This window comes from Artemia sp. Qi Xiang Cuo, chromosome 21 (assembly GCF_049724085.1).
Source record: "Artemia sp. Qi Xiang Cuo chromosome 21, ASM4972408v1, whole genome shotgun sequence".
Classification (NCBI taxonomy): Eukaryota; Metazoa; Arthropoda; class Branchiopoda; order Anostraca; family Artemiidae; genus Artemia; species Artemia sp. Qi Xiang Cuo.
In genome coordinates, this window is record NC_142814.1 from 37,916,242 (window position 1) to 37,988,330 (window position 72,089).

General features: G+C 35.9%; 2 protein-coding genes and 1 pseudogene across 4 annotated transcripts in view; 2 read left to right on the top strand and 1 right to left on the bottom strand.

Moving 5' to 3' along the window:
- Nucleotides 1–5,619: 5,619 nt before the first annotated feature.
- On the top strand, nucleotides 5,620–52,683 carry MED20 (Mediator complex subunit 20). Its single transcript, XM_089106596.1, has 5 exons — nucleotides 5,620–5,661; nucleotides 18,726–18,877; nucleotides 35,556–35,812; nucleotides 47,722–47,832; nucleotides 52,163–52,683. The coding sequence occupies exons 1-5, from the start codon at nucleotides 5,648–5,650 to the stop codon at nucleotides 52,253–52,255; spliced, it is 627 nt and encodes a 208-aa protein (XP_088962722.1). The 5' UTR covers nucleotides 5,620–5,647; the 3' UTR covers nucleotides 52,256–52,683.
- LOC148939509 (uncharacterized) lies at nucleotides 20,021–31,443 on the bottom strand (annotated as a pseudogene).
- An 8,737-nt stretch (nucleotides 52,684–61,420) lies between the features above and the next one.
- The window catches only part of LOC148939510 (uncharacterized), a 120,288-nt gene continuing 109,619 nt past the window's right edge, over nucleotides 61,421–72,089 (top strand). Inside the window, exon 1 of one of the 3 annotated variants that reach the window (XM_089106677.1) lies at nucleotides 61,421–61,546. The gene's annotated coding sequence lies outside the window, so the exon portion shown is untranslated. Of the gene's footprint in view, nucleotides 61,547–67,336; nucleotides 67,500–72,089 lie in introns of those variants that run through there. The other 2 variants (XM_089106678.1, XM_089106679.1) reach the window with 2 other exon arrangements.

Below are 72,089 nucleotides of genomic sequence, written 5' to 3' on the forward strand. Positions count from 1 at the left end.
AATCTTCCCAGCACCACAGGGAACTTCCGAAGCAATTTTTGTATTAATTGATAGGGGGTCTTGGATGTGTCAACCATTCGGAAAGCTAACGAGAGGCTAGTATTTATGTTGTACCTACAACATAAATAATATGCATCCTCTGTCGGCAAACATTTCAATCAAGGTGTTTAGAACAACAGGGAACTCCCAAAGATGTCAATTTGTTCAATGACACTTCTTTTAAGCTGATTTTTAATGTTTTTCAAGCAAGTATGCTAGAATATTTTTAGAACTGCCTTTTTCTGAACTTCAAAAAGAAAATGCTGCTCCGTTCAATCGAGAAAACACAATTCACGCTTTCTGATGATTTAAGTTTCATTAAGTCTGAGAATCTCTATCTCCGCTACAGGAAGGGAGGAGTTAAATGGTTTTCCTAAGATTTCCGTGAAAGTAGATGTCTGCTTTTAGTTTCTGATGTTTGCTCGGATCTCTTATCGAAGCTATACAAGTTATAACAAGACCGCCCAATCAATTGTGAATAGTTTGGCCACAAATATTAAAAAAGTTTATAATGGACGAATTAGGGCGATCCTTTTAGGCATCAAATCAAAAATATAAGCCGTTCGGAATGGAGGCCTTTGTCAGCAAAACCAAAGTCATAATAACTACCGGACATGGACTAGACACACCCACCCGTTATCACCATAGGCATGAGACAGGTTGAAACGGTTGGCCACTTCTCGTACCTTGGTAGCCGACTCTCCTGCGATAACTGCCATAGCTGTGATGTGAAACGTCAACTTGCATTTACTAGTTCTAGCTTCCGAAGACTAGTCAACCACCGGAAAAGTGGGATCGAACCAAAAAAATCAAAATTCACCTATTCAACAGTTTAGTATTTTATATAGTGGTGTATCGATGCAAAAAATAACACAGTAAATTGAAGAATCGTTTTTGGAATGGAAAATCGCAATGGTTTCGAAGAATTGGTGGAATCATGGAAAATCACAATGGCTTGAGACGGTTGCTAAGCAGTTTCCGATGATTTCAGAAATATTTTTGCGCATCCGATTTCTCTGACCTTGAATGAAGTCAATGCCTTTCTTGGCACTATTCCAACTCAACTCAACCCCCATGTAAGTCAACGCCATCTAAATTAACCCCCCCCCCGTGTAACTGAATCCCCGTGCATCTGAACCACCGTACAACTGACCCCCCTCGCAACTGAACTCCTTTTAGCTGAACCACCGTGCAACTGAACCACCGTGCAACTGAACCCTTGTGTAACTGAACCCTTGTGCATCTGAACCACCGTACTCAGTTTTTAAGGATTCTACAAGCACAATGCAATATCATGGGTAAAACACAAGTTAGAATGTTTACAGGTTCAACCTTGTTGGAATTGATTGTTTTCTAAAGTCAAGATATAAATGCCTTTCAAGATTATTCATAAAAAAAATTTCTTTCGCTGTCACAAAACGGACGTCATAAACCATTAAAACAGATTTATTTCTCCTTTTTTATGTCTGTTAATGGGGTTTCCTTCGCTCTTGCACTGTCTACAAATATAGGTGTCCCCACCCCCCGAAGAAGAGCCCCCCTCTCGGAAAATACTCTCCCACTTTAAATAGCCTCCCGTAAAATATATCTCCCTGGAAAATACCCCCTCCCCAGCAGGTGGTTGGTTTCCCATCACTTTTAACTCAAAAGAAAAGACTAGAACTCGTTCTGATCGAACGAGCATCCTCCGAAGCTTCTAAGACCACGAGGTGGAGGTGGGGATAAGGAAGGGACAGTCAACATCCCAAACAGAATAAATTCTGATCAATTTGAGGTTTAATTTTGCTCTTTACTTTCATAATAACAGCGTAGACCAAAAAATATTCCCAGAGATCAAGAGGGATTAAATATCAATTTTACATTTTTGGTGGGTTTTTTAAGTTTTTTTTCACCCTCCCCCCGAAAAAATAAATCCCCAAACAAAAGTTCTGAATGTTGCCCTGGGGATTACACGTCAATTTCTGCCTCCACCCTCTTCTTGTCTCTTTCTTAGAACTGAGTCTGTATATCCGAGGGCTCATTAAGAGATGGGATGTTTTCATGTTAAAACTCACCCTTTGAGGCATCCCCCTCCTTCCCAAACTAGCCAAAATAAGTGTAAGGTATATACAAATTTTACTGTCTTAGGTATTGCCTGTTGTATTACAATTCCAAACATTTGCATACAAGGGCTTTAAACTTCTACAATGGGATTCTATGATTGTTTTGTAGTTCGGAAGGGAGGGAGAGGTCTTAAATGGTGCATTTTAATACCGAAATTTCCCTACTCTCAATGAGCCTTCGGATAAATACAAACTTGGTTCTAAGGGAGAGACGAGGGAAGGATGGATTTAGGAATTGATATAAAGTCCCCAAGACTGTTTCCAGAACTTTTGTTTGGAGGTTATTTTTTGGTTGGTTAACGGTGGGGGGCAAAAATATGAAAAATATGAAACCTATATTTAATCCCTCTTTATTTCTGGGAATATTCCTGGTCTACGCTGCTACTATGAGAGTAAAGAGTAACATTAAACCCCATAATGAGTGGAATTCACTTCGCATAGGATGGGGACTGCCCCTTCCTCATCCATACCTTTGCCTCATGGTCGTAAAAACTTCGGAGGATACTCATTCGATCAGAAATTGAAAGTTCTAGTTTTTTCTTTTAAGTCAACACTGATTGGAAACCAACCAGGTTCTGGTGAGGGGGTATTTTCCAGGGAGGTATTTTTCACACGAGGGGACTTTCAGCGGTGGTAGTAGTGAGTCACCCTGTTAAATTAAGCCAAGGTTATTTCTAATAACAAATAGACTATGCTATGTCAAAAGTGCATAGTATCGCAGCCTATCCCTTAGCAGGCAGCCAGGCTAAACAAGCTAGGCTTTCTCATTACAAAATTGGGTATATACAACAAACTAGACCTTAATCCCTTTAGTGCTTTAGAAACATCTATGAAACAAGAACCAGACTGAAATTTTGGTACCTTTTTACATACAGTAGCTGTTATATTTTCTCTTTTCTGAAGTTCATTTTTTAAAACAAAGTAATGTAATCTATTTTTGTTTGGCAACTTTACAGTTATATAGTATAGCAGGCTGGGGGCTATCAACCAGTGTCAACTGGCTTTCAATTACCTTAAATTAATCATCTTGTAAATGAAAATATTCCTTATTGACAAGAAGGTCATGATCCTATGGAAAGAAAAAAAGTTTGAAAAGATCAGTACAATGTGACAGATCTCCTGGTATCCCAAGTTTTGTATAATTTGGAGGCAAGGAGGTTGTGGAAACAGGAGATGGCAAAGAAGTTTTAATGAAAATCACATCGATCATCCTAATCACAGACAAAAAGTATATAATACAGAATACAAATGTGTTGATGTCCTATCTTCCAATGTTAAACAGAAGGGAGTACCAAATTGATCGTTATCAAAAAACTTGTTTCAATTTGACGTCTGTACTACATGCTTTTTTTTCTGTGTTCCAACAAAAGGCCCGTTCTCTTGCACTATGATCTTACATCTAAGATCTCACATCTTTCTTCAAAGATTTCCCTTCTTTTAATTCATCTTTGTTCTAAGATCTTACAGCTCACTGATGTTAGCAAAAAGACGCCATCTTTCTACCATATAGAACAATGATGAGAGAACTTTGATGATATACTCATCATTGTTCTTAGACCGCTGATCAGAGCAGAATGATGAAAGATGTTTGCAAAAGAATGCTATAAGATGTAAGATCTTAGTGCTAAGATTTCACTTTTAAGCGTTCTTTGTCAAAAGATGTAAGATCTTAGCACAAAGATGAGTAAAAGAACGGCCCTTAAACTTTACCCAACAAACAAGTTCAAACTATTGGCAACATTTTAGCCACGTTTTCAGACTCAGCGAGCTCAAACACGGGTTGTTCTCGTCTAGTTTTAAGTTTCTAGTTTTTTGTCTAGTTTCAGCGGGTTCGAAGTTTCAACCCTGTGTGTTCCTCGAGAACCTGCTTTGTGAAAGCGCTTGATGCACCAGACGAAAACAACCCGTGTTCGAACCCGCTGAGCCGTGAACAACCTGTCTTCAAACACAGGTTTATCTCGTCTAGTGCATAAAGCGTTTCCACAAAGCGGGTTTTTAAGCGGGTGTGTACCGAATATATGATAAAACTGAGCAACGAAATAAGGAAAAGGTTTTTAAGTTAAAAATTTTCGTCGGCTATAAACTTAAACAGACTAGACCCAAAGATAGCTTATGCGTCCTGACCACTCAAACTTAAGCATTGTCCCAATTCTTGCCCAGTTTCCAAATTTGGCAAAGGAGACTGATGTGAAAAACATTGCCAAAGAATGGAAAAGGCAGCCATTTTGTGCTGATCTCAAGAAATGAGCAGATTCTGACCCGGTTTATTTTTGATTTAAAGTACTAGAACGATGTGATGGTCCGAAAGTCAGAAGTTTCTCATTCTCGGGTGAATTCATGATGAAAATGCTTATCATGCACCATTCCTCTGCTTGTACGAGATTCTTCTGTTTGTGTGTTTGGCTTGGTCCCTTTCAGCTGTCAATTAAAAAAAAAGGAGAAATAAACTCGGCTTTACTACTCTCAATCCTTTTCTGGGTGCTAAGCGGGCCATTACCAAGGAATGGAAACCCCCCATGAACATGTTGACACACCCCAACTGTTGGAATACTGGAAAAGGGTACAGAAAATCTGCCACTGCAAGTTGTGCAATGGCTTCTGACTCAGATAGTGATGCTTAGCGTCATAGTTTTGGTCATTTTTTTGTTGTATAGTTTTTGTAGTATAGAACCTCAGACAACTGAAAGTTTCTGAAGCCAGTCTATTGTACCACTATTGTCTGTTGTACCACTTGTGGGGATATATCCAACTCGACCTTACAAGGTGAGTGAAGGATCTTTTAAAGGCATTTTGGAGAAAAATATTGTTCCAACAAAAAAATTATTACATATTAGACCATAGCCCCCAAAGTCACTTCTTTGATCAGTCTCAATTTAAAAAAAACAAGTTTTTTCCTGTATTGTTCGTAGGCAGAAGAGTATATTAGGGGAGGGCTACAGGAGCGATCCTGCCCTCCATCAAGATCTTCATAAAAGGGGAAAGGGGAATGTGTTCACAAACTATTAAACGGAAAGCCAAGTCCTAGTAACTACTTCTGGGCAATATTCTGTAAGAATACAAGTTTCAAATTCGAGTCTTTCCCTTGATTTACATTACAATCATTATTTGGGACCAATTTCAGGGCGGGGCTGTAAATGGTCGTAAATGGCCAAAAACAATAACTTTTCTTGGCCTGTAGTAAAATTTTACTACAGTAATACTTTTTGCTCAGAACAATTTCTTTGAGTACTGTCAGGAGCACATGTACTGTATTGGAAGAAAAAGAAAATGAAGGAATGAAGAAAAAAAGTGAATGAAATGTCTTAAACAAAATTTTCATAGATAGATAGTACTGTATGTCACCGACGATCTACGTGTTACGCGAAAAACTGTTTTTCACATAACACGTGAAAAAAATTGGGATATGCTACATTTTTTTGTCTTTGGTACATTTTTCGAGCAATTTATGGTATGTTTTGCTTTCAAGCTTGGCCAACACTGCATGGCAGTCGCAGTTACATTTAAAAATGGGTGTTACTGTGTAAGACCTTTATTATAAGTTGTTCTTGCCCAAGGGTTTATATTAGAAAACCTTCTAAAGGGTTGTAACTTTATTTCATTCTCCTAGCTCAACAACCTTCCAAGATGCCAGAAAACGCAGAAACTGAAGAATAAATTTTGGTTTTGTCAATTAATTTATTAGGTAGGCAATTAAAGTAGGCTACCACTGGACAAGAGCAGCAAAAGGAAAACTATAAAACAAAAAGAGTTGTACCATTTGATTCCTTATTTTACGCTAAGTCTATTTTACAGTATAGCCTATTGGTTATATTTGTGACAGTGCACCCTACCTGTCCAATGGTCCCAGATATAGTCCTATGATAGGCCCTATACAAAAAAAACTAGAAGAAGAGGTAAATTTCTATGTGGCCATATATTTTATCTTGGATGAAAGTGAAAACATGCCTTTTTTATGTTCTTTCATAATTCAATAATTGCTTCTTTTGCTAATTGCATCTTCAGCCCTTAAAGGGGCCCCAAAGGTTTTTATATGAATTATGAAAGAGCATAAAAAAGCATTGATAAAATTCTACTTTAGCTACTTTGGACTATCTTAGAAAGGGGTTAGGTTAGGAAAATGAAACTTTCAGGGATGGTTCTACAGGCTAAAGTAGCCTATATCCTGGAAAGGTATTTTGTAGTACCTACCTCCACTCCTTCTCCCTCTAGAGGGTCCTGACCTTTGATGACCTTTAAAAATGTGTGATTTATAGAAGTAAAACCTTGCAAAATAGATCTTCTGCTTAAATGAAGTACAACAGAATTGTTTTCAGCTTCACAACTTTGCTCAATCCCAACTTATATGGTTTTAAAGACATGAAAATACAATTCAGTAAGTATTTGAACTTAATATTTTTTTATAGGCTACCTGTATTTAAGGGTACATTTTCTGTCCAATAAACTTTTCTATAACACTACAAAAGCAAACTCTGAAATTGAGCAGAAATTGGTTATTGCCTTCCTTCTACAAAAATGATGCAAAAGAAGTTAGGTTAAACAATGCCTCAGTTGAAAAAATTAAAAACTAAAAAAATACAAACAAAATCATTAAAACTTAAAAAATAAATAAAAAAACCAAATCAAACAAGGGAAACTTTTCAATGCAGCTACAAAATAGACATGATTAATTTAAAGAATTGTGATTAACCACATGGATATAATGAATTAGATAAATCACACTGATTTAACTACCTAAAAATGAGAATAAAATTTGTAATCTAAAATGCCTCTCTTTTTGTTCTTCTAGAGAGCTGCTATTCTGCAAATTTGCCATTTTTTGCTTATGCTTGTGTTTGAAATATTGGTCAAACTGTAGTGGTTAATCACATCTAAATGAAATGTGCTAATGAAAGAAAAGTTGTACCATTGGATCCCTTATTTTATGGTCTTTCCAAAATATCACTGTCACTTTAGTGACAATGCATACTGCCCACTCCCCTGATAGCCATAGGATAAGCTAATACCCACTGTACTCAAAAAGTAAGCTAATACTCACTGTACCTAATCTTGGATAAATATTTTGAATAAAAAAACTTTTATAAACATAGACAGAAGGATCTTAATCTTAGAAATGATGTGGATAGTTGGAACTGAACTAGAGTAAAGGCACTATTGATTTGACTGTTTTTGTAAAAGACCACTTGTCTACTCTGGCAGGCTTAATTTAAAGACTTTTGGTTTGAAAAGGTTTTCAGTATTTAGGAAAAACATCTAAGAATATAACTGTTTGATAAGAAGTTTGAAGTTTTTTTCAGAAAAGGGTGTAAAACTCTGATTTTTGGAAATTGGAGCATTTTGACCTACAAATTTGACAGAACAAAAAAATTACCTGCATTTGATGCGTCAGAACTCAATTCAACATGTGCTCAAATACTTGGGGATTGTTTGTGGGCAGATCTTGGTGCATTCAAAATGCCTATTCTGTTTACTTTGTTTCTTTAGGGCTGTTCTTTTACTCTTCTTTGTGCTAAGATGTTACATCTTTTGATAAAGAATGCTTAAAAGTGAAATCTTAGCACCAAGATCTTGTAGCATTCTTTTGCAAATGTCTTTCATCATTCAGCTCTGATCAGTGGTCTAAGAACAATTATGAGTATATCATCAAAGTTCTCTCATCATTGTTCTATATGGCAGAAAGATGGCATCTTTCATACTTTTGCTAACATCAGTGAGCTGTAAGATCTTAGAACGAAGATGAGTTAAAAGAGAACAAAGATTAGTTAAAAGAACAGAAATCTTTGCAGAAAGATGTAAGATCTCAGTGCAAAAGAACAGACCTTTTGTTTCTCTTCAACTTTGTTTAATGTATAAGCATATAAAACACTATTCAGATAGTGGAAGCCAAAAAGTGAAAGAATTGTCTCAAGTAATGGAACAAAATTGGAAAATCATATGGAGTGTAATTGTGTGACCTAGGTCATATGATTATTTTCTACTTTTTACAATGTTGCACATATGCCACAAGAATAACAACTCCAAATGCTATCTGGAATGGCCCACTTCCTCTTAGCTTTAACAGCCCAGCAAAGATTTCTTTGTTGTTCACAGTGAAAATGTTGTCAACACTTGGCTGTCTCAAAGTTAATCTGCCATTTTAATCCACTTTAAAAATTTTAGCTTTGCCTAGATTTTGTCTGAAAAGTCCAGAATCCTGGGAATATGCATGTCCTACTTAAGATTACTAGAAATTTGTGACACCAAGGAATTTAAAATGTTTCACCAGCATTTTGGGTGGGATAGGGTCTAAGAAAATAGGAGTGGGTTTCAAGAATTTTAAAAAGTTCTTTGTCATTATATTTGACTTAGTGGAATTTACTTTCATATGAAAATTCTTTGCTTCATCCAAAACATGGGTGGGATTTTGAGGAAGGCGCTTTTGGTGTTTCTATAACATACTTCAAGGAACAGAAGGTCATGTACATATTAACACCTTTGAGGGAATCTCTTACTAATTTCATTGATCAGTACTAGACATGAGAGTGGTCCTAACAAGGTTCCTTGAGGAATTCCATGCTAGGTAGGGAGTGGTTCAGAGATAATGTTTTTGTATTTTACTGCTTGGGATCTATATGAAAGATAACATATTAAATTTATTAAGAGAGGGTCAACTTGAAAGTTATTCAGTGATAAATGAATTAGGTTGTTTGGATTAACTAAGTCAAATGTTTTACAATATGAACATGGTATGAGGCCAAGCAGCAACTCGTCAGATGATGGAAGGATCTAGCATTAAATCAGTAAAACTAAAATTAAATTTTTTTTATATGTTTTTTCATGTGAAATATTATTAGAAATAATAATCATCAAAATCTCTTGTTGTTGAGAAAGTACCCATAAATTTGACAACTGTTTTTGTTAGAGGATGCTTGAGTTTTGATGCCAATTGTTTCTCATCTTCTTTACATGTTCAGTGAAGTTTTGACAGAATCACATATATTTTGACAGGGCCTGTTGCTGTCTGTCAACAATTTTGAGAAGGTTACTGTAAGGTATTCTTTAAAAAAATGAATCTCTTGATAGAAGTCCATATCTACATCTGAATTTGGCTGAAGGAACATTTTTAGTCAGCCTGGTATTCCACTACATCAGATAAGAATTTTCAACACTTGGAACATAGTTTCATCAATATAATATTTGCTGCCATTTTAATTTAATTTTATCAAAAAAAGCCACTGTGGCTACATTTTAGAGAAGATCAGATGTATCTTGATGCATTGATGCTGATCCCGATTTGTTTTTTGCCAAAAAGCAACCAATTAGTGACAGTTTGAACATTTCATTGCTAAAAAATTGTGGGGAGCTCATTTGTGTTGTTAACTTTGTTGCCTTCTAATGTTTTGCATTATCAAAAGTTCTTTTTCCAGCAAATATCCCACTTTGCTGTCTTTCTGGCCATCATATATATTCCATTAATTTAATCAAAACAGATTTGTTCCTTGGCTTATTAATTACACAAAGGAACATGAAACAGTCCCTTTTCATAAACATGACCACAAACCAATACACTACCCTTGTGATCAAATGTATAAGCAACCTGTGTGAAAACATGCTTTGTAGAGACATTTAAACCCTTTGATAATGAAATGTACAGAAATATTTTTCTTGTTCACTTTTCTTACAATTTTGGAGTATGTTTGATAATTAGAAAAAATTACCAAAAATATAACAATTGGAGTTATGAACACATCATACTTTTTTTTGTACATCCTCAAATGCTATTTCTGTTTTTTTTTTCCTTTTGTGGTTTTGGAAGTAATTTGAGAATTGTGTTCAAAAACTAGATTCAACTTATAACATTGTGCTTTTCCATTTTATTGTCAACAACCTCTTGTTTTTACAGACCTTTTAGCCTTAAAATGTTTTTTCGAACAGATTGTGGTAACAACCTCTTAATAAGGAACAACTCCACCCAATAGTAACCAAAACCTTGTCAGGAGAAAGCTTTTTGATGCATGTTTATTTCCTCTTTTTTTTTTTTTTTTTTTTTTTTTTTTTTTTTTGCAGGGGTGATCATATCAAATTAATGTTCCTAGAAGATCAGGAGAGGGTACATTCAAACGGAAATTAAAGCTCTAGTGCCCGTTTTAAGTGACCAAAAAGATTGTAAGGTAACTAGCCCCCCTCCCATGCCTCTTTTTTCCCAAATTCGTCCCATCAAAATTTTGAGGTAAACTTTTGGTTCAGCATAGTTGAAAGGTCCAATAACTATGCCTTTAAGGTTAGCATGACCCCTCACAACCCATGGGAAAAAGGACTGTAAGTTACAAAATTTGCCCTTTGCTTGCATAATTTATTTGTTATTTGGAAGTATACAGACATTTTTTGGGGGGTTGATTGGTGCTCTGGGTAGGTTTCCATTGGGATAATTTTCCTTGGGGAGGGAAATTTCGAGGGTAAATTTTGCACTGGGGGGATTTGACAGAATTCTTATACAAAATTCTTTTTATTTGTCTTACTTTCTCTTGTTAACTCAGTTTTGCAGTAGGGTTTGGATTTTCAGCGGGTTTGGATTTCTGGGAAAAAGTTTCCTTGAAAAAGGGAATTTTCGTAGTGATTGAAAAAACGATTGAAACTAGTCTTTATCAAACTAAACTGTGCTTAGTAGAATTTTTCAGGATAGATTGTTCCAAAGAAATTTAAAGAAGGGGGGGGGGATTTTCAGCAAGGATGAAATTGTCCAGGGAAAATTTTACAAGGGGGGTATATTTTACATGGGAGAAACTTTCCATGGACGAGTTTCGTGCGAGGGGAGGGAATTTTACGTTGAGGTTGAGGCAGATTTACCCACATTGTTTGAAAAATGATAAGGAATTAAATTAAAAAAGATAAGTTTTTTTTCAACTGAAAGTAGGGAGCAACATTAAAACTCAAAATGAACAGAAAATATTCCATTTATAATGGGATTGTCCCCCTACTCAATACATTGCTCTTTGGACTAAAGTTTGACTGTTTTTCCCAATTTTTTAAGAATGACTCCTGAAAAACAAGGGTGGCTTAGTTAGAATAGGAAGTGTTTTTAAAAGTGCTTAAAGTTTTGCAGGAAGATCAAGATATTGAAGAGGGGGACGCTTTCACATATGAAATAATTTTCTGTTCGTTTTGAGTTTTAATGTTGTTCCTTACTTACAGTTGAGAAAACTTGTTTTTTATTTAATATCTTCAGAAAGCTTCTCTTTGTACAGCAAATATTCTTGGCTGTGTTTTTGTCATCACTTATGTTTCATTTAGTTTAATAAGACCAGATTTATTTATTGGAATTGTAATCAAACAGTTCATGGTAACAAACTGTAAGTAAGGAGCGACATGGCTCAATAGTAACCGAAAGCCTAAAAAACGGAATTTTAATATCAATTTATATATATATATATATATATATATATATATATATATATATATATATATATATATATATATATATATATATATATATATATATATATATATATATATATATATATATATATATATATATATATATATATATATATGTAATGGCGTCCCAGTTTTTTCAGATAAATGTCCCTCCCAGATTCATTTCGTTTGGCCCCTTAATTATTTTCCTTCTTTAAGTAATAAATATTAATTTTCCTATTATTTTTTGACGCCATTTTGGGTCCTCTTAACTGCATATGTGCTTAATAGACCACGAGGGAAAGAATTGCGCAGTTAGGGAGGTCGGCCAGTAAATTAGCAAGTTTAAGGATTGGCTGGAAAGATTCATTACCACCCTAGTAACCCCCGCCGCGTGCTGCGGCTAGCAGCCTGGGAGGAAAAGTCCATTTTTTAGTTAGTTATTTTTATACCGCATGATTGTTAATGCAGTAAGATTTTTCTATGTACTCTCTTAACTTTTCAGCTGAGGTCGAATCTAAAATAGTTAGTTAGAAATCTTATTGGTAAACTTTGGTTTTAACTGTGGCTATAGACCATCCGATGACGTTAGTATACGGAACCGTTGGAGTAACCGCGGAAATCTCACTAATTTGGGGCCGAAGAGGGATCTTCCCCCTCCAGTAAGTGGCATAGCAACTCCTTGCGCCATTTTTGCCTTTAAAAGTGGTGACCCCGCACGATAAACCTCCAATAAGTGGTGCCAGCGGTACTTACACTCCAATAAGTGGTGGAAGCGAGTTAAGGTCCTATAAGCAAATCTGATAATAAAGAATTCCGCGCTTTCGAAGAGACAGGTTAATTTGGCCTAGACAGTAGCCTATTGTGGTAACATATAAAAAGACAAATATATGCAATCAATTAATGCAATTATGAAGATCTATTATGGGCTAGGCCTTGTGAGATCATAATTGGAAAATTTATGAATCAATATACCGCGCAACTAATTAGTATTCAAAAATATAAGGCTAAAATTGCTGTGTGCCTTGTTAGACAAAAATAAAAATGAATAACGTGAAATTAATGAGTTGAGTTTGCAGTGGGGGAATCTCCGTATTTAAAAGTATTACAGGGTTTAAGGACAGATAAGAAAACGTTGAAAGTTGGGTTATTATTTGAGTGAAGTGAGGGACTTAGATATAATCTTCAGTGACGAAGGTTATAAGAGCATTGAGGACAGCAAATTAGAAGAATTTGTCAGTTTGTGAGCATATTGGACAAGGAAGGTGGGAAGCACCTGTCCTATTGATTAATCTGCCCAGGAGGAGATTATATTTGGAATGCGAGTATCCAGGGAGGATACGTGATTTGTTTTGCGTGGTAGTTCCCACTAGTGGAATATTCGCGCGGTTTTTCTGATTTTTTTCTGGTCCAACCCCTGTTAATTCGTTTTTCGGAGATATATTTCACTCGCGTAAAACTGTTGTTTTGAAAGAAGTCGTTATTCCCTAATGAAGTCTAGACATTCCGGTTATTTGAAAAATTGTTGAATCTCATTACACGGAGCTGATAATTCACAATAGTAATTGCGTACCATAATTTTTGCGTGACAGTTTTTGAAATTACCAAGATTGCCTAATTGAATAAGACATAATATAATCAGAGAGATGTATACGCGATAAAATGAGGGGGCACGAAAAAAACTTAGGAAGGATGTGTGAAAAAACAAAACGAACTAACCCCTCAGAGGCTGTGCCAAATGAAGGGGAGTTAGGAGTAGCCTATAAAGAAAGAGACAATACAGATAGACAACGAGTAGACTCAGAAAACGAGTTAAGAGAATATAATAACAGTGAGATTCAGAATAGGTCAAGTATCAGGAGTAGTAGAAGCTCAATTTCGAGTAGGAGCCCGCAAAATAGTACTCAAATAGATATGACACGACAACTATTTAATTTCATGGAAAAAGAATGAGAGAAAGATTGACAAAAAATAGAACGAAAGGAAGAGGCTGATAGGAGAGCTAGAGAAAAAAAGGAAGAGGCTGATAGGATAGCCAGAGGAAAAAAGTAAGAGGCAGACAGAGAGGAAAAAAATACATAATGGAAACGATTGTAGGGAGAAAGTCCCAAGAGCCTCAGAAATCGTCTACAATAGAGATAAAGCAGGCAGTAAATGTTCAATCAATGAAAGAAACTGAAGATGTACATTTATACATATACAATTTTTAAAATACGGCAGAATTAAGCGGATTACCGAGAGAAAATTGGGTGACAAGAATACAGCCCCTCCTTAACTACAAAGCACAACTTGCATATAAAGCATTACCAATGGAATACTCAAGGGATTTTGAAAGACTAAAACAAGCCATTTTTGAAAAATTTCAACTCTCCCCCGAGCACTTTCAAAGAAGGTTTAGAAGCGAAAGAAAACAAGACAATGAAACATATAAAGAATTCGGGTACAAATTGAAAGATATGTGTTTAAAATGGCTAGAGTTAGAAAATTATAGAATGTATGAAGACCCGGAAGAGATAAAAGAAATATGACGGAAGTGGTAAATAAAACAGTAATGGAACAATTTTTAGAAAATACCCACAGAGAATTTAAAATATATTTGAAAGAAAAGAACCCAAAAACAAGCAAAGAAATGGCGGAAATGGCAAATAGATTGACCGAAATAAGAGAGGAAGTTGAGGAGACAGACATATTTCAATATAAAGAGTATAACAAAAATAGGCACTATAACACAGCGCAAGGAGAACTAACTTGCTATAACTGTGGTTCCACGGGGCATTTTGCAAGAAACTGCCCCAATACATATGACCATACACCACATAAAACGACAGCCTGGGCCATGACCCGTAATAAGGAAAAAAATTACGCTTTTGCAGAGTCGCATAAAATATACGGAAAGTTGAACGGGGAATTAGTCGAAATGGCAATTGATTCCTGCAGTGAGCAAACCTATGTGTGAACTGGCCTAATTAATAGAACGGAGATATACCATAAAAATAAGATTACAACATTATTTTATTATGGAGATAAGCACCCATGCCCGTCTGCTTAGGTGAGAATAGAAATTGCAAAGAAGGACGGTACTGTCCAGAGAAAAAATAACAAAAGTAGGCTTAGTACCTACTCTAGCAGTGTATGGTGTAGTAGGAGGAGACTTTGGGGGTATCGAAAATCTCCTATCGTTAGAAGCGACTTCTTTAACAGAGGAAAAATTACAAAATTACACTACGACGGAAAAATATGCTACTTCGTTGACAAGGCGAGAAGGTGAACCGGCCCTTAAAACAAATGAGAAGGCTGTGCCACCCTATTGGAAAAACGAAATGCATTATACGCGTGTTCAAAATGCTGATAATCTCCAATAATGGAATGCAGAGGTAATAAGACCAAATAATATTGAAAATAAGACACGCGAAATTGATTTTTCAGGAAAATTTGCAAATAATAGAAAACTTGAGAACACTTTTAATGAATATGAGACGCTAACAAGCACAGGCCAAAATGAAACGCTGAGTGTACCAGAGAAAAATGAGACGAAATTTATTGTACGCGCTTTTCCTCGGAAAGTTCGAGAGATTTTAGTAGAATATGAAAAACCAAATGTCAGAGTTAAATTCCCATTTGATGATGAAATATTTGTTTCTGCGGTAAGAATAAAAAAGACTAAAAGAGAGAAGAAAGATATTAAGCGGAACTACAATAAAGAAAGACAGTCGAAGATGGACACTAGAGTCCAATTCAGATTTCATGACGATTTATTTAATGCTACTACAAAACAAAAGAAAACTAAGAGAGAGAAAAGAGATATTAAACAGAGCTACAATGAAATTATTCAGTCAAAGATAGTGGACACTGGAGTCCAAATTAGATATAACGGTGATTTATTATTTTGCGTGAATGGCAGAATTGAGAAAAGTAGAGACGAAAAGAGGAATGCAAAAAAGAGAAAAAATTTGGAGATTCAGCCTGCAGTGGCGAAAAACAAAAAATGTTGGATGGGCTGTGCCTGGAAAACATGGATAATAAGGGGGAAAAAGAGGTCAAAGACCCATGGGGAATAAAACAAGATGGCTACAAAATAGAGATGAATGACCTACAACGGGTTGGGGGAAAGTTGGGAGATATTGAATGTCGAGTCGGATTGGAAAAATTTGGAAACGAATCTGAAATTAGTATTATCAATTCAAAAGATATGTCGATCCTCTATGAGGGGGAGGAATCCCTTGGGGAAGATCCCCTGCGGGAAGTCGCGAAAGATAGCCATTTTCCTCAATGCACAACTGGCGGACAAGTTGTGATCCCTTTACCGAGATTTTGCCTTTCTGATCTGGAGTCCTTGGGGGATGCTTTCTCCCAGTCACTTCATACTTCACCAAAACCGTTGTCCAGCAACCCTATTCATAGCTGTTATTCTTCATGGGAGTCGACAAGTATTTCCGGCAAATTGTATTCAGTGGGAGATGTATCCAAATTTCATTTTCAATTAGCATCAACGTATATTCTTCAGTTAAATATCCCAGGGGAGGGAAACCAGAAAAAAAGCGAGTCATGGTTCGCTCAGATTTTTACTTCATTTTCCTGAACCCTTATCGTTTTCACAGGCCTGTGTATTTTCGGCCTTAGACTATTTGAAATTATGCCAAGGCCCAATTTACTTTTTTATCGAGATTTGGAGTTGTTTCCACAGATGGAAATTAAGAGGCTAGTGCAGCCAATTTTTCACGATGGCTGGCATCATCACATGTGCCAGAAATTGATTCTCTGCTCCTCTCACTTTAACATCAGGTTGTTTTAAACATGGTGAACAGATTCCTATGCATTTTATTGATTTAAAATATTTTGCTAATGTTAAAGTGAGAGCTGTTGAGTATTTCAGAAAATTTTCTTCTTGTGTCTATGTGAACATAGATGAAATGAATGTAAATACTTATCTCATTGTCAGATGCAAATAAACAGAGAATGTTCTTGTTATAAGTCAGATGATAATCCTTGTTAATAAACTCTCGGTGCGAAGAAATAAGATTTAAATAACTCTTTCTTTTGCTTTTTTCTTTACTTTAATTAAAAAAAAACTTTCCGAAAAAAAATTTTTTCAAAGAAAAGTAAAGGCCATTGTAAACTTAAGATCAGCAGATACAAATACCTGTTAAAATTCTAACCCAAAACGAAAATAAATTGAATAAACAATCATTGCAAAAATACATACAACAAGTTATAATATAAATCAATAAATAAATATTAAAGCGAGTCATCCCTCTACTGAATACGCCAATCAAGCTTAAAACGAAAAAAACAATATTTTGCTATTGAAGTACAAATGAAACCCAAAACGAACAGAAATTAAATAAACAATCAATGCGTACAAACTTACAATAGATACCAATATAGGCCTAAATTAATAATTAAATCTTAAAACGAGTGAAAATTAAATTGAATACGGTATGCAAATCAAGCTTGAGACGAATAAAAATCACTACGAACAAGAGTTTCAGGGTGCTTCAATAAGTTTGAAAATTAATGTTAAGAAAACTAAGTCACTAAGGCTAGGAATAAGTGAAGATGAAAAGGTGACGTTGGGTAATGAAAAGATTGATCAAGTGGGCAGCTTCGCTTGCCTTGATGGTATTACTAGTAAAGATCTTGGGAGCAGTGAGGATGTTAAAAGTAGATTAGCCAAGGCTCAGGGTGTTTTTTCACAATTAAAGAAAAGTTTGGGAGAATAGGAAGATAAGTCTGAAAATCAAGATTAGAATATTAGAAGCTATAGTGATGACAGTAGTCAAATATGGCTCTGCAGCATGGGCGCTTCGAAAAGCGGATGAAGATTTGCTAGATGTTTTCCAGAGAAATTGCTTAATGATTGTTCTGGGTACCCGGCTGACTGACCGTATTTCAAACAATAGGCTGTACAAAAAATGTGGTTCAATACTGCTCTCTAGGGCTATAATGAAAGAAAGATTGAGATGGCTAGGGCACGTTGTGCGGATGAAGGATGACAGATTGCCGAAGATTGTTCTTCTCAGCCAACCGTCCAGGGCTAAACGGAAAACAGGTCGTCCTCGTCTGGGGTGGGTGGACGTCATAAAGAAAGATTTAAAGGTAATGGGAACTTTGTGGGAGGATGTAAAAAGGGAGGCTTTGAATAGATTGGGTTGGAGGAGGAGCGTTCGTTGCTGTGTTGGCCTCGGGCGGCTTGGTCCTGCAGTGAGTTGTTAGTAGTAGTAGTAGTAGTAGTAATTAGCCATGTCTCTTGATGCCTAATGCAAAATACTTGATTTTCAATTCCGTTGATTTTTAATTAAAAATCAAGTATTTTGCAGTAGGCATCAAGATATGGCTAATTGTAGAAAGAAAAAAGCCAAATCAGATAGTCCATGTAATTGAGAGGCAAATGTTTAAATGGCTGCACGGGTAAATGGCGGGAGTAATTATGACTCTCATATTGGATCTCATTTAATCAATTAACATTAATTGATTGAAAAGGTGGGTTAGGGGACTTATTTCACTAACTGTTTCCAGTTAGTTCGAGTATTTGTTCAAGTTCAATTTCTGATATATCAATCCCCAATCCCTCCTAAATGCATCTAGCTCAGTATGTATGTATACCCAAAATTTTCAAAATGTATCAGATCCCACATCCTAAACAAACTTCAATAAGCACAGGTCTAATGGGAATGTAGCTATCCCTATCCCTAGCTATACATCCAAAGATAAATGTACCCAGGGAATACAAATGTGTATCTTTTTCCTCCAAAGCTGAGAACATTGTATAATAGCCTACTACTTAACATTAGAATAATCCCTTCAAAAGGTTGATAAACATATTTGTTGCAGTTTTTACTCTCACTCAGGATAACGCTTGTTCTTTAGATCCCCCAAAATACATTCTTGGCTGTTCTGTACTCCTTTTTTTGCGGATGTTTTAAAAAATGTTTTAACGACTAATCTATCTAAAACATTAAAATATTGCATTAAAACATTAAAATATTGCTGGATACTGAAATTCCCTCTATTTCAGCTCACCAGATGTTACAATTAATTAGTGGTGTACAAGCTCACGACCTTCAGGTCTGGATCAAAATTTTTAAAACCAGGGTCTCCTAATTGCCCCAACAAGTTCTATATTTTTTCTTAAGGAGAATCTCTTTGGGACCTTGCATGTATCCAGTTAGTGATGTTTGTTCACTTCTTTTTTAGGCTTCAGACATTCCCTATTGTGGAAGGGAAAACTGGGCCTTATACGATTGACTTACTTTCTACAAGAATCACAGCTTTGGGTGCTGTTAAGAAAGACATATTTATTGTAGACTGTGAAACTTTTACGCAGCCGACTGCGATTCCAAATGTTGGTAAGAATTTCCTTCATTCCTATCTATATATTTGCCAAAAATCTTAGCCCATAGACGTAGTTGTCTCTACTGTTTAGAGGACAGGGGGCTAGAAGATTTTTCAATGGAGGGGAGTGGAGTGTGAGTATTAAGAGCGGAGGATAGGAGTGTGATCCAATCAACACTAGTACTAATGTTCTAATAGTTCCTTTGGATATTTATGAGGTACTTCTCTTATCTGTCACTGCCTCATAGATGTGCCGGGATATTTAGGCCACGTTGAGTCCTTAAAAGCAATCCTGATAAAGCACTCTGTTTCAGGAGTGGCTAATGAGGCAAAGTTTTTCATTAAGATGCTGCAAACATAAAGGATGTTGGTGTTGCAAGAATAAATCTAGAATGGGCTCTCATATAAATCAGTCTCTCCCTCCACCATCTCGCACGCGTAAAAATTTAAATGGGATATTTTACTTTTATGTCGGTGTTGACCTTGTTCCATGATAGTCTGTGATCCAGAGGCCTGGTCAGGGGGAGGTTCACCTCTGTTGCAGTGTGTTTGACGGTCGGTTTGGGGTAATCGATGGTGCTTATTCTGAATATTGGGGCGCGCCAACTCGTAGCCATGTAAAACAGGTCGATTTTGCCTATGAACCCAAAATTGACCTGTAAGGACATCGTTGCGCAGTTTATTTTCAGAAGCTACGAATCGAAAGCAAATTGTAATAAACTACATTATTCTAAATCCGAACGATGATTCATTTTTGGTAATTTTTTCTTTTTACGCTAAGACAAACATACAAAAGCTCTAACCCCAAATAATGTTACCTTTTTCAATATTTTTTCCTTCTCTTTCGAATTTCCTCCCATATGAGGAGTGGCACCCCTCGAGGGAACTATAGCCTAGTAAAGGACACAGCATTCGCAATTCGCATGGAATTCTGACTAATGGATAATTCTTCTGGGCTTAGTCTGTTTTCGCGGCGTTTTTGGGATGAAAAACCTCTTCCTAGCTAATTTATCTACTGTGTGTTGCCCCCTGTATTAGCATAATATTTGTAGGCATGAGTATATAACGGGTCAGAGGTAATAGGCTTGAGATTGTCTGTGTAGGATTTAGACCCTTGTCGAAGATAAGGTAAGATATTTATTTCAAAAAGATAACTATCACAAGCCCACAAAGGGCCAAAGTCTGAATTCGGAGTCAAATTTATAAATTGTTGCACTAAAACTGGAAAAAATTCCCAAAACAACAACTAAATAAAAAAATCATTTAACAGTCAGTAATTAAAACTCTCAAAAGACAAATAAAAGTTAAAAAGATAAAAACTGGTCAAACTAAACTTACACAAATACGAATCGGAAAAAGAATTAGAACGGACATAAAAAAAAGGAAGGGGGGAATAAGCGAATATACACAAAAAAAGAGCGAGACATAAATGCATATAAATTAAAAGGGACACTAAGAAAGTGTCAATAATCCAACTACAGTAAGTCAATAAAAGAGTTAAAAAATAAAAACTGGTCAAGAAGGGGGAGGGACAAAAAAGAGGGGAAAAAAGAAACTATTGAGACATTTTATTCATTTTTTCTGTAATAAAGGGGACAAAAGTTCTTTCGTATCTCGAAGTAACGCAGCGAATGGGGGCCAAAACAGGGATGGGCTCAGAAACAGCTCGAGGTGGCCGTAATCTGGATGGGGAGTGACGTTTGGGGAAAATACTTGGTGTCCGAGGGTTTGTTATGTCATTTTTTGCAAAACGGGGGCACAAATTATTATTGTTGATAGAAGAGCATCGCCAAGTGCTGAAAACCATGTTGTGATCAAGATGGACCCAGGACTGCACAAAGCCTCCATTCATACTGGATGTCCCAAGGACTTCACGCTGTCTGGCTCTAAGCTGGCTTAAGGGCTTTGGTGTAGACTTGAGAAGATATGCTAATCCCTGTTCTACACTGGTTTCCAGGACCATTGCTTTTCCTGAAGCCAAAATAATTTCAATGATTTAAAGAATATGAAAATTGCAACTTGGAATGTTACAACTTTAAAAAATAACTATTGTACAGACATTTTGACTGACGACTTCAGACGCTTTGGACTGGACTTATTAGGATTTTCAGAAACTCATATCCCAGATAGGAAACATGAAATTAGGTGATGTAGAATTTATTACCTCAAGAAGGAAGGATGGGTACTTAGACAGGGCTCATGATGAATAAGGAAACTGCTAAGTCTTGTCTAGGCTGGGAAGATATTAATGATAGAATACTAATCGCTCATTTTATTACTAAAAAGTTCAGGGTATCAGTCATAGTAGTATATGCCCCTGTACATCCGACTAATGGAGATAGTAGTGACTCAAATGAATTTTTCTTACAGTTTCAGGAACAATTAGATAGGGTGCCAGGTAGAAATATAGAGTTTTTATTAAGCGATTTTAACGCCCAAGTTGGTTGAAATAGGGATAGACGGTATCCTAGCCTAGGTAATTTTGGTTTATGAAAAGAAAACACTAATGGCTATAGATTGCTGTAATTTGTAGGTATAACTATATATGTATAACCAAATACAGTGTTTGGTTAAATATGGCCCCTAAGTAGTGTCTAGTGTTAATTTAAAGCCGGAATACTGGAAGGGTAACTACCTTCTGAGAAGCTGTGACGTTGGTAGACTTCAAGATGAGAATTTGATAAGAAATTTCCAGGAACAGTTGGATACTAAACTTCAGAGTTTAGAATATGACAATGTAGAAGATGGAGGGAATAATTTTAGGAAAATAAATTGCGAAGTTGCTGGTGGTGCTGTTGGTAATGAGGAAGTTCGGAATATTAGTTAAAAGGTTTTATGTTTTTTTTTTAAGGAGAAGGGGCTTGTACAAGAATTATCTGATATAAAAATCATATGAAAATAAGAGGGGTGTAAAGAAAGTAAAGAAAGCATTAAAATATGAATTAAAATGTTTAAAGTAGAGACCATGGATATAATTGCCGACGATCTAGAAGATGCAGCTAGATGGCATAATAATAAAATATTGTACTGACAAGTTAATCAAGGAGGCACACTTGTGCCTCTATAAAGAGGCGACCCACCACAATGTTAAGCGATTTCCGGTCCTAGCGGTTGCAGAGAGACAGTGGTAATCGCATTTTGTAGCCCAAGCTCAAACTCAGAAACGAGCAAAATTTCACCCCCCTCCGACTTTATCTTCATGGGTAAAAGTGGGCCAGAATTTTCGACCTTCCGACCACAGCCCCCTTTATCGTCGTCTGATTGGGCTGAAATTTAGAGGTTAAGCTTTCTAAGGGCCCGGAAGCTTATCCTCGAAATTTCAGCTCAATCTGATCACTCCTTCCCTGTTTTCCAAAAACCAAATATAGCCACTTAAAGTTCAAAATTTTATTTCTTGTTAGCCACGCCTACAGGCCACAGTTGGCAACTGATCCGAGTGAATGAGGACTCATTCGAAGCAGAAATAGACCTGTTAGGGCCTTTTGATATTTTCAGACCGAAAAAATTATCCCCTGAATTTACATTTACGAAAAACCTCGTTTTCCTATAAGAGCCCATGTTAATTATTCCCACCACAGCCCCCCTTTAACGTTGTCTGATCGGGATGAAATTTTGAGAATAAGCTTTCCTGGGGCCTGGGAGCTTATCCTCGAAATTTCAGCTCAATCTGATCACTCCTTCCCTGTTTTCCAAAAACCAAATATCAAGTTTTGTGGGGATTTGCTTGCGTCAAAAATAGATTCCACTTACTAAAAAACAATTACAATTGTGTCTCTTTAGTACAGCGGTCGATACTCCTGACTGTCAGGCGAAAGACCCGGGTTCGATTCCCCGTCAGAGGAAATTTTTTATATACTGAATTTAAAGTTTAAAAAAGAAACTCAGTTTATTTTTTAAATTATTTGAAAAAATTTCGTTTTCTAAAGAGTTAAAGAGGCTGAGTTACAAGGTCGACCCTTAAAACGTACAGGGATTAGGAGGCACAGTTGGGGGGCTGTTAAAGAGGCTGAGTCACAAGTTCGAACCTTAAAACGTACAGGGATTAGGAGGCACCCTGTACGACGTGATTTGAGTATTCAGGAATTAAAAGCCTTAACACAAGAATGTTCATGAGCGGGGGGTTTGGGGGCGGCGGCCCCCCAACATTAACTCCTGACACGATCAGCTAACAGTTAGTCAAGCAATAATAAGTAATAAACTGTACAAAAACGTGCAGAAATTATTTGAAAATAACTACGTTTTCTAAAGAGTTAAAGAGGATGAGTTACAAGGTCGAACCTTAAAACGTACAGGGATTAGGAGGCACAGCTGGGGGGTTGCCGCCCCCCAAACCCCCCGCTTTCGTAGCCTTTCAATAAAAAAAAATTTTAAACTGAAAGTAAGGAGCGACATTAAAACTTAAAACGAACAGAAATTATTACGTATATGAAAGGGGCTGTGCCCTCCTCAGCGCCTCGCTCTTTACGCTAAAGTTTGACTTTCTCACAACTCTTTTTTTGAAACAATAAAAACTTTAGCGTAAAGAGCGAAATGAGTTTAGAGAGGTAAATGAGTTTCTTAAAAATGGTGGCTATGATGTTACAAATAAGTTATTGAAGATTATGAATATGATTTTTGAAAAGGGGGAACTACCTAGCGATTTTAGGAAAGCCCTAATTAAACCCGGTATAAGAAAGATGATAAGTGAGTGAGTGTAGTAGCTATAGAGGCAAAAGGCTAGTCTCTGTAGATTGTAAATTACTTAGTATGATGATACTCTTTAGATTGGGAGATGCTGTAGACAAAGTTTTAAGAGAAGTACAGTGCTGTTTTAGAAAGGGTAAAGGATGACTGTGTCGACCAAATATTTGCTCTTAGTTTAATAATTGAAAAGTGCCCGAGTCGCGAATTTATATCCTTCTATGTATTAACATCAAACACCTTTAATCCTTAGTTTTATATATTATGAGCAACCGTTTGATTCTGATGATAGAAGAGCTTTAGCAAGGGTCTTATCCTTGTATGTTTTATACCAGGCAAATAGATTAAAGTGATTGGTGGGAAATGCAGTTTGGTAGGAAATGAGGTTAGTATCTGGTTTCGTTTTAAATCAGAAGATAATCAGGGTTGTGTTTAATCCCCACATATATGGGTCATTTTGATGGATTTTATTTTAGGGAACACAGGAAAGGCAATGGGAGAACAAGAAATCAAATAGGGAAACCATACTTTCCTTGGCTTAGATTATGCTGATGATTTAAGCATCCTAGATGAAAGTCTGAGCAAAATGAACGAACGCTTAGAGGTTTTGCGAGGTCAGGGTGTTAGAATAGGTCGGAAAATTAATGTTAAGAAGACTAAGTCGCTAAAGCTAGGAATAAGTGAAGATGAAAAGGTGACGGTGGGTAACGAAGAGATCGATTAAGAGAACAGCTTCATTTACCTTGGTAGTATCATAGGCAGCGCAATCGTGCTGCCTAAGTAAAGAACGATGTTGGTACAATGTATTATTTATTTTTTGGGGTTAAACCAGGGCACTTCGAATCAAAGGAGTTGTCGTAGAAACTTCGAAAAGAGATCATTCGATTGGAAATTGGAATGGCTAGTGCCTCTTTTAATAGTCGAATGTGATTGGAAGGCAACTAACACCCCTCCCACGCCCACCATTTCCCCAAACACATCCAATCAAAATTTTGAGATAACCATTTTGTTCAGCGTAGTAGATTTCCAGATAGAAATTATATTTTTGAGGAGGACACTCCCCCACAGGAAAATTCTGAAAATTAGGTTTTTGAGGATGATAACCCCTTCAGAGCCCTCAGGACAAGGGCTATAAGTTATACCCTGGGGGCATATAAGGCTCTTATCGAAAACTTTGTCATAAAAACTTGAAAAAGGGGCATTCGAATGAAAATTCAAAGGGTTGGTGCCTTTTTAATAGTCAGAAGTGATTGAAGGGCAACTAATCCCCCTCTCACGCCCACCTTTTCCCCAAACACAGACAATCAAAATTTTTAGATAGCCATTTTGTTCAACGTAGTTGAACGTTTTGCAAATTAGGTCTTGAAGGATGTCAACAAACCCCCCCCCCCCACAACCCTCAGGGCAAGGGTTGTAAGCTATGTTCTACGGGCATATAAGATTTTTGTTGAAAAAGTTGTCGCAGAAACTTCAAAAGGGACTAATTCCATTGGAAGTTGAAATGGCTAGCGGCCTTTTTTAATAGTCAAAGTAATTGGAGGGCAACTAACCATCCTCTCACGCCCACCATTTTCCCAAACACATACAATCAAAATTTTGAGATGTAATTTTTTTTAACGTAGTTGAAAGTTCTGGAAATTCTGTCTTTGAGGATGACAACCCCTCACAGCCCTCAGGGCAAGTGTTGTAAGTTATGCCCTGGGGCAATATGAGGTTTTTATAGAAAGCATTGTCGTAAAACTTCAAAAAGGGCTCATTTCATTGAAAATTGAACGGGCTAGTGCCCTTTTTAATAGTTAAAAGTAATTGAAGGGCAAATAACCCCCCTCTCACCCTCACCATTTCCCCAAACATATGCAATCAAAGTTTTGAGATATTAATTTTGTTCAACGTAGTTAAAAGTTCTGGAAACTAGGTCTTTTCGGATGACAATCCCTTCAGAGCCGTCAGGGCAAGGGTTTTAAGTTATACCCTGGGGGTATATAAGACTTTTTATAGAAAGACTGTCGAAGATGCTTCAAAAAGGGCTCATTTGATTGGAAATTGAAAGGGCTAGTGCCCTTTTTAATAGTCGGAAGTGATTGGAGGGCAACTAACCCCCCGAAAAGGGCTCATTTGATTGGAAATTGAAAGGGCTAGTGCCCTTTTTAATAGTCGGAAGTGATTGGAGGGCAACTAACCTCCGATGAAAATTTTGAGATTTGAGCAATTTTCTTCAACGTAGTTGAAAGTTTTGGACATTAGGTCTTTGAGGGTGACACCCCCCCCCCAAACCCCCCAGGACAAGGGGTGTAAAATATGCCCTGGGGGCATAAAAGGTTTTTTATAGAAAACATTTTTATAGAGACTTCAAAAAGGGCTCATTCGATTGGAAACTGAAAGGGCTAGTACCCTTTTTAATAGTCGAAAGTGATTGGAGGGCAATTAACCTCCCTCTCACGCCCACCATTTTCCCAAACACATCCAATAAAAATTTTGAGATGTCTATTTTATTCAACGTAGTTGAAAATTCTGGAAATTAGGTCTTTGAGGATGATCACCCCCCCCCCACCTGGCCCTAAAGGGCAAGGGTTGTAAGTTATGCCCTGGGGGCATATAAGGTTTTTATAGAAAGCGTTGTCGTAGAATCTTCAAAAAAGACTCATTCGATTGAAAATTCAAAGGGCTAGTGCCTTTTTTAATAGTCGAAAGTGATTGGAGGGCAACTAACACCCCTCACACCCCCACCTTTTTCCCAAGCACATCCAATAAAAACTTTGAGATAGCCATTTTGTTCAACGTAGTTGAAAGTTCTCGAAATTGGGACTTTGAGGATGACAACCCCCACAACCCTGAGGGCAAGGGTTGCAAGTTATGCCCTGGGGGCATATAAGGTTTTTATACAGAGCTTTGTCGTAAAACTTCAAAAAGGGCTCATTCCATTGAAAATTGAAAGGGCTGGTGCCCTTTTTAATAGTTGAAAGTAATTGGAGGGCAACTAACCCCCCTCTCACGCCCACCATTTGTCCACACACATCCAATCAAATTTTGAGATATTCATTTTGTTCAACGTAGTTAAAAGTTCGGGAAATTAGGTCTTTTCGGATGACAATCCCCTTAGAGCCGTCAGGGCAAGGGTTTTAGTTAAACCCTGGGGGCATATAAGACTTTTTATAGAAAGTGTTGTCGTAGAAACTTCAAAAAGGGCAAAGTCGATTGGAAATTCAAAGGATTAACGCCCTATTCAATATTTGGAAGTAATTTGAGAGTAAATAGCCCTTCTCTCATGCACACATTTTTTTCAAACACATGCAATCAAAATTTTGATATAGCAATTTCCTTGAATGTAGCTTAAGAATCTTTAAATTAGGTATTTAAAGGTGATAACCCCCCCCCCCAAACCCCTCAGAAAAAAGGGTTGTAAATTATGCCCTGGGGGCATAAAAGGTTTTTTATAGAAAGCATTTTCGTAGAAACTTCAAAAAGAGCTCATTCGATTGGAAACTGAAAGGGCTAGTGCTCTTTTTAATAGTCGAAAATGATTGGAGGGCAACTAACCCCCCTTTCACGCCCACTATTTCCCCAAACACATCCAATCAAAATTTTGAGATGTCTTTTTTGTTCAACGTAGTTGAAAATTCTGGAAATTAGGTCTTTGAGGATGATAACCCCCCCCCTCCCCCTGGCCCTCAGGGCAAGGGTTGTAAGTTATGCCCTGGGAGCATATAAGGTTTTTATAGAAAGTGTTGTCGCAGAATCTTCAAAAAAAGACTCATTCGATTGAAAATTGAAAGGGCTAATGCCCTTTTTAATAGTCGAAGGTGATTGGAGGGCAACTAACACCCCTCTCACCCCCACCCTTTCCCCAAACACATCCAACCAAAATTTGAGATAGCCATTTTGTTCAGCATAGTTGAAAGTTCTGGAAATTGGGACTTCGAGGATGACAACCCCCCCACAACCCTCAGGGCAAGGGTTGTAAGTTATGCCCTGGGGACATATAAGGTTTTATATAGAAAGGGTTGTCGTAGAAGCTTCAAAAGGGCTCATTTGATTGGAAATTGAAATGGCTAGTGCCCTTTTTAATAGTCGAAAGTGATTGGAAGGCAACTAACACCCCTTCCACGCCCACGATTAATCTAAACACATGCTATCAAAATTTTGAGATAGCCATTTTGTTCAAAGTATTTTGAAAGTTCCGGAAATTATATCTTTGAGGATGACACTCCCCCCACAGCCCTCAGGGCAAGGGTTGTAATTTATTTCCTGGGGGCATATAAGGTTTTTATTGAAAGCTTTGTCGTAGAAAGTTCAAAAAGGGTTCATTTGCTTGGAAATTTGAAGGACTTGTGCCCTTTTTAATAGTCGAAAGTGATTGGAGGATAACTAACACCCCTCTCACACCCACCATTTCCCCAAATACATCCAATCAAAGTTTGGGATATCCATTTTGTTCCACGTAGTTAAATTGTCCGGAAATTATTTTTTTGAGGATGACACTCCTCCCACAGCCCTCAGGGCAATGGTTGTAAGTTTTACCCTGGGGGCATAAGTTTTTTTTTTATAAAAAGCGTTGTCGTAGAAGATTCAGAAAGGAATCATTCGATCGGAAATTGAAACGACTAGGGCCCTTTTTAATAGTCGAAAGTGATTGGAGGGCCAGTAACCCCCCACCTCACGCCCACCATTTATCCAAACACATCCAACCAATTTTTGAGATAATCATTTTGTTCAACGTATTTGAAAGGTCCGGAAATTATGTCTGTTGGATGACAAACCCCTCACATCCCTTAGGGCAAGGGTTGTAAGTTATGCCCTGGGGCATATAAGGTTTTTATAGAAATTGTTGTCGTAGAAAGTTCAAAAAGGTCTCATTCGATTGGAAATTGAAAAGGCTACTGCACTTTATAATAGTAGAAAGTGATTGGAAGGCAACCAACCCCCCTCTCGCGCCCACCATTTCCCCAAATACATCCAATCAAAATTTGGCGATAGCAATTTTGTTCAACGTAGTTGAAAGCTTTGGAAATTAGGTTTTTGAGGACGACAACCCCCTTCCCCCCGCCATACCTCAGGGTAAGGGTTTTAAGTTATTCCGTGGGGGCATATAAGGTTTTTATTGAAAGCGTTGTCGTAAAAACTTCAAAAGGGCTCATTCGATTGGAAATTGAATGGACTAGTGCCTTTTTTAATAGTTGAAAGTGATTGGAGAGCAACTAACGCCCCTCTCACCCCCACCATTTCTCCAAACCCACAATAAAATTTTGAGATAGCCGTTTTGCTTAATGTAGATGAAAGTTTTGGAAATTAGGTCTTTGAGGATGACAACCCCCTCACAGCCCTCAGGGCAAGGGTTGTAACTTATGCCCTGGGGGCTTATAAGGTGTTTATAGAAAGAGTCGTAGAAACTCAAAAAGGGCTGATGCGATTGGAAATTTAAGTCGAAAGTAATTGGAAGGCTCGACATTTTTATAGTAAAGATCAATGTGGGTACAGTGTATTATCATTTTTTTTTTTTTTTCTTAGATCAGGGCACTTCCTTTCGAAGGAGTTGTCGTAGGAACTTTGAAAAGGGTTCAGTCGATTAAAAATGGAAAGGGCTAATGCCCATTTTAATAGTCGAAAGAGACTTGAGGGCAACTAGTCCGCCTTCCACGCCCATCCTTCCATTTGCCCATTATGTTTAAAAACTAAATGTTGCCTTAAGATTAAATCAAAATGCACTGTGTTAATGCTAACTCCCAATAAGACATCTCAGTAGTTTCCCAAGAACGACTGAGGGTATTATGTTCAAACTTTTTGGACTACTTCTGCTCTTAAAATTTAACCAAATCAAAATAGCGTAAATGTATCCAAGCTATCAAAGAAAGTAAATAGATTTTTTTTGCGAATGGTATCAAGTTTTCCATTTCAGGTCAACTATAATAATTATAGTAAAGATTGATGTGGGTATAATGTATTCTTTTTTGTTGTTGTTGTTGTTTAGACCAGGGCAATTCGTATCAAAGGAGTTGTCGTGGGAACTTCGAAAAGGGCTGATTCGATTTAAAATAGAAAGGGCTGATGCCCTTTTTAATAGTCGAAAGTGATTTAAGGGCAACTAACCCCCCTTCCACTCCCACCCTCCTTCGCCAACCCTCCCATTTCTGCTCTTAAAATTTAACCAAATCAAAATAGCGTAAGTGTATGCAAATATTGACGAAGACCACACTGCCTTTCCATATCAAACAAACACAACTTAAAAACAATACGGAAATTTTTTCCCAAGACAGTGCAATTTAAATCGGTGAATATTTCGGCCCTATGTCCAAGGGCCGTCTTCAGCACAACATTAAAGAAAAAATATATATATATATAAACAACTTACATTAAAATACGAAGTTTAAAACTAAAAATGCTTTTAAAAAACCTTTAAAACAGCCCCAGTATCCTTACTTCAACGAAGTTCAACCAGGACTGATAAATAAAATGATGAGAGAGGATGAATTCATTCAAAAAACAGCTAAAAACAGAATGGTAAAATCACACCACAATTATACAACAAATTTTACCCCCTTGGTAGTTTCTGTCCAAAATTTTACAACACAACTTAAAAACAATAGGGAAATTTTTTCCCAAGACAGTGCAATTTAAATCGGTGAATATCTCGGCCCTATGTCCAAGGGCCGTCTTCAGCACAACATTAAAGAAAAATATATATATAAACAACTTACATTAAAATACGAAGTTTAAAACTAAAAATGCTTTTAAAAAACTTTTAAAACAGCCCCAGTATCCTTACTTCAACGAAGTTCAACCAGGACTGATAAATAAAATGACGAGAGAGGATGAATTCATTCAAACAAAATAAAATGAAATTATTATAACTGCAAGTTTTCAAAGCTAATCTTGCTTTTTTAGTATCTAGTCTTAAAGGCCTCTTTGTAACAGGTTCAATACTTTTGTCCATTGATTTAATAAATTATTTTGTTAGATCATTTTGAATTAAATTTGAGTATAAAGAATTCAGTGAATATTCTCCTAAGTCCCTATTTAAGGAAATATTTTTATTTATTTTGAGCCTAATTTCGATTGATTCCCGGACCACCTGTTTTATTGACAAATCACTACTAATGAGAGAAGATTTTTCGAAAAGTATTGTGTGGCTGGGATTATCAAATATATGGCTAGCTAAAGCAGAATCAAAGGAGTTATTAGACCTATTAGCAATTAACGCTTTGTCTATGTCTTCTTTATGCTGGTATATCCGTTTTTCTATATTCTGATGAGTTCTGCCAATGTTGTAATTGCCACAATCGCATGGTATTTGGTAAACCCCTCTTTGGCGAGTAACTGGGGTTTTATCTTTACCGGAGCTTAAGAAATTTGTGATTTTAAAATAATTGTTGAAAACTAAATACAGATTGTTTTTTGTGCTAATATTTTTTATTTTTGTGGTGATTCTTGGGATGTACAGAAGATAGATTATATTAGCGGGTTTTTCTGGAGCCTCACATTGTGAAATATCGTTGATTTTACGAAAATGTCTTCTTAGTCTATGGTTAATCGTATTATTGACAAAAGGAATGGGGTATCCGTTGCCAAAAAGAATATCTCTGATAAAATTTATTTCTGCTTTTATGTATGAATCGGAGCAAATGTTCAGGGCACGGTCAATGAGAGAAGTTACAACTGCTCTTTTAACTTGTGGGGGGTGATTTGAATTAAAATGAAGATATCTATTGTTTTGTGTTGGTTCTCTATAGATATTGAAGTCAAAGTTATTAGTATTACGAATAATTAGCACATATGAAAATGGTAGTTTATTTTCAATTTCAGTTTCTAGGGTAAACTGCAAATTTCTATCATAAGTATTAAGATAATCTAGGAAACCCCGAAGTTCAATTTCCCCATAATTCCAAAGTGAAATTACGTCATCCATGTAACGACCCCAGTAGACATGTTTTAAAAAATAAGAATTTAATGCCCAATTTTCAAGGTTATCGACATAAATATTAGCCAGTAGGCCGGATAGAGCTGCTCCCATTGGTAACCCATTTATTTGCTGATAAAAGGAATCAATACACTGAAAATATAGTGAAAACTTATTACAAATTTTAACAAAATTAAATAAAACTTCACAATCAGTCACTGTCGCTGATTCTTCGATTGTGATAATTTTCTTCTATTTTGTTTTTTAATAATTGCTCAGAAGTAGCCACAAATATATTCATGTACATGGAAACAATATCAAAACTACTAACTATTGTGTTTTCTGAAATACTTGTGTTATTAAGTTTTTTAACTAAATCTGCCGAATTACTAATGTAGGAATTTTGTGAATACAGTTAAGGTTTGAAAGCTGTGCAAAGCCATCTTCCAATATTGGAAGCGGGGGCTTTAGTACATGCTACGATAGGTCTTAGGGGAATACCTTGTTTATGCAGTTATGGTAAGTCGTAAAATTTTGGACAGAAACTAACACGGGGGTAAAATTTGTTGTATAATTGTGGTGTGATTTTACCATTCTGTTTTTAGCTGTTTTTTGAATGAATTCATCCTCTCTCGTCATTTTATTTATCAGTCCTGGTTGAACTTGGTTGAAGTAAGGATACTGGGGCTGTTTTAAAGTTTTTTTAAAAGCATTTTCAGTTTTAAACTTTGTATTTTAATGCAAGTTTGTTTTTATACATATTTTTTCTTTAATGTTGTGCTGAAAACGGCCCTTGGACATAGGGCCGAAATATTCACCGATTTAAATTGCACTGTCTTGAAAAAAAAAATTCCCTATTGTTTTTAAGTTGTGTTTGTTTGGCGTAAGTGTATAAAAGCTATCAAAGAAAGTAAATAGATTTTTTTGCGAATGGTATCAAGTTTTCTATTTGAGGTCAACTAATGGAGGTATGAACCTGAATTAAACACTAATATTTGTGTCCAGATTTTTAAAAGGGTGTATGTTGTTAAAAATTGGTGAAAATTTTTCTTCAGCATACATATAACAGGCCAAACTATAAAGTATTATTTTCTTCTTCCCTGAAAAGACTATGTCTTTTCTTGTGGAAAAACTTTTTCCTCAAAGTAAGTTTTTCTAAGAAAAGTAAAGAACTCCATTAAACCAAAAATGAGCAAAAATAAAATACAAATGAATGTGCATTGTCAGTTTAACATACATATACTGATATTTAGTAATCAAAATTTTAATATTATTTGATTTGTTAAAGTTATAAAAGTAAAAACATTTGTATTTTTTGAGTAAAGTGCAAATTATGTTCGGGCCTTGGGAAGGCATAAGGGTTTTGGTCCCTACTCATGTTAATTTCTGCTTGTTTTGAGTTTGAATCGGTTATTTATTGTAATTTCTGTCCGTTTTGGGATTCATTTATTTATCGATGCTGATTTGTGGTAGTTTCACGCTTGGTAGATTATTTTATTTTATTTTTGCTCATTTTTGGTTTAATGGATTTCTTTACTTTTCCTTTAAAAAATTATTTTGCGGATTTTTTTTTTTTAACTAATTATTGATAAAGACGATGGGAACAGTTAAGATATTAAAAGTAGAATAGCCAAGGCTCAGGGTATTTTTTTTTTCACAGTTGAAAAAAGTTTGGAAGGATAGAAAGATAAGTCTGCGAACCAAGATTAGAATATTGGAAGCTACAGTGATGACAGTCGTCAAATATGATTATGAAGCATGGGTGCTCCGAAAACCGGAGGCAGAATTGCTAGATGTTTTCCAGAGAAATGGCCTACGGATTGTTTTGGGTACCCGGCTGACTGCCCGTATTCCAAACAGTAGGCTGTACGAAAAGTGTGATTCAATCCTGATTTCTGATTAGGGTTATAATGAGAGAAAGGTTGAGATGGCTAGGGTACGTTCTGTGGATGAAGGATGACGAATTGCTAAAGATTGTCTTTTTCGGCCAACCGTCTAGGGCTAAACGGAAAGCAGGTCGTCCACGGTTGTTGCGGGAGGATGTAAAGAATTTTTTTAAGGAAATTGGAACTTCTTGGGAGGGTGTAAATAGGTAGGCTTTGAATAGATTAGGATGGAGGAGGAGCATCGGTAGCTGTGTTGGACTCAGGTGGCTTGGTACTACTTGTGAGTTGTTAGGAGTAGTAGCATCATATTTGTTATATAATCATAGGAATATTGTGTTGGTGCGCGTTGGTTGTTTTTCACCTCAAAGTCGCACAACGACGAGTATGAAGTGAAGCAAGTAATATGACATCTAAGACATTTTGCTTCGTCCTACTCATCCTATTTATTCCTACTTATCTTTGAATTTACGAGGCATTTATGAGCCAAATGAACCTGCTCAGACAATGCCAACCAGATGAGACACTAGAAAGCATTTCAGTCAATCCATTTTCCAAAATATAATCGTTTTCCTGCCTTTCTTTAAGCCGTTTTATGCCGCCAGGTGGCGTATCATGACGAAGTAAAATGTCTTGAATGTCTCATTACTGGCTCCAATTCATATTTGAATCCCATACTCATCGTTTTGCGTCGTTTCCGTGAAAAACAGCCGACATGAGCCAACATGATGTTCCTATTACCCTGTCACAGGTAGAGTTAGAAAGAGTATGAAATTTTGAAATTTTCACCACCAAAAATGAAATTTTCACGATCAAGAATACACCAAGATGTTCAGAATAATTAGGAGGATATCTAGATAAAGTAAAAAAGTAGAGTTGTCAGGAAGGAAATTTGAAAGAAAAGACATTCAGTTGAAATACTCGAAAAATGTAATTTTATTTGTAGCTAATGACCTCTGACTTCTGCTACATTTGTTTTAGCATAAAACAGAAAATACCACCAAAGATTATTTATCCTTGAGATTCAGGATATGGACAGTTTGTGATAAATCGCTTTCAATTTTGGAGCTTCAGAAAATTTTTGGAGCTAAGGGCTAGGGCAAAATTCCCTAGAAAACCATGGATTACTCAGACTATTCTAAATTCTATAAACCGAAAAAATTTACTTTATAAAGCATATTTACCTGAATCATCTACTATTAATTTTCAGCAATTTAAGACCTATAGTAGTGTATTAAATAGATTGAAACGAAAAGCTGAAAAACGTATTTGCAAAATGAATTTATGAAGCATAAATGTGACATGAAAAAAACCCTGGAAACAGTAAATTCGCTCCTGGGTCAAAAAGGTAAAATAGAGGTTATCACTAAGATACAAACTGAAAGGGGAAATCTGACCTCTCCGAATGATGTAGCAAATTATTTATGTAATATTTGTGTAGTGAGGGTGCAAAACTATGTGAAGATGCTCGGAAAAAAAATGAACAGGTTCCCAAGATGGGTCAATCTGAAGTTCTAGTAAATGCTCAAATGACTTATAATCCTTGCGATGTAAATGAAATGTGAATAATTATCAATGGAGTGCATTGGCATTCAAGTGGTATAGATGGGGTTTTCAAAATCAAAGATTGCAAAATCGGTTCAGTCAGATTATTTTCTGTTTTTTTTTTTTTTTTTTTTTTTTTTTTTTTTTTTTTTTTTTGTGAGTGAAATAAAATTATCTTATCATTATCCTTATGAGATCCAGCAATAGAGGACCAAAATAGGAGCCACCTATTATCTGAATTTTCATATGCTTGGGTTTTCTTTGCTTAAAGCATGCTTTGTTTTAATACCAGCGGTTTCTTCTGCAGCATTGCTTCCAGTATCCCTGAATTTTTCAGGATAGTCTACATTTCCCCAAAAGCAAAGTTGTTTCTCCGAGATGCCCAAAATTAATATTAACAAAATCTTTTTTTTTACCGTTCGTGTATTTGGGGACAGCTCGGAGTAAATTTTGGAATACCATATTTATCTTTGTATTGGTTCGAGGGAACCCCAAAAATTTGGAGTTGGTTGAAGTACTGTTCAGTAATGCATAATTTTAGAGCTTTTGTGCAAATGATTGCGTGTTTAAAAAAAAAAAATACTAAGAAATTCCTTTAGCTTGAGGATAGACCCTTACACTGCAATCTATACTTGCCTATTGGATAGTGTTAGATATATGTATAATTTAAGTCTTTGTCAATTTTATTTTTAGCTCCCAGGTCGGTGAATGTCTTACATGACTCTGAAACGCCAGTAAGTGTCTTCTCCCTACTTGACACTGGCACTAAGATAGTACCCTTAGTTGCTGATAGTCTCTTTGATTTGCTGATGCTGAAAATGGCACCATGGTATGTACCTAAGAAGAACCTGAAAATTGAATCCAAAGGACCAAGATTTGAAGCTGGAGATTTTATTGTCAAGCTTGGATCTGTCAGTATGGGTGGGCATTTCAAAGGCATCTTAGTAGAGGTGAGATATAAAAAACAATGCAATGTGAAATCAAAAGACAATAGAGAGGTTTCTGGACTTAGATAAGTAGTTTCAGCAGCAAGCTGGTGATGTTGAAAAGCAAAATACAAGAACAAAAATACAAATAGTCCACAATACAAAACCAAAAGACAATAGAGAGGTTTCTTTGCTTAGATATATAGTTTCAGCAGCAAGCTGGTGATGTGTAAAAGCAGAATACAAGAAAAAATACAGACAGTCCACAATACAAAATAGAAAGTCAATAAAGAGGTTTCTGGACTTTTATATATTTTGTATTCCTGTTAGCGTCAGCAGCAAGCCTCTAGCATGTAAAAGCAATCCCCGCTTACAAAAATAAAAGCAGTCCACAATACAAAATCAAAAGACAATAGAGAGGTTTATGGATAAAAAATATATAGTTTCAGCAGCAAGCTTGTGATGAGTAAAAGAAAAAGAAAAGAACAAAAATACAAACAGTCCATAATACAACATCAAAAGACAATGGAGAGGTTTCTGGACTTAGATATATAGTTTCAGCAGCAAGTTGGTGATGTGTAAAAGAAAAATATAAGAACAAAAATACAAACAGTCCACAATACAAAATCAAGAGACAATAGAAAGGTTTCTGGATTGAACATATATAGTTTCATCAGCAAGCCGGTGATATGTAAAAGCAAAATACAAGAACAAAAATACAAAAAGTACACAATACAAAATCAAAAGACAATAAAGAGGTTTCTGGACTTAGATATATAGTTTCAGCAGCAAGCTGGTGATGTGTAAAAGCAAAATAAAAGAACAAAAATACAAACAGTCCATAATACAACATCAAAAGACAATGGAGAGGTTTCTGGACTTAGATATATAGTTTCAACAGCAAGCTGGTGATGTGTAAAAGAAAAATATAAGAACAAAATTACAAACAGTCCACAATACAAAATCAAGGGACAATAGAAAGGTTTCTGCATTGAACATATATAGTTTCATCAGCAAGCCGGTGATATGTAAAAGCAAAATACAAGAACAAAAATAAAAGCAGTCCACAATACAAAATCAAAAGACAATAGAGAGGTTTATGGATAAAAGATATATAGTTTCAGCAGCAAGCTGGTGATGTGTAAAAGCAAAATATAAGAACAAAAATACAAACAGTCCACAATACAAAATCAAAAGAAAATAGAGAGGTTTCTGGATAAAAGATATATAGTTTCAGCAGCAAGCTGGTGATATGTAAAAGCAAAATACAAGAACAAAAATACTAACAGTTCACAATAAAAATCAAAAGACAATAAAGAGGTTTTTCGACTTTTATATATTTTGTATTTGTATTAGCGTCAGCAGCAAGCCCCTAGCATGCAAAAGTAATCCCCGCTTACAAAAATAAAAGCAGTCCACAATACAAAATCAAAAGACAATAGAGAGGTTTCTGGACTTACACATATAGTTTCAGCAGCACGCTGGTGATGTGTAAAAGCAAAATACAAGAACAAAAATACAAACAGTCCACAATAGTCTTCGATTAAGTGATAATTTTCTTCTATTTTGGTTTTTAATAATTGCTCAGAAGTAGCCACAAATATATTCATGTACATGGAAACAATATCAAAACTACTAACTATTGTGTTTTCTGAAATACTTGTGTTATTATGTTTTTTAACTAAATCTGCCGAATTACTCAAGTTCAAGTTCAAGTTCCATTTATTTCCATAAATAACAATAACAAAACAATATCCCAAAGGGCTCAATGGCCCGTTATTTGGGAAACGACACAGAATAAATGACTAATATTAAAACTTGGCATAAACAATACTAAACAGTGTTTAACTTATAAATCGATAAGGAAAAGAAGTCAACTCACCGACAGTCCACACGAAACCGCGACCCTCCTATCACCCGACAATAAATAAATAAATCAAAAATTAAAAATTCTCTACATCATCGAGGATCCAACGCCAACAAAAAAACAATACAACAACTATAAACTATTTAATATTTAGCTTTAATAAGAAACTTTTCATCTGTCTTTTAAAGGAGCCAAGTGTTTGTGACTGACGAATCTCAGCAGGAACCAAGTTCCAAGCACGTCCCACAGTCACGACCAGACCAAAGTCTGAACGAACCGAGGGAGTAGCTGGAATCATAACATCCTCCCTGTTCCGAACTGAGTAAAAATTTACTTTCCCTACTGGCTTAAGTAGTCCAGAAAAACAAAATGGGAGATCTCCGTGAAGGAATTGATATGCCAACGAAGCTAGAGATATAACATAAATATCTCTAATCTTAAGGAGATTAACAGGAGAGTGAGTAGTCGACTGGAGAACTGTTACCGCTTTCTCATGAAGAGTATGAACAGGAGCAAGTACAGAAGAAAATGTAGACATCCACACGGACGAACAGTAACATATATAAGGGAAAATGAGAGAGAAAGAGAAAAGACGGAGTATAGGAAAAGGAAATAAACGCTTTAATTTACGGATGATTACAAGTCCACGGGAAATTTTCACTCTTATTACTTGAACGTGTAATTCAAACGTTAAATTGTCATCAAAAAGAACTCCCAGGAATCGCACATATCGATCTGGGGGTCAACTTATGGAGCCTCTTGTTGTAGGAAGCTCAGTAATTGTGGGGCAGCTCCCACCTGTACGGGAAAAAATAAGAAGGTACGATTTTTTAACATTTAAAGCTAGTTGATTTATGTCAAACCAATTGAGTATCTTTTCAGTCATTGCTTGAAGCTTTAGAATAAGGGATGACTCATCCGGAGCTGCAGCACCTAGAGTAGTGTCATCTGCAAATGATACCAGTTCTTCTCGACTATCAGATGTGGACGCCGACATAGTCTGAGAGTAACATTTGTGACACAATCCACAGCAAACATTGGGAATTGGGGTGTTTAGAAGTCGGTAGAGGTCGTTCACATATATCAGGAATAGGGTTGGCCCAAGAATAGAACCTTGGGATACTCCGTATTCAATTGGAATTTCCTTGTCTGTATCTTCCATGGCAATAGATCTGTCAGTAAGGTATGAAGAGAGCCAAGACAATGCTTCCCCACGCACACCATGATGAGAAAGTTTACCAATGAGAATCTTGTGTGTAAGGCTGTCAAAAGCTTTCTTTACATCGAGAAAAATGGCTGCAGGAATAAGCTTAGAGTCTAAAGATTGTCGTATAAACTGAAGAAGTTTATTACAAGCATGTTCTGTAGAGTACTTTGCGCGAAACCCAAACTGATGCTTATGGAAAAAAGATTTAGCTTCAAGAAACCTTACCAGACGTTTGAGCATTGGCCTTTCAAATATCTTGGAGAACACTGACAAAAGAGAGATCGGCCTATAAGTCCCAGGATCCTCACGGTCACCTCCTTTAAAGAGAGCTATCACACGCGACAATTTAAGACGTTGAGGAAATACTCCTAGTTGAAATGACCTATTAATCAAATGGCAAAGTGGGGTGATAATCGACGGAAGGATATGTTTAATTACTTTAGCAGAAATTTTGTCAAAACCTGTTGAAGAATTCTTTAAGGACAAAACAATATTTGTAATTTCCTGCACTGTAACGTCCTCAAGAGCCATTGAATTCAAGCACGGGGGCCTAGGAACTGCTTCCAAGTCTGAGACACCGAGCAGTGAGAAACACTATTAGCAGTTGATTTCCCTATCTCCGCGAAGAATTTGTTCATATGATGTCGTACTTGGCCTTTTTCTGTGATAAGTTGATCGTCTACCATAAGAGACTTAGGGAGACCTTCTAATTTTTTCGATGGCCGACTAAATTCCTTAATTACGTCCCACGTCTTCTTTATATTTCTACCGCAATCATCAAATCTCTTAGTATAATACACTGTTTTTGTTCTCCGAATAATTGATTTCAGCATATTACGGTACAACTTAAATGCTTCTAATTTAGCATCACTTGGTCTGTTTTTGTACTCTTTCCAAAGGTTCTGCTTTCTATTTATTGACTTGAGGACTCCCGGTGTTAGCCAGGGAGCTATGGGTGTTGATCTTCTTGATCGAGGATTCTTTAAAGGAGCTTTTAGACAATAAGCCGCGAATTTTTCCTTAACAGTGTCATAAAACTGGCCAAATATATCGTTATAATTGCCCAAATTAATATTTTCTGGTAATGAAAAGTCCCATGAAGATGAACTCAGATCTTCTTTCAGTTTATCCAGCTCCACTGGTGAGCAACATAATCTCGGTGTATCTTGGGGGACTAATCTTTGTGGATTTTGGAGGATTGGAAACAAGGCTGCAACTGGCAAATGGTCGGAAGTATCAGAAAGCAGTACTTCATTCTTAATGGAGTGTAGTGATGAAAAAATATTGTCAATTAATGTTGCTGTCTGGTTAGAAATCCTTGTCGGTATGTTTATACAAGGAGCTAATCCATACGAAATTAGTAAAGAAAAAAGATCAGAAGCCTGTCTAGATGACGGATCCGCAAGGTCGAGGTTAAAGTCGCCCATTAATACAACTTCGGATTTTTCAGAAAAAACTTTTCCAAGAACATCTTCTAATGTTTCCATAAATTGGGTTAATGTAGGAATTTTGTGAATACAGTTAAGGTTTGAAAGCTGTGCAAAGCCATCTTCCAATATTGGAAGCGGGGGCTTTAGTACATGCTACGATAGGTCTTAGGGGAATACCTTGTTTATGCAGTTATGGTAAGTCGTAAAATTTTGGACAGAAACTAACACGGGGGTAAAATTTGTTGTATAATTATGGTGTGATTTTACCATTCTGTTTTTAGCTGTTTTTTGAATGAATTCATCCTCTCTCATCATTTTATTTATCAGTCCTGGTTGAACTTCGTTGAAGTAAGGATACTGGGGCTGTTTTAAAGGTTTTTTAAAAGCATTTTTAGTTTTAAACTTTGTATTTTAATGTAAGTTTTTTATATATATATTTTTTAATTAACGTTGTGAGGAAGACGGCCCTTGGACATAGGGCCGAAATATTCACCGATTTAAATTGCACTGTCTTGAAAAAAAAATTCCCTATTGTTTTTAAGTTGTGTTTGTTTGGCGTAAGTGTATCCAAGCTATCAAAGAAAGTAAATAGATTTTTTTGCGAATGGTATCAAGTTTTCTATTTGAGGTCAACTAATGGAGGTATGAACCTGAATTAAACACTAATATTTGTGTCCAGATTTTTAAAAGGGTGTATGTTGTTAAAAATTGGTGAAAATTTTTCTTCAGCATCCATATAACAGGCCAAACTATAAAGTATTATTTTCTTCTTCCCTGAAAAGACTATGTCTTTTCTTGTGGAAAAACTTTTTCCTCAAAGTAAGTTTTTCTAAGAAAAGTAAAGAACTCCATTAAACCAAAAATGAGCAAAAATAAAATACAAATGAATGTGCATTGTCAGTTTAACATACATATACTGATATTTAGTAATCAAAATTTTAATATTATTTGATTTGTTAAAGTTATAAAAGTAAAAACATTTGTATTTTTTGAGTAAAGTGCAAATTATGTTCGGGCCTTGGGAAGGCATAAGGGTTTTGGTCCCTACTCATGTTAATTTCTGATTGTTTTGAGTTTGAATCGGTTATTTATTGTAATTTCTGTCCGTTTTGGGTTTCATTTATTTGTCGATGCTGATTTGTGGTAGTTTCACGCTTGGTAGATTATTTTATTTTATTTTTGCTCATTTTTGGTTTAATGGAGTTCTTTACTTTTCCTTTAAAAACTTATTTTGCGGATTTTTTTTTTTAAACTAATTATTGATAAAGACGATGGGAACAGTTAAGATATTAAAAGTAGAATAGCCAAGGCTCAGGGTATTTTTTTTTTCACAGTTGAAAAAAGTTTGGAAGGATAGAAAGATAAGTCTGCGAACCAAGATTAGAATATTGGAAGCTACAGTGATGACAGTCGTCAAATATGATTATGAAGCATGGGTGCTCCGAAAACCGGAGGCAGAATTGCTAGATGTTTTCCAGAGAAATGGCCTACGGATTGTTTTGGGTACCCGGCTGACTGCCCGTATTCCAAACAGTAGGCTGTACGAAAAGTGTGATTCAATCCTGATTTCTGATTAGGGTTATAATGAGAGAAAGGTTGAGATGGCTAGGGTACGTTCTGTGGATGAAGGATGACGAATTGCTAAAGATTGTCTTTTTCGGCCAACCGTCTAGGGCTAAACGGAAAGCAGGTCGTCCACGGTTGGTGCGGGAGGATGTAAAGAATTTTTTTAAGGAAATTGGAACTTCTTGGGAGGGTGTAAATAGGTAGGCTTTGAATAGATTAGGATGGAGGAGGAGCATCGGTAGCTGTGTTGGACTCAGGTGGCTTGGTACTACTTGTGAGTTGTTAGGAGTAGTAGCATCATATTTGTTACATAATCATAGGAATATTGTGTTGGTGCGCGTCGGTTGTTTTTCACCTCAAAGTCGCACAACGACGAGTATGAAGTGAAGCAAGTAATATGACATCTAAGACATTTTGCTTCGTCCTACTCATCCTATTTATTCCTACTTATCTTTGAATTTACGAGGCATTTATGAGCCAAATGAACCTGCTCAGACAATGCCAACCAGATGAGACACTAGAAAGCATTTCAGTCAATCCATTTTCCAAAATATAATCGTTACACAATACAAAATCAAAAGACAATAAAGAGGTTTCTGGACTTAGATATATAGTTTCAGCAGCAAGCTGGTGATGTGTAAAAGCAAAATAAAAGAACAAAAATACAAACAGTCCATAATAACACATCAAAAGACAATGGAGAGGTTTCTGGACTTAGATATATAGTTTCAGCAGCAAGCTGGTGATGTGTAAAAGAAAAATATAAGAACAAAATTACAAACAGTCCACAATACAAAATCAAGGGACAATAGAAAGGTTTCTGCATTGAACATATATAGTTTCATCAGCAAGCCGGTGATATGTAAAAGCAAAATACAAGAACAAAAATAAAAGCAGTCCACAATACAAAATCAAAAGACAATAGAGAGGTTTATGGATAAAAGATATATAGTTTCAGCAGCAAGCTGGTGATGTGTAAAAGCAAAATATAAGAACAAAAATACAAACAGTCCACAATACAAAATCAAAAGAAAATAGAGAGGTTTCTGGATAAAAGATATATAGTTTCAGCAGCAAGCTGGTGATATGTAAAAGCAAAATACAAGAACAAAAATACTAACAGTTCACAATAAAAATCAAAAGACAATAAAGAGGTTTTTCGACTTTTATATATTTTGTATTTGTATTAGCGTCAGCAGCAAGCCCCTAGCATGCAAAAGTAATCCCCGCTTACAAAAATAAAAGCAGTCCACAATACAAAATCAAAAGACAATAGAGAGGTTTCTGGACTTACACATATAGTTTCAGCAGCACGCTGGTGATGTGTAAAAGCAAAATACAAGAACAAAAATACAAACAGTCCACAATACAAAATCAAAAGACAATAAAGAGGTTTCTGGACTTAGATATATTGTTTCAGCAGCAAGCTGGTGACGTGTAAAAGCAAAATATAAGAACAAAAATACAAAGAGTCCACAATATAAAATCAAAAGACAATAGTGAGGTTTCTGGACTTAGATATATAGTTTCAGCAGCACGCTGGTGATGTGTAAAAGCAAAATACAAGAACAAAAACACAAAAATCCACAATACAAAATCAAAAGACAATAGAAAGGTTTCTGGACTTAGATATATAGTTTCAGCTGCAAGCTGGTGATGTGTAAAAGCAAAATACAAGAACAAAAATACAAACAGTCCACAATACAAAATCAAAAGACAATAAAGAGGTTTCTGGACTTAGATATATTGTTTCAGCAGCAAGCTGGTGATATGTAAAAGCAAAATATAAGAACAAAAATACAAAGAGTCCACAATATAAAATCAAAAGACAATAGTGAGGTTTCTGGACTTAGATATATAGTTTCAGCAGCACGCTGGTGATGTGTAAAAGCAAAATACAAGAACAAAAACACAAAAGTCCACAATACAAAATCAAAAGACAATAGAGAGGTTTCTGGATTAAAGATATATAGTTTCAGCAGCAAGCTGGTGATGTTTAAAGGCAAAATACAAGAACAAAAAACAAGCAGTCCACAATACAAAATCAAAAGGCAGTAAAGAGGTTTCTGGACTTAGATATATAGTTTCAGCAGCAAGCTGGTGATGAGTAAAAGCAAAATACAAGGAAAAAAATACAGACAGTCCACAATACAAAATCAAAAGACAATAAAGAGTTTTTTGGACTTTTATATATTTTGTATTTGTATTAGCGCCAGCAGCAAGCCCCTTGCCTGTAAAAGCAATCCCCGCGCCTGTAAAAGCAATCCCCGCTTACAAAAATAAAAACTAATCACCAGGTTTTGAACTTCTGTATATTTAGCCTCAACACCAAGCTCGTGGCGTTTTAAAACAATCGACATTTACAAAAATAAAAGCTGTCCACAATACAAAATTCAAAAGATAATAGAGAGGTTATATAAGAAATCCACACGTACAAAAATAAAAGCAGTCAACAGTGTAAAATTAAAAGATAATGGAAAGGGACTTCGGTATATTTAGCTTCAGCAGCAAGCTCATGTGGTGTAAAAGCAGCAAATGTTTTCTGAAATGCTCAGTGGCTCTCACTTTAGAGTTAGTAAACATTTTCAGCATATAAAATCTGTAATTATTGATCTTTTCATCGAGTTTCCTTGTTTTAAATCCATTTTTTTTACCTAATTGGGAGTTCTTGTGCGAAATTTGTTTTTTGGGCTAAGGATTTTTTTTTTAAGTTAACTATGGATATATGCAGAGACGGAAATATAGGGAGGATTATAGAGCCCCTACCTCGAAAACCAATCTTAGAGGGCAATTTAGTAATTATTACTGAAAACCTGGCATCAAAAAACACATCTGCTTCTTTAGCATTACGTTTAAAGTCCAAGTAAAGGGTTGGCTCAATATCCGTGACTCTTAGCTCTGAAAGAGATCATGTTACAGTAAATGGCGGGTACCTAAAGCCATGTTACACAAAATGGCCGTATATTCTCATCATACAGTCAGTAGGTTTCCAATCCTTAGAAAACAGTATACGCTACGGTTAATTTTTCCTTTTTATGCCTCTTGTCCAACAATTTCTGCTAGAGCAAAAGAGGTTCTGCTAGAAATTAAAAAGAGGTGCTGGCAGAAAAGAAAAAGAGGCTCTGCTAGAAAAAAAGGTGCTGGTAGAAAAGGAAACAAAAATGCTAGAAAAGAAAAGGAGTTGCTGGTAGAAACGAAAGGAATAAATAATAACGGTAAAAACAGTAAAAAGTGGTCAACGGTAAAGAATGATAACGGATAAACGGTAGAAAATAAAGAAATAGAAAAAAAATAAACTGGAATCGAAAAAATAAAAATAATTAACCCCCCTTCCCTTCTCCTAGAAAAAGAATATAGGTTTAGTAACTTCATAAAAAAATTTTGGGAGTGTCCATTACTGTGATAGATAAAATATACGAAAAAAAAACCATTCGATCTTCGGTTTAAAAAATGTTAACAGGGCTTAACCTGTTCCTGGTAGTTCTAGACTTACTTGAAAGACTTACTTAGACTAACTAGATCTAGAAAGATCTACTTGATTGGCTATTTTAACAACCTATGAACACTCTGAAAACGATTACTCATTGATGAGCCACTAGAACTTTTGGCTTAAAGAAAATGCATCTTGGTATCATGGTTAGCTGCAACCTCGTAAAGAGCAAAGTGCAACCCTTCGAAAATTCAAATACGCGTTTTGAAATAAAATTGTTTGAAAAAAATTTGTCACTCAAAGGGTGATTTGGAAATGATAACTATTATATTAGGTTTATGTCAGTAGTAAAATTTATTGTTGTATTTAGTAAAATTTATTTACTGGGAAATTTGAAAAAGGGCTTGAAACCCTGCAAAAATTGTGGCGGGTCAAAATGAAAAGAGAATCATTGGAACCTCTTATATATTTCTATGCCCTAAACGGTATTCTTTACCGGTTAAATCTCAGGAAGATTTTGTGGTAAGGTGATTCTTATGGTATTTAAGTGGTGTAGTGTTAGATGCCTTTATTATCCCTTTACAGGGGGAGATGAACTCTGGCCCTAAGGTATTTAAACTTTGGTAGCGTGCCTTAGGCTATGACCGGACTAATGAGGCGTACCAGCTGGGTATATTCGAGAGACTAAATGTAGATTGTAGAGAGGTTGGCTATAACACAATACTTTTATTCAGTTAACATATACTAATACAAGATATATATATTCTACTGAGACTGGTTGTCCCAAGCAGACCACAAGTCTTAGAAAACTATAATAATATACAATAAGATACTTAGACACTTACAATAATCCGACAATATTCCAAGGTATTTCTAATAAGATAACAAACGGGCAGAGGTTCGCCTTGCAAATCAAAGAGTCCCAACTCAGTCTCAAAAATCTGAGTATATATATGAAAAACCAACCACGTCCATCCGGCTCATTGACGTATTTAGCCAGAAAATTGGTTATTGAGCAAGTTCCCTCCAAGCTTACACATTCCAGGATGTGTATCTTTATCTTAATAAAAAGGGGTATTTCGAAACTTTGTATTTGCGTCTTAATATTTTTACTAAATTCCAAATTGGCTTAATTAGAAAGCTTTACCACATTTTTGCAAAAAAAATAGCGCAGATATCCACGTCAAGTTCTGGACTAGGGCTAAATTGGAATTTTGTTAATTTTCAGAGCTGTTTTGGTCAGGGATTATATTTTTCCCCATGGTCTGTTTGAATTAATATGATAGTCATACTAGAAGCAGAGGCGGTTTGGAGGGGGGAGAGCAGAGAAGGCACTTGCTCTGAGTGCAGAAATTTCATGGGCTCAAAATTTTAAATGAATAATCTAATGATTATATTCATTTTGTAATTTTGGAATTTTGTTTTTATCAAAATAAAGTAGAGAATGCTATTGGCATTTCAGAAATTTTCATTTTCCCCATATTTTCGTCACGTCAAAAATAAAAGTAAGTAGATTGAATTTATTAATCTTAATATTTTTGAGATAGTTTGTATTACATTTTTTTAAATAAGCGAAAATTCTGTTAAAATTTAGCCTGAAAATTTTTGGAAGACAGGAAGGGGGTGGTAATCAATATTTTGCCGCGGGCGCAAGAGAGGCTAGAACTACCGCTGATTAGAGGTGCAAGAGGGCGGGCAAGATCACTTAAAATATTGTTGTTGCTTTCTGGTGGAGAGCCGGAAGATTAGTAGTTAAAATAGTACAGATATTTACCACAAGATCCCCACAAAGATTGCATTGGAATATGGTTAATTTTGAAGGTGGACTCTACCTTGGATCGAAAAAAAGGGCATCGAATGGCAGGCTATGTTCACCAAATTTGTAGCTCAATAATGGAGATATCTGAGAATTTAAGAAGTACTTTAGGATTTTCAAATTTTTTTCAGATCTTTAAACCATATTGTTTCCTTCTTAACAGCCCCAACTCTTTACTGATATTTAAAATTCTACTGAAAGAACGGGATTTATTTTTTTGTAAAATTCTAGTTGTTGCTTGAAAATTGGTTGGGTTAGGGGAGTGAAGCTTTCAGGAATGAATCCAGGGCCAAAAATATACCCTGCAAATGGATTATGGAGTTACTATGTCTGCCCTTTTCTTAATTCTAGGGCTTAAAAGATTGCATACATGAAAAATTCATCCCTGTCTGAATTCTGACAAGAATGTTTTACCTTAATGTTGAGTCTTGGATCTCCTTTTAATTGGCTTTTGAAAATGTCATAAAATACTAGTTTAGGATTTTTTTTTCCCCCTTTGGAAGTGGGTTGAGCTAGGTGAATAAAACTCCAAGGAATGTATCTAGAGCGATGTATCATAGTAACATAGGGCAATGCCTTTGATATGTATTTTTCATACGGTACGTTTGATATTATAGGTTGAATATACTGCTTGCTGTGTCCCTCAAGCCTGCTGGGATCTAATGAAAGAATTTATCCAAGGATTTCTGGGAAGTCATGGACTTACTGCGCCACCACAGGCTATGCAGGTATATTATACGATACATTACTAGCACCATAGCACCACAATATTAGCACCACGTGGCTCACATGGTAAAAAAAAACGCACAAAAAACAGCAATCCCCTCCCCATAGTGCATGTACATATCTCTGTCAAAATAATCTTCGTCTATATTGCCGATTCACCATTTTCTAAGACAGTTCTCCTTGTGATTTATTGCCTGACGGACGTACTTCCCGACGTTATTATTATCCAGTTGACAATTACTCTTCAAAATTTCAACCATCCATTTCTTCTGGGGAGGTAAGGACGTACCTCCCCAGTGTCCTCCATCTGCTTACCATTGCACATAAAGTGCTCTAATTCCTCATTATCATCGCGCGTTGGATACAAATATGGGCCGCTCTGTAACCAAGGCCTCCCCGAATATTTCTTCCTTTCTCTTACCCACGCACATTAAAGTCTCCCCATGAAGCCCCTCCTCAAGGCAATATTTCTCTTCCCAGGGTTTGGCCTCAACGCAAGTTCTGAGAGACGCCGACGTATCCAGGGTCACGAGGGACAGATTCTCTTGTGCCAGATTCTCTACGTTTCCTTCTGACCTGTGCATTTGTACATGCACCAGGCTTTTTATTTGTGGTCTAAAAAATATTCTCTGAATTCTGTTTTTCTTTATTTGTAATTATTAAATCCGATTATATCATTCTAACAGGTATTTGTATCTAATGATCTTAAGTTTAAAATGGCCGGTACTAGTGCGTTATATGGTCGCTTTTATATACCAATGAGAGACGAAACCCGCCAGACTGGTTGTTTTCAAGAGACCGCTATTCAGAAACGGAATGCAAAGAGTAGATTTTATTGCGTTTACAATATTTAAACTGTTGTTTTGGGGGGTTTAGGGGGAGAGGCACATAGGTTAGGTTAGGCTACGTATTTAATATATGCTATGCTTTACCTTAGTTATCATTCTTAGTTATGAAATCCGATGAAGCATTCGCAATTTGTAAATACTATAGCATTCGTAATTATTAAATCTGATGATGTCATTCGTATTTATTAATTAGGTGAGAAAAAGATATTCATGAAGAAGAAAAAACGAGGATGTCTCCTGACAGGGAAAATGAAAACAGTGTAAATATTTTGCCTGAGACCATATCGCCGTTACCCCCCCCCCCTGGAAAATCATGACATTTCCAGTTTTGTAAATACAAGTGTAAAATGAGACCCCTCTTAATTTGCTTTTGTTGTATGATAGTTCTACAAATTTAAATAAGAACAAAATATGATTCGAAAATAAATCATCAGTGACGTCAAATTAAAACATTGAAACAACGGCTTATATAATGGCTAAAGCTTCAAACATAAATAAATTGCCCTTGAAGGAAGTGGGCCACCACTTTCTCAACTCGTCGCTTGTAGTACGAAATCTGTTGCAAGTGCCAATTTATGTGGTCATCGGACCGCAGCTAAGTTTGCAAATAAAAAAAAATCCCCTCAATTTATAATGCACAAGTTTCTTTGATGCATATAATTCAAATGTTTTTAACCTTGCAAATTTAATCAGGGTCGGTGATCTGGAGTTTTATTAATTTTCTTTCAAATAAATATAGGTTTCATTTTTAATAGATCTCATTTGCCAACCTGACTTTAAAGAGGAGAAATATCTCTTGTACTGGCATTTGTTTGTCTTGTCGGTGATTTTGATACTACATTGATACTACATTGATACTACTTGATACTACAAATTATAGTATTTTTAGTTCTGAGAGTGTTTAAAATGTGAGTTGTATTTATTTATTTTTTGTTGTTGTTCTTTTATTTGTGTATGAGTGTTTTGGTTGTCGTTTTTTTTAGATGAGTTTGTTTTTGAAAAAAATTATTATTACTTCAAGTTTTTTCCGTTAAAAAATACTCGGATCTTGAGTTGAAATATTTGGATTCTTTTATTATTTAAAGTTTTGTTGTTGTTTTTTTATCTTTTGTTTTGTTCAATTGATTTATTCAAATTAGACTTTTTTTTCTCTCTTAATTTTTGTACTTTATTGAAAACAATTTTTACTTTCAAGACTTTTTTTAAGCTATTAAAGTAATCTGTAAATAATTCAGTTTTTTTTTAAATCGGTTGACTAATAAACATTTCAACTGTTTTATTTAACTCGCTTAAACTACAAAAGCATTAACCCCCAACGAAAAACAGAGCTCGTAAAATTGGGTGTAAATACTGGAATGTATCATAAGTAAAACAATGTATCTTCTAAAATATAGAAATATAATGAACTTTAAAAATATATAGAACTTTTAAAAAACCTTAATATTGTGATTAAAGGGCCCTTGTGTTTCAGGGATTATTCTTGTATAATTGGAACTAAAAGTCAAATCTTACCGTAAAAAGTGGGGTATTGAGGACGGGGCGACCCCCCTCATATACGTAATAATTTCTGTCCGTTTTAAGTTTTAATGTTGCTCCTTACTTTCAGTTGAAAAATACTTCTTTTTTTATTCAATTTTTTATTTATTTAATTCATTTAAAATAAAACAATATATCTTGTCATAATCATAATAATAACGAAAATTAGCTTGGTTTACAAAAAAAAATACAAAAAAAAAACATAAAAAGACAAAGAAATGCTGGGCAGGAGGGGCTTGAGAGGCTATCCCCATGGGTATAGAAAAATAAACACAAAAATATAATATATTTTATAATTCATTATCTTTGGTCAATAAACAGTCGTTAATATTTCCTTCTTGGATTTTAGGTGAGAGTTCTAGGATTAATGAATTAGAATTTTATCATTCAACTTGTATTTGTTTGAAGTTAATTTCAATAATCAATTACCAGTATTTATTGCAGCTTGTAACTTTTCGTCATCACCAACAGTTGTTAATAACATATTACTTTGGTTAGCAATTTTTTTTTGTTCAAAACCCTTAGCTTTTTGGGTTTTCGGGTTATAACAAAAAAACTTAGGTTTTTTGTTAATTTTCGAAAAAGCACCTTAGGTAAATTTGAATTCTTGCTGTCAACTTCGTTAAGATATGTAATTCATACCATATTTTTCAATCATGTCGTAGCTTTTAAAGTATTTCAATTTTCTAATTGACCGAAAAAGCCAAAAAACGCAGGGGGTGGGGATCCAATATAAAAAAACATACTTGGGCCATGATTGAACAAAAAGGCCAGATTTTCAAGTTTGATCCGTCATTTTATGCGGTGGGGGAAGAGAGACTGGGCGCAATCACCCCCTCTCCCTTGTTATAGGCACAGTTTTATCAAAAATGTTAAATCATAATTTTTTATAATCCCGTATGGTCTAGTGGCTAGGATAGTTGGCTTTCACCCAGCAGGCCCGGGTTTGATTCCCGGTATAGGAAAATGTTAACTCTGTAATCTTCGTACATTAGAATGTCTGAACCTTTTTAATTTATAATGAACCATATCGATCCTTTATTTATATAATTATTGCTCAGACACCATTTTGCAGCTTACATAATAACTCTAGTGGTCCATGAAATAAAATTATTTTATTTAAAATTTTCAGGAATTACTCTAGTTTCAATTAACCAATAAGATATTTTCTTAAAACTCTAAAGGATTTTATCTAACTATATTTACATGCTTTTGGTTATGTTAAACACACTATTTTGATCTTCCTGTGCAAGATGACTGCTATTACAGTGTTGTACAAAATGTAGTTTTTCGTACAAAATCGATTCTATTTACTATGTGCAGGGGTTTGTTCTTTACTAGGTTTCAGCTATATCCGATGATACTAGCATATGCCCCATTTATTATGAACTGTATCGATCTTTTGTGTACTAGCTACCGCTGCAACCCGATTATCCTGATGTTATAATAACATAACCTACTACAGTGTTATAGAAAAATGCAGTTTTTCGTAAAAAAATTTATTTTTGTTTCAAAATTTATTTTTTTTTTAATTAGAAAAGGTTTTTAACCACATCAATTTATTTTAAAATGAGCCATTAAACAACTCTTTACGAGGTTCCAGTGCGAAGCTATCTGAGGAAAAGAAGAAAAAAAGAAAAAAATATGCCAATTATGCAGAATATCGTGGTTGCTGCCACTTTTCTTGATTTTCAAGCCAATAGATTTCCCTTTTTGTTCAAGCCAAGGAACGATAATTTTTTATATAAGGATTTCGGACAAGGCGGTTCTAATAGTGTGCTTTGTTTTTTGATTTTACTCTATTTTTAGGAGTTATGGGTTATTGTAGTTTTTACTATGGGACGTGATCGTCTCTTACGAGGCTGCTAGCTACCGCTCCAATCCGGATTTGACTGGTGTTTTTGGATAAAATGTAGCTATAGTTAAAAATATACATTTTCTATTCCAGGCACGAATGAATGACATATTTCAACCGATTGATAAGATAAGTCAGTATCTGGAACATTTTAATTTGTTCAGGAAAACAACTTCAGTCAGATAGAAGAAAATAATCTCTTATTTTAATCAGTGTTTTTCATTAATCATTTTTTATATTTGTCATCATAAATTTTTTTCTAGTGAATTTTTAATATAATCCTTGTATCGTCTTTGGTCCCTCCTATCTTTTTTTAATAAGAGTAATTTTTAATCAAAATTTGAAGTGGCTAAATTATGTGAATCTGAGTTACGTTCGTTTTGAGTCGTGTGGTTACCCACTTTAACAGTGATACAATTTTTTCGATAGTTCCTTTGCCTGGGACAAGTTTCTATTCAATAAAATTTAACGTTCGTGTCAAATGATATGATCAAAGGAATTTCATTTATTCACGTGAGTTTCGTGAATGTAATTAACAATGTCTTATTCACGGTATGATTTAACGCGTCGTTTTGAAGAAAATTTTTGACATTTTTATATTTTGCATTACATTTTTGTCATGAATCTTTAATATAATCATTTTCTTCTGGAAGCGCCTTTTGTAGTGGTTGAATTGTGTGAATTGCTTTCTAATTACGTTTGTTTTGAGTTTCGAAATACGTTTGTTTTGAGTTTCGAATTACGTTTGTTTACGTTTCTTTTGAGTCGTGGATACTCGCTTTAACGCTGATACAATTTCTTTGGTATTCCTTTTACTTGGGACAATTTAGTGTTCGGTAGATTGAGATTGTCGAATGAAAAATGCCTTACTAACGATATGTTTTAACATGTCGTCTTGAAGTAACATTTTTCACATTTAATTTTTTCTTCATAATTTTTTTTTTTTTAATAGAAATCTAGTATAGTCCTTCTTTCTGAAAGCCTCTTTTGATCAACAACTACCTTCATTTAGAAAAGGAATATGAGTAACTCCAAATCGATTTTTGTTGTGGCTGAATTGTGTCAATTTATTCGTTGTTTTTGGGTCATGTTGATACCCACTTTAATAGTGATACAATCTGCTTGTTGGTAGTTCTGCTAGCTGGGACTAGCTAGTGTTTAGTAAAATTTAAAGTGCATGTCGAATTAGAATATCAAATTAAAAAAAGCCTTACTGACGGTATATGACAATGAATGAACAGGCTTGTGAAAGATGTCAAATTAAGAACCTCAAATAGTTTTGATTGATTATTTTTAACACTCAATTGTTGGTTAATTTTGCAAAAAACAACATGAGAAAGAGGTTGAGTGCTGGGGAAAAGTACTAATTTGCAAGTAGTCGTCGGACGCACGCGGTAAACATCTTTGAAAAGGGAATATTTTTTTTGTTTTAGTCGGTACTTTTCCCTGTAAGGATGGGCATCTAGCCATCCGGCCGCCCTTGCATGCCCCTGCACCAATTGTTGAGGCATATTTCGATGGGTATTACAGTTAAATTGGTTTCACATTACCGAAGTAGACTAATCATACAGTTTTAAATTACTTCTAAAAGAATGAAAACTTGTTGGCAAACTAGGCCGATCACACAAATTTAAATTACCTCCATTAGAATTTAACTTATGCTCCGTCATATGTCTCTTTATTAGTCCCTATCCCCGACAGGGAAATCCTACCTACGTAGCCTCATAATAGCATTAGGGTGGACCTTTCACTAATTTTTCAACCAAAACTGTGACGGCTAACAACGCTGCAGGGTGACCTTGAGGAATGGTGCCCCTCGAGGAAATTATAGCCTAGTAAACGACACAGTATTTTGACTGGTTTCTGACTAACGGATAAATCTTCTGGGTTTGGTCTATTGTGGTGGAGTTTTTTGGACTGAAAAACTTCTTCTAGCTAAGTTCTCTATTATGGGTTGCCTCCCTGTAGTAGCCTGATATTTGTAGGCATGAATATATAATGAATCGGAGGTAATTGGCTTGAGATGGCCTGTGTAGGATCGACTCTTGTCGATAGAAGAACATCACCGAGTGTGGAAAACCATGTTGTGCCCAAGACTGACCCAGGATTTCACAAAGCCTCTATTAAACTGGAGGTCCCAGGGACTTCATGCAGTCCGGTTCTAAGCCGGCTGAAGTAATTCGTGTAGACTTGAGAAGATGTGCTAGTCCCCATCCTACACAGGCTCTGGGACCATTGCTTTAATAATATCCGTGATTTAAATAAAATGAAAATTGTGACTTGGAATGTAACAACGCTATGAAACAACTATTTTATCTACATGTTGACTGACGAATTCAGACGCTTCGAACTGGACTTATTAGGAGTTTCAGAAAATCATATACTAGGGGTAGAAGACATGAAATTAGGTAATATGGAATTTATTTACTCGGGGAGGAAGAAAAGCGCAGGGTATTCGTCGTTGTAGCATATGCCCCTGTAGAACCGATTAATGGAGATAGTAGTAACTCAGATGAATTTTACTTACAGCTAGAGGAACACAAGCAAATATTTTTATATGAAGATTTTAATGCCCAGGTCGGTAGAAATAGGGTTAGATGGTATCCTAGCCTAGCTAACTTTGCTGTAGGAAAAGAAAACAGTAATGGCTACAGACTGTTGCAGCTTTGTAGGTTTAACAATCTAGTTAATAAAGTATTTTGGTCACAAAAAAGGCCCATTAGTTAATATGGTATTCACATGATGGTAAGACAGCTAACCTTATTGATGGTGTTATTTAAACTGAAGACTGACAGGATCGATACAAGATAGTAGGGTGTATAGGAGTTCTGCTATAGATGTTAAAAGTAAAGATCACCGTCTACTAGTGTCTAGGGGTATCTAAAGCTAAAATTTGGGAAGGATAGCTACCTTTTGGGAAGCGATGATGTTGGTAGACTCCAGGATGAGAAAATATGAGAAACTTTCCAAGAACAGTTTAATATTAGGCTGGAGAGCTTAAAATTTGACAACGCAGAAGATATATGGAATAATTTTAGGAAAATAGTTTGTGAAGTCATTGATGGTGTCTTGAGGAAGAAATTAGATAAAGTAGAGGGTAGTAGGGAGAGTAGAAAGTAGAGATGGTGTCTTAGGGAAAAATAGAGAAGAGGAGGGGCTTGTACAGGAATTACTTGAGTGACAGATCTTATGAAATTAAAAGGAATGTAAGAAAAGTGAAGAAACAATTAAAATATGCATTAAGGAGGTGTGAAGTGTAGGTCATGCATAAAATTGCTGAAAATCTGGAAGATGCAGTCGGACAGCATAATAGTAAAATATTGTACTGGCATGTTAATAAATTGAGAAGGAGTAGTCAGTCTGGACTGGTCCCAGTTAAAGAACGGGACAACAATTAGTGATAAGGAAAGTGTTAAAGAGAGATAGGCAGAATATTTTGAGAATGTGCTAAACCGGGATAGAGTCACAGGAAAAGATATAGAAAAGAATGGAGAAGTTTGTGACACTTTGGAGGTGAAGAAAGATTTATTTTGGGAGGAAGAGTACTAAAAGGACTAAAAAATAATAAGGCTCCAGGTGCTGATAGGGTGGTAAACAAGTTTTTAAATATGGTTAATATGAAGTTAGAGATAAGTTACTGAAGATTATGAATATGATTTTGGAACAAAAGGAAGTACCTAATTACAAAAAATGTTCACTCTTAGATGAATAATTGAAAAGTACATGATTCATCAAATGTCTTTGTCCTCAGTTTTATAGATTATAAGTAAGGGTTTGATTCAGCTGATGGAAGAGCTTTAGCGAAGGCCCCATCATTATATGGTGTAATAAATATATAAGTGTTAACAAAATGAATGAATTTTTAGAGGTTTTGAGAGTTTATGGTGCAAGAATAGGTTTGAAAGTTAATGCTAGAAGATTAAGTCGCTAAGACAAGGAATGAGTAAAGGTGAGGAGGCGATGCCGGGTAGCAAGACGATCGATCAAGTGGACAGCTTCACTTACCTAGTTAGTATTATTAGTAGAGACAGTGGGTGAAGTGAAGATGTTAAAAATAGAATAGCCAAGGTCCTGGGTGTTTTTTTACAGTTGAAAAAGGTTTGGAGGAATGGGACAATAAGTCTGCGCACTAAGATCAGAACATTGAAAGCTACCATGATGATTGTGGTCAAGTGTGATTCCAAAGCTTGGGTGCACCGAAAAACGGAGGAGGATTTACTAGATGTTTTCCAGGTAAATTGCCTATAGATAGTTTTGGGTACGCGACTGACCGTATCTCAAACAGTAAGCTGTGTGAAAAGGTAAAGAATACGGCATTGGACTTTACAGTCGCTACCTGCTACGTTCCTTTGCCCTTCAGTCACGAGATGTAATTGGGGGGGGGGGGGGGCTGGGGGCCAACCCACTTGTGCTTTCGCACACCCTTCCTGTTTACCTTCCCCAGATTTTTCCAGGTACCCATTTAGAGCTGGGTCGACTCTGGCTGAGCTTACAGAGTCATGCCCCTGATCCCCGTCCTAAACCAAATAATTGGGTACATTAGGATTCGAACCCTTGTCCTCTCATACAAAGGATCATAAATCCAGTGCACCAATCCACTCGGCTAGGACCGGCTCAATGGGTCAATTCCTCCTTCTAGGCTATAATGAGAGAAAAATTCAGGTGGCTAGGACGCATTCTACTGACGAAGGATTACAGATTGCCCAAGATTGGCCTTATCGGGTAACTCTCTAGGACCAAACGAAAAAAAGTCGCCCTCGAATGAATATGAAAGGAAATCGAAAGGAAAGATCTATGACAAATAGGAACTTCTTAGGATGGTGTAAAGAGGGAGGCTTTATGTAGATTGGGATGGACGAGGAGCGTGTATAGCTCTGTTAGCAGGGTTAGTGTTGCAGTGAGTTGTTAGTAGTAGTATAAGAATGCAAACTTGTTTGTGATTAATAGATTACTTCTAGCCGATATACCAGAAAATCTCATCTTTAATCTCAATATCCTTAATCTCATTACCAGTGAGATAAGATGGTGATGACTTCATGGAGCTATCTGTGAGTTGTTTAATATAGTGATTATATAAGACTCCTATTTTGCTTGGTTCTAAACTCAAAATTTGCATTGCGGCTGAACTGCAAAAACACAGTCGTGTTTAGAAAGTATTACCGTATAAACCGTAAGTTTTTGAATTTCATAGATATTGAATTTTACTCAACTAACCAAAGTCGCCTTGTGAAATGTAGAATTAAGACCTGCCTTCCCTTGCGTCTCTTGGAAAAGTCCAAATTTTAGTGCTTGGGAATTTCTTTCTATTCTTCGTCAGCATCAAAATAACGTGAACTTCAGAGGTTAGGGCATGTTTTTAGTGTGCCGGAAAACTCTACTACATCTTTAAATAGCATACCACGCTGAAAAAGGAAGTAAAAACTTCACATGTGAATTTTTTCTAGATTGAGAGCCTGGCGTTTAGTAAGTTCGTACCTATAAGGCCATGCTTTACGCCATATTTTGCATTCTGCTTGGAGATGTGTTTTAGACTACCTTTTAAGTTTGAAAGATTTCTTTAGTAGTTGGAATATTTTCAGTATGTGATTTGCACAGCCAAATGCTAGCTCACTTAATATTCTGCATGATAGCTTGACCGAGCAGATTGTCTTCTTTGAGTGGTTTAAGAGTTTAAAATAATTTCCTAATAATACGCTACTTTCCTCTGAAAAGCCAGATTATCATTTACACGCATGTGTTTTTTAAGCAATGGAAGGAAACGCTACGCTTATTTAGCCCATAAGTTATTTTACCCTAAGTCAGTTGACTGTGGCTTCTGTTGCTAGGTGGAGTGATTGGAATTTCATCCAAAAGTCACTTTGGAATTTTATACAAAGTGGGTAGTTGAAAAAAGCTTTGTTTAAGTTTCTCTAATAATTTTTGGATACAACACTATAAGGGTGGAAAAGAGATTTTTTAGTTTTATTCTAAAACCTCTGCAAGCAATGATTCTGAACCATCGAAGTAGTTTTATTGCCGTGAAGCAGGTTGCACTTGTAAGCTAATTAACCCATATTCAGATTATTTTGATTTTTTTTTTAATTTAAAGATTTTACTATACAGACTACAAAGCAAACTTTTTACGTTCCCTCCTTTTCAGGCGGCATTCAGCCACTGTCCCGGATCAAGTCGAGAACTCTTCTTCAGACGGGGTAAAGTTTCAAACCCTATCAGAATATCAGTTCAATATTGGCAATGTTTTGTCCATCAAATTCATTAGAATCGACAGTATGTTCAAAAACGGACTAATGGTAGAGCCGAGTCAAGAATATTTTACGCAAAAAGACAAAATGAAAATTTGCTTTTTTTTATTTTATCCATAGCTGCACTATGATTCTTCCTCCTGATGCTAGGCTCCCTGATCTTGGATTTAGTGTTTTTATTTTTGTAGTATTTTTGGATGTAGTATTGAATATGTTCCATTTTTATTTTTTGTATTTTTGGATATGTTTTCTGCTTCATTTTTGAGTTCTTTGAGAAAATTTGCTCTGAATCCATTCTTTTCATTTACCCATTACCTTTTGGATTAACGACGTTTCTTGACTACTCAGATCCTCATATTGGCCATGCAGTGCGTTTCTACAGCCAAGCTCGAACTCTTAGTCCCGTATTACCAAGCTGAGATCAGACCCTAGTGTTATAAAATTACTGTAAAATAAAAGCTCAGTAAGTAAAATTAGTAAAATTGATAAAATAAGGTAAAATTGGTAAATATAAGGCTAAATTGGTAAAATAAGGCAAAATAAGCTACTTTATAGGAAATACAGGGTAAAATTTATGTTTCAGTTTTGCCCTGTAGCTACAAGACCAGTTGAGCATTTCTTTCTAAGCACCACTTTCAGCTGTTAATGGAATTTTTTAATAATACTGATTTTTCTGGGCTTAAAAAAGGTAATGCTCCTTCATCTAGAGTTTCATCAATTTAATTAACTGTCTAGTTTATCCCTTTGGCAATCTTGTGCCTAGGGTAATACCTCAGCAATTGGACAGTGCTTGATTTCGGACATCCATTTTGTACATAAAATATATAAAAAATAAAATCAAATTTATATTTATTTAAGAGTTAAATCATATTAGTCATTTTTTCTACATTTAAATCTAAGAAATGTTACACATGTTTTTTTTCATTTATGTTTAAAAGTACCAAATACAAGTAAAAAAGAAGTTTGTAAGACTTTGATGACTTTGATTAATTGAGTGCTGGGTAACAATAATGGAACATTCAGTCACTTTCATAGTCATTAAGACTGTCCTCAACAGGATTTGCTGTCAAATCTAGCTCCACTCCTTCAGACTTAGATTCTGGTTCAATTGACCGTGTCTGTCCTGAAGCCCCCCCCCCCAAAAAAAGGAACGAAAGTCCTGGACACGACCCTAAGGATTATATATTAATTTCTATCTCCACCTTCTCATCGTCTCTCCCTTAAGTATTGCAATACCATTGCCCCTGACTTAAACAGAAGAGTAGAAGTTTCAATTTACCTTCTAATAAAAATCCGGAACTATCCAAGGGGGAAATATGGAGGAATTTTCCTTGGGGAGGGGGGAATATTCCGTGGGGTTATTTTCCGGGGGAGGGTAAACGCCAATTCCCGGGGAAAAGACGGTGTTAATGCAAGATTTCTCGGAGATGTGAAATTTGAAATAAAATGAGGATATTGAATCTGATTTGGCCCTCAACATTGTTGATAATCCAGACCATGCAGTTCTTTTTGATGAGGCAACTTGAATATTTGAAGCAAACAGCTTCCCGTATTTTTTTTTAGGAAAGCAATTGAAATTTAAAAAATCCATAAATAAAGACCTTGCTTTAAATAAAGACACTGTAGATATTCCTATAAACCCAATTTACAATAACTTAAAATTAAAGGATTCAAATAAAATATTTCTTCAGCTTAAATTGAGATCATCTGACCACACTTTTAATGAGAATTAGGCCAGTAGACAAGCTAAGTCAATCACTAAGCAGATGATTCTTGCCCAATCTAATTGGTGAACAGTCTTTCATTTATTCTGTCTAATAGTCTGTCATTTATTCTGGCTTGGTATTCCGGTTTGTTTAATTCAGTCTTTCTTCTACTTAGTTACAGCTAAATCAAAAGGTTAGTTTCCTTCTTTGTTTGACCATTGAAGACAGCTGGGCGGAAATAGTGTCGTTACTAGCCAACATGTTTGGGGAAGGGGAGCAAGAGATTTTACCGACTGACTGGTCATTTTTACCGACTGTCCGTTTCGAATACAATACGTAAAATCACTGCACGAGTCAGTAAAACCGCTGCATTTACCAACCGAGATTTAAATTTTGGTACGTATCATGTCACTATTTTAATGCAGTTTATTTATGTTTAAAATCACGGCAGGAGTTGCTAAGCCTGCTGCGTTTATCGACCAAGTTTAAAATTTATGTAGATGACATGTGAGTATTTTCATGGTCTTTATTGAACCGAACAAAGAATTTTAACCGCGTGGGAAAAATCGTGGCGCAAAACGCTACGATTTTATCGATTTTTTTTTTACCGAGTGACCACAAATATTGGGGGGTCACTCCCCCCCCATACGCGGGGAAGTTCCCCTTACCCCCATTCGTGACGGCCCTGGGTGGAAGTCCCTGACAAAATATCCGTCTCTATCCTTTTCGCTTCATTCTTTTCCCGCTGGCTGACATAACCCTCATCTTTCTCGGCTATTTAATTTTCTTTTTTCTTGTTTGTTATATGTCAATGCTGCTTTTAGCCCTTTCTGTCTTTAACAGTTCACAGAACTAATGTAATTTTATTTCAATTAATATTTCGCCATTCTAAAATTACAATTACTTGTACTATAATACGCTTTATCGTTCTAATAACAAAAGACCTAAATCAGACAGACAATTTTTTAAACCACAGAACACAGCTATACACAAAATCAAATTCAATACTTTTTCTGCAAGCCTTCTCGCGCTTTAGTGCTCTGAAAATTGCAAGGTATCGTAAAATATGTCAGTAAAATATCAAAAATACGGTAAAATACCCAATTTCACGGTGACTAATTGTTACCAGTTACAACACTATCAGACCCACAGCATTTGATTCATCTTTCATAAGTTTGAACTTTTTGCGTAGTTGTCAGTTTGAGTCTCAAACTCGGTATTTGACGAAATTCTTAGCGTAAAGAAGAGTCCATAAAATGGTTTAAGACAAAGTTCCGCGCGAATTCCACCTAGAGCTAAGGTTAGCTTGACATTGGTCAGTTCAACTACATTAGGCCTAGTTTAGGGTCGGAACACAATTATTAGTTTGTGGCACTTGTCGAACTTATCGGTACTACGGTAGTTTGGCAGTGCCGACATCCCTGAATACGTTTTTGTTTTATTAAAAAGCGCATAATTTGATTTCAGAATATATTCCAGTGGTTTTAAACTAGAACTGAAGAAAATGATAAGAATTAGGTAATCTTGCAGTAAGTGAAGACCCTTTTAATTTTTCCTAAGAGTTTCATTGTTTGGTCAAGCTTTGTTAAAGTGCAAATTACAATTGAAAGCTCTTGGGGGACAGTGACATCAATAAGGAAGTTCAGCCCCCTTTAGATTTTGGAAATGATTGGTACTTATGTAGGGGTTTGCCCTTGCCAGAAGGAAAGGTGCGCCCGCCCCTCTGACTGAATGATGCTGCCTTATTTTTATACTTTTGTTCTGAGATTTTTATTAGCCTATATAGGCTAGCCTGGTATTAAAAGTGCCATTAGATGAGGTTTGCACCCCCACTGGAATTCAGCTTATGGGTGCCCATGGTGTTAGCCTATATGATTTCCAAATATGATGCTCACTTTTACAGTAAATTTGCAGTTATCTACATAATTTAGCTAGGATGAAAAGAAATACCTCACTTGATACCTTTTTATGATCTTTCATAATTTACAAAAAGAGCAAATTCTAGTATAGCTTAGCTACTTTTGGCTATCTTGGAAAGGGGTTAGGTTGGGAAAATGAAACTTTCAGGGTTGGGTATACAGGCTAAGTATGTCCTGGGAAGGTATTTTGAAGTACCTAGCCTACCTCCACTCATTCTCCCTCTTGAAGGCAGGGGCGTCCTGAGGGGGGGGGGGAGGTGGGTAGCCCCCCCCCCAACTGTTTTGGCATTTAGTAAAATTTTTGCTGAAGGTGAAAATTTTGCAAAATTGGCTGAAGTTTAGAAAAATTATTGATTTCTGCTGAAAATTTGTCATAAATCAGGTAACAATTTGGTCAAATTTATGAAAATTGCTCCTCCAATAGAATGAGCCTTGGACACCCCTGCTAGAGGGTCCTGACCTTTGATGACCTTTAAAAGTCTGTGTGTTATAAAAATGAAACCTTGCAAAATTAATCTTCTACTTAACTGAAGTACAACAAAATTGTTTGCAGCTTCACAACTTTCCTCAATCCCAATTTATAAGGTTTTAAAGATATCCAAATACATTTCCTAAATTTTGAAAAAAAAAACCATGAGCCTAATATGTCTTAAAATTCTACTCAAATAACATAAATTACATTTTCAGAACTAAAGCCAGAGAAAAAGAAACTGATAACAGAAAATTAAGGTAAAATGTTGTTTTGACAAAGTTTCAATGGCTATAGACCTGTCATGTAGGGAAATTTCAGGACCCTCTTGAGAGAAAAGTGGAGGTAGGTACTTCAAAATACCTTCCCGGGACATACTTTAGCATGTAGATCCATCCCTGAAAGTTTTATTTTCCTAACCTAACCACTTTCCAAGGTAGCTAAAGTAGAATTTTACCCAATCAAATGTAGCCTAGTTTTGTGTGAGTAAGAACATTAGAGTTGTGAATATAAATAGACTTTCATTTAAAATGATTTTCAGAAGTGAATAACAATCAAAGGAAACATGATAATTTGATTCATAGAAACATGTTGTATATTATAGATTAGCCTAAGAATTTCACTGTTTTAATGTATTCTTTTAGTTTTTATATAGGCTAGGCCTATTCCTAGGACTCTGTATAGGACCACCAGGGAGGGGGGGAGAATTCACTTTCAGAAAAGCAACCTTGATATTTGGAAATAGCATAGAATAAAGAATCTTGTGGCACTACCTTTTTTTTAGCATGTTTCCTTCTTGAGAGAGTAACTACTAATTATTTAACTAGCCTAACATAAATTGTTTGGTTTATTCTCATTGAAAATGAGAATACACCTCCCCCTCCTTAATTTTCATAAATTGATGCCACTGCTTGGGGAGAGGTAGGCTTGGTATTAGTGCAGAGTTATGCTCTTCTACAGGAAACATCTTAATAAAATAAATAATAGTAATACCATCAGATTCTCTATTTTATCATAGGCAGTGCAATAGCACTGCCTAAGTAAAGAACAATGTTGCCACAATGTATTATTATTATTTTTTTTTGGTTTCTTGGTCCTAGACCAGGGCACTTCATATCAAAGGAGTTGTCATACAAACTTTAAAAAGGGCTCATTTGATTGGAAATTGGAATGGCTTGTGTCCTTTCTGATGGCCAAAAGTGATTGGAAGGCAACTAACACCCCTTCCATGCCTACCAGTTCCCCAAACACATCTAATCAAAATTTTGAGATAGTGGTTTTGTTCAGCATAGTTGATTTCCAGATAAAAATTAGGTTTTTGAGGAGGACACTCCCCCATAGCTCTCAGGCCAAGGGTTGTATGTTATGCCCTGGGGGCATATAAGGTTTTTATATTAAGCTTTGTCGTAGAAACTTCAAAAAGGGCTCATTTGATTTGAAATTCAAAGGGCTAGTGCCCTTTTTAATAGTCAAAAGTGATTAGAGGGCAACTAACCCTCCTCTCACACCCATATTCCCCAAACACATACAATCAAAATTTTGAGATAGCCATTTTGTTAAACATAGTTGAAAGTTCTGGAAATTAGGTCTTTGAGGATGACAATGACAGTGATTGGAGGGCAACTAGCCCCTCCCCCCCACGCCCACCCTTTCCCAAAACACATCCAATTAAAATCTTTAGATAACCATTTTGTTCAACATAGTTGAAAGTTTTGGAAATTAGGTCTTTAAAGATGACAACCCCCTCCCCCCAGAGCCCTCAGGGTAAGGTTTGTAAGTTATGCCCTGGGGGCATATAAGGTTTTACAGAAAGCAATATTGTAGAAAATTCAAAAGGGGCTCATTTGATTGGAAATTCAAAGGCCCTCAGAATGCTCAGGGCAAGGGTTATAAGTTATGCCCTGTGAGCATATAAGGTTTTTATAAAAAGTTTTGTCATAGAAACTTCAAAAAGGGCTCATTTGATTGGAAGTTGAAAGGGTTGGTGTCCTTTTTAATAGTCAAATTGAATGGAGAGCAAATAACCCCCCTCTCATGCCCACCATTTCCCCAAACACATTCAACAGAAGTTTAGAGATAGCCATTTTGTTCAACCTAGTTAAAAGTTCTGGAAATTATGTATTTGAGGATGACAAGCCCCCAGAGCCCCTAGGGCAAATGTTATAAGTTATGCCCCGGGGGCATATAAGATTTTAATTGATAGCATTATTGCAGAAACTTCAAAAGGGGCTCATTCAAGTTCAATCATTTTATTATTAACATATACATGTATATAATTGACATAGGTCCATGGGGAGACAAGCTCAAAAAACTAGGCCTAGACAAAGATACAATAACAAATTACCCTACAATGCAAAGATAAGCACAATGGCAAAGATACAATAATACAACAATGATGTGAAAGTAGCAGCTAGCCCAGGATCCATAAAAAAAAAAATCAATATTATGAAATATGAATTAATACTAGAAGATAGCCAAGAGGCCCACATTCACCCAGAACAACAAACCAAACAAATAACTTTGTCTTATTAAAAAGATGCTTAATTAAAACTTATCCTGAACTAAAAGAAATTTAAGATTCCTTTTTATTAAATGGATAGAAGAAAATTTATCAATAAGATCCTTGTGAGCATCCCAGCACCAGGCTATTGACACAAACAGAGTGAATTTAGATCTCTCAGTACTATAATTGTCAATGTGGATACTCTTTTTTTTGTTGTGTGTTATAATGATGTAAATCTTGTGATTGGGAGAACAAACTTTGATTAAGGAAATATGGCAGTAATTACTTAATGTCGTAATTGAATTTGAAAAGAATCGCTTTAAAAGTAAATTGCTAAAAAACTAAAAGTGTATCAAGATAAATATATAAAAATACCCTAGAAGACTTATTTGGAAGTGCAAAAGGCGACAGAGTAAAAGTTTCAGGATTTTTGGGACTTTATTTTATAAAATCCATATTGGTTTAATATGGCTTTTAAATGTAGATAAATGCACTAGAGAACAATAATTAATATTTGACCAATCAGAGCAAAATAAATGCTTTATAAAGCAGAGTAGGGCAAATAATGCTTCAACCTCTGCATTAAACCAACATATCTTGAAATCTTTAAGCATATATTTTGAATGTGTGTTTTAAAAGATAAGCTTTCATCAATCACAAGTCCATGGTACTTTATCATTTTCACCTGAGATGTTGATAATAGATACTTTGAAGAAGTAACTTGGGTAATACAAGGGCATATATTTGACTTTCTGCTGTAAATTATGAAATTAGTTTTTGATAAATTCAAAGCAATAAAATTTGAAGAACACCAATCAAGAACATTAGAAAATGCAGCATCAAGTTTTGCTGCCAACTCCTTGTCATTCCTCTCACAAATTGAAACTGCCATATCATCAGCAAAATGTGTGCTGAGACATGGGATTGCCAAAGCATGGTGAAGATCATTTATATAAATTAGTAAAAGCAGAGGACCTAGGACAGAGCCCTGAGGTACCTCAACCATCAAGAACTGAGGAACAGGTGAAGAGAGGAAATTACCTCCATCTATTTGTTGCTTTTTCTTATCAAGATAAGATTTAACTAGATCCAACACCAGTCCACACACACCACAATTATCCAATTTACAAAAAAGAATACAATGGGATATTGTATTGAATGCTTTTTAAAAATCTAAATATATTATTGCTGGAATTTCACCTCTATCTAAGCATTCATGAATATATTGGATGAGAGCAATGATAGCGTGTTCAGTATTGTGTCCAGACCTAAAACCAAACTGGGAATTTATGAAAAAATTAGATGATTTAAGAAAGTCATAGAACCTCTTATAAATAACCTTCTCAAATATTTTAGAAAATGCTGACAAAATAGAAATTGGGTGGTAATTTGATGGGTTTTCAGAAGAGTCACCTTTCTGAAGTGGCATTATCCTTGCTTCTTTAAAAGCAGATGGGAAAACTCCAGTTTTAAATGAATGATTAATTATATGCTGTAATGGTAAAATTACTGCAGACAATATTTCTTTAACAATTATCGGACTAGACCCGTCAATTCCCACTGAATTACCTGGATTTAGATCACACACTATTCTTGTTATTTCAGACTGAGAAATAGGCCCAAGAAAAATTGAATTACTTTGAGGAGATGGAAGGTATGAAGAAAATGTTCATTACTATGTGAATCTCACTGGTTCATTACTGATGAAACAATTTTCTCTCCTATACTAGCAAAATCAAATAAGTATTCAAAATATCAGCCACTTTCTCCAATTTGTTAGTAGTCAATCCGTCTTCTAAACTAATAACTTCAGGAAACTTAGAATTCCTTTGTTTTTTTTATAATATAATTAATTAACGACCACGTTTTGCAAGGAGAATTTTGAGCTTCTTTGAAAGAATCTTCTATGTTTCAACAATCATATCAGTGCAGTTAATTTAGTTTTGAAAATTTTTAATATTATAATCAGTTGGATTCTTTAACTGCTTTTTAAATAACTGATTTTTTTTTCTTAACTGATATCAAAATTCCAGACGTTATCCAGGGCCTTATAGGAAATTTTTCTCTACAAATTTTCTTTGTAACAAATGGACAACTAGAATGAAGGCAGCAGTTGAAATTTCTTAGGAAAGAATCAGTTGCCATATCTGTATCCTCCATGGATATTACATCCTGCCAATCCAACAGACCAAGGCTTTCATTCAGGTGCTTTAATGTTATTTTATTTATTAACCATACTTGACGTTCCTTATTTACCTGCAGTATTTTATAAGTAAAAGCTAAATCTGAAACCAACAGGAAATGATCCGATATATCACTTAAAACAGCAAAATTTGCTTTAATTGGTAAAGATGTAAAAATATTATCAATGAAAGAAGCAGAACTAGGTGAAATTCTTACAGGTATCAGACAAGTAAGAAGCAGATATACAGAAAAGTAAGAAGACAATAAGTTGACAGAAGATTCATTTGAAGCTTCTAGAAGGTCTATATTGAAATCTCCGGAAAGGATAACATCTTTGTTTTGAAAATGAGGTTCATGCAACAAAACATGGAGTTTAGAGAGGAATGACTTGACTAGAGAAGAAGGAGGTTGGTATACTATGCAAAAAACTATATCTTTTTTCCAAGACTAATTTCAGTCACCATTGCTTCAAAAAGCATTTCCTCATGAGAACCTTCTAGATTTGCAAGGCGTCAAAAAGAGATACCCTCTTTAACTAATACTGCTAAACCACCTTGGCACCTTGTCAGTCGGTTTTTGAAAGTAAATTGATATCCAGGAAAAGCAACATGAGGAGTTGGGTCTGTAAAAAAAGTCTCACAGAATCCAACAACAAGACAAGATAGTTTATGAACTACATCAACAAGATCATCCTGTGAACTAAAAAAAGGTCTAATGTAAAAATCCTGTTCTCACAACACCAGTACTGGGAAGATCAGAAACTTCAGAAGGGAATTTATATTTACATTTTGGAAAATTAATTAGCCCACCATCATTTATCTCATTTCCAACAAATTTATCATGGCTTGGGAAAATGGAAAAATCAAAAGGGTTTAGACTCTAGGTCTCTCAGTCTATTCCCAGTACAATTATCATCCAATGTAAATAATCAGAATTATGATCAGAACTAGCAGAAACTTTCATAAAATGCACACCGTCTGAGTCTTAACAAAGGTAAAACTTTCAAAAAAAGCAAAAACAACTGAACCAGTGAGAACTTGTAAAAAATGATGAAAGAAAAAAAACTGCTTGAAAATAAATAGAAACAGGGGAAAAAATGGAACTTATTCATTGTAAGATGAAATGTGGATACAGAACAAATTATTGTACTCAATTACTTCATATAAATAGAAACACACGAAAAAGACAGAAAATAAACTTATAATAAGCTGCAGAGGGACAAAAAACCTCACAAGAAAAAAAAATAATAATAGATCCTATAAGCAGAGAAACATTACATAAAGTAATAAAAATAATCTCACCAAACGAATATCATTATTAATCACCATAAGTAGTCAATCTTAACCCACTGTAAAGATGGATACTTTGTACACTCGAGCCATAATTTGATCCCTTTTTGTTTAATACGCGTAAGATGAACCGAACCCGAATCATGCATGTCCTTTCCCTTAGACAATAGCTCATTGCATATAAAATTCAGCTTTGGTGGGAGATCAGTGCAAATGCGAATTCCACTACCCTCCAACTTATTCACCTCACTGAGAATCGCCTGAATGCTTTGATCTGTGTCTAGTGATATAAAAACAGGAGCGGGTCGAACACTAGTTTTCCTACTAGTGATGTTTGAACTGCTATTTCTCGTAAGGCAATAAGGCCTTGGTAAGAGAAATGTCCTCGGTAACTTGCAATTTGTCAGAAAGAAGAGACTTTACGTTGCTTGTCACTGATTGATTATGCTTTTCAGCAGGCAGACCATGAACAATCAAATTCAACTTTCCTTCTCTCACTTCAATGTCCAAAAGCTTACTCTCCAAATCGTTATTCCGCAATTTTTCTTGTTCTAGATCATTTTGAAGCTTTTTAGATTCCTCTTGTAGATTCGCATTTTCAGCTGATATTTGCCTAACTTCATCTTGAAGGGAAATTGTTGAGACAGAAAAACTTTTCTGCTCTGATAATATTTTATCCAGCAACGCCTGAAGCCGTTTCATTCCTTCATCAAATTTTGCTTGAGTGACAGCCATAACAAATGCTATAATCCACACTTAGAAGTCAATACTTGCATCAAATTACGCAACGGCAAAGTCCAAAACAAAATCAAATTTAATCCTTTTAACTTGAAAAAGTAATCTGATTATAGGAGTTCACTCTTTAATAACTAGATAATGACTGATTGGATTTGGATTGGATCAAATACATCCAATCAAAATTTTGAGATAACAATTTTGTTCAACGTAGTTGAAAGGTCTGGAAATTGTGTCTTTGAGTATGACACTCCCCCCACAGCCCTCAGGGGAAGGGTTGTAAGTTTTTCCCTGGGGGTATATAAGGTTTTTATTGAAAGCGTTGTGGTAGAAACTTTAAAAAGGGTTCATTCAGTTGGAAACTGAAAGGGCAAGTGCCTTTTTTATAGTCGAAAGTGATTGGAGGGCAGCTAACCCCCCTCTCACATCCAACATTTCCCCAAACACATCCAATAAAAATTTTTAGATAACCATTTTACTCAACATAGCTAAAATTTTTGGAAATTAGATCTTTGAGGATGACAACCCCCTCACAGCCCTGAGGGCAAGGGTTGTAAGTTATGCCCTGGTGGTATATAAGGTTTTTATAGAAAGTGTTGTCATAGAAACTCCAAAAAGGGCATGTTCGATTGGAATTGAAAGGGCTAGTGCCCTTTTTAATAGTCGGAAGTGATTGGAGGAAAACTACCCCCCCTCTAACGCCTGCCTTTTCCCCAAGCACATCCAATCAAAATTTTTAGATAGCCATTTTGCTCAATGTAGTTAACATTTTTAGAAATTATGTCTTTGAGGATGACAACCCCCTCACAGCCCTCAGGACAAGGGTTGTAATTTATGCCCTTGGGGTTTATAAGGTGTTTATAGAAAGCGTTGTTGTAGAAACTCAAAAAGGGCTCATTTGATTGGAAATTGAAAGGGCTAAGGCCCTTTGTAATAGTCAAAGTTGATTGGAAGGCTTGACATTTTTATAGTAAAGATCAATGTGGGTACAATGTGTTTTTTTTTTGTTTAGATCAGGGCACTTCGTATCAAAGGAGTTAACAGACTTTTTTTTTAAACTTAAAACAAGCAGAAATTAACATGAGTAGGGCTCAAAACCCCCTATGCTTTCCCAAGGGCAGAACATAATTTGCACTTTATTGAACAAAATACAAATGAATGTGCATTGTCAGTTTTATATATATATATATATACTGATATTTATCAGTGAAAATGTTAATCTTATTTGATAGCCCAGTAAAAATAACGTTTGAGGTCAAACAAATTGCAACAAAAATGGTTTTTGCACCAAAAAATGAAGAAAAATCAGGAGAACAACACACTCAAAGCCCACCAAAATCCACCAGTGGGAAAAAGTTTGACAGGGGAAAAAAGAGGGGAAAGAGGGAAAATTCTGAAAAAATGCCAGGACCTCTGATTTTAGCACTGTAAATACCCAGTCCTACGTAGTTCAAGTCGCAGAACTCGAATTCTGCATCAGAATTATTATATCACACCACCGGGGGTATCTGATAGAGTTAGCGGGGGAAAATGAGGAAAACTCAGATTCGCTCAATTTCATTGTTGTAAAGACTATTTCTGATATTATTTGAGACGCAGAATCCAAATCTTCCCTCAGAATACTAGTTTTCCCTCATTGGAAAAAACTGGCAGAGGGTGAAAAGTAGGGAAATTGAATTCTCTTTCTTTTTTTTTTGGCTGCAGAGCCTATTTCAACAAGGATTCGATCACAGTATATTAAGAATCATCACGGTTTATAAAATTGGTACAGATTGATTGTGCTTCGGTAAATCACAGACTTAAAACAAATGAAATAATAAAAAACTTAAAACAGGAACTTAGTTGTTAAAATCATCATCAAGGTCAATGCTTTCTGAATTTTGGCAGTTGGTGCCATGACACTCGGCACATGCTTTTGTGCAGTGAAGTCCGTTTCTTTTGCAACTGCAACGCTTTGTTTCACAACCTGACTTGCAAGCACATTGTACCATTCTCAGTAGTGCTTTGGGTGCTGGCTTCGAGTCCATCGTTACAGGTACGTACTTGGCTCTGTCTAGCTGCCAACCCCATTCACATGGGTCCAGATCAGCTGAGCAGCCCATCCATTCCATGACCTGTAGGAAAACTCTGAAGAAGTGAAACTTCGCATCTGACAATGTCGGAGGCAAGCTTTCTGGGCGGAGGAACGAGGTCGAAGAAGCCGGTTTTGTGACAAACATGGTGTGACGCAAATCCTGAAGGTTGGTATCAGCTTTAGCCTGATAAAAAAGCAGTGGGAGCTTTTCTCCTGCACTGATGATCTGATGCTTTTCTGAGTTCCTCCGGCAAAAAAACGCCGCATTTTTTCTGAATTCTTCATTGATCTTAGCCAATAAAAGTGACACTGGCTTTCCTACGCCATAGAACCTAGAGGTCGTATCGCATCCCAGGAAAGCATGGATGGGCAGTTTGACCTCTGCGGCTGCTTTTTAGTTCTCTTATGTTGTAGAGTTTGGATGTTCCCGGCTTGGTCTCCGCTCGAAAGAAAAGTGGGTAGCTTCCTGGCTGGCAATGGTGAAGAAGCAAGACGAGCAGGTCTGTGTCATTGCCAACAAGTCAGGTTTCTACCTCAGAACAACTTGTCACTGCGGCTGTCCCAATCGTGAAATCTGAATCACCTCAAGCATACACGACGCGACATCCTGACGATCTTAGCACTATACCAAGCAGGAGGATGAATTTGCCCTTGTTCTTCAGGTCGTTCAGGAAAAAGCTTTTTTTGAGGGTTACCGTTTTCGTCCCAGTAAAGTCGAAATCAGAAAATCTTCTGCCTTTCGATCTTTTCAAGTGAGTCGGGTCTTTTGTTGACGGTGAATCTTCGTATCCGTCGAACACAACAGTAGCATTTACAAAATGAACTTTGACGCAGCTGGCATAGGCCAGACATATTTGTCCAAAAGTAGCGCCGGTTGTTCTAGGCAATTTAAATAGGAC

What these genes read in the sequence shown, in the direction of transcription:
- MED20 (XM_089106596.1), top strand. An exon ending in GACTGCGATTCCAAATGTTG is followed by an intron (nt 18,878 to 35,555) that starts GTAAGAATTTCC and finishes TTTTATTTTTAG; the next exon opens with CTCCCAGGTCGGTGAATGTC. An exon ending in CGCCACCACAGGCTATGCAG is followed by an intron (nt 47,833 to 52,162) that starts GTATATTATACG and finishes TTTCTATTCCAG; the next exon opens with GCACGAATGAATGACATATT.